Below are 72,089 nucleotides of genomic sequence, written 5' to 3' on the forward strand. Positions count from 1 at the left end.
ATTTTTTAAAAGAAAGGAAATGCATTTTTAATAAAACTTAGAATGAATTTTAATCAAATATACTTTTTTTACACTTTTTTTCTAAAGCAAGCTAAAAGTAACAGCTGATAACTGACAGAAGAAAGAATGCAATTGCAGAGTCACAAGCTGTGAAAAAATTTGTCAACGCCGACTATATGAAAACTCCGCAATTACTTTTTTGGCCAACCCAATAAAATGCCGTCCGTCTATCTGCCGAAAGCTCGCTAACTTTTGAAGGAGTAAAGGAGCTTGAAATTGTGCTCAAATATTTCTTATAAGTGTAGTTCGGTTGGAATTATAAATGGGCAAAATCGGTCCATGTGTTGATATAGTTGCCATATAAACCAATCTCCCGATTAGACTTCTTGAGCTTCTAGAGAGCGCGATTCCTATCCAATTGGGTGGAAATTTTCCATATGTCGTCTAGGAATGACTACCAACAAATGCGCCTAGTAAGGTCTAAATCGTTTCATAACCTTATATAGCTGCCATATAAACCGATCTCCCGATTAGACTTCTTGAGCCTCTAGAAGGCGCAATTCCAATCCATTTTGGTTGAAATTTTGCACATGCCATTCTTGTATGAAAACAACTCAATTCTTATCCAAATTGGCTAAAGTTATTCACATATTATTTTGGTGAGACGTCCAACAACAGTGATCTGTGTGGTCTAAGTAAGTCCATAACCTGATATAGCTGTCATATAAACCGATCTCCCGAGTAGACTTCTTGAGCTTATAGAGGGCGCGATTCCTATCCAATTGGGTTGAAATTTTCCATATGTCGTCTTGGAATGACTACAAACAACTGTGCCTAGTAAGGTCTAAATTGTTTCATAGCCTGTTATGGCTGCGTATAAACCAATCTACCGATTAGAATTCTTGAGCCTCTAGATGGCGCAATTCCTATCCAATTCGGTTGAAATTTTGCACATACCGTTCTTGTATGATAACAACTCAATTCTTTTCCAATTTGGCTGAAATTTTGCACGTTCTAAGTATGATTCAAGTAGGTTCGTAATCTGATATAGCTGCCATATAAACCGATTTTCCGATTTCACTTCCTGAGCTTATAGAGGACGCAATTCTTATCTGATTTGGCTGAAGTTATTCACATATTGCGTTGGTGAGAGTTCCAACAACAGTTATAAGTATAGTCTAAATCAGTCCATAACCTGATGAAGCCTCCATATAAACCGATCTCCCGATTTGACTTCTTGAGCCTCTAGAGAGTCAAATTCTTATCCAAATTGGTTGAAAATTTCCATCCTTCATCTTGGAATGACTATCAATAATCGAGCCGAGTAAGGTCTAAATCGTTTCATAATCAGATATAGCCGTCATATATATCGATCTTCCAATTTGCTTCTAAAGGGTGATTTTTTTGAGGTTAGGATTTTCATGCATTAGTATTTGACAGATCACGTGGGATTTCAGACATGGTGTCAAAGAGAAAGATGCTCAGTATGCTTTGACATTTCATCATGAATAGACTTACTAACGAGCAACGCTTGCAAATCATTGAATTTTATTACCAAAATCAGTGTTCGGTTCGAAATGTGTTCAAATTTTGACAAATTTTGTTCAGCGATGTGGCTCATTTCTGGTTGAATGGCTACGTAAATAAGCAAAATTGCCGCATTTGGAGTGAAGAGCAACCAGAAGCCGTTCAAGAACTGCCCATGCATCCCGAAAAATGCACTGTTTGGTGTGGTTTGTACGCTGGTGGAATCATTGGACCGTATTTTTTCAAAGATGCTATTGGACGCAACGTTACGGTGAATGAACACATTTCGAACCGAACACTGATTTTGGTAATAAAATTCAATGATTTGCAAGCGTTGCTCGTTTGTAAGTCTATTCATGATGAAATGTCAAAGCATACTGAGCATCTTTCTCTTTGACACCATGTCTGAAATCCCACGTGATCTGTCAAATACTAATGCATGAAAATCCTAACCTCAAAAAAATCACCCTTTATTATTCGATTTGCCTGAAATTTTGGAGGTGATTTCTTCTATGATTTCTAACATTCATGACAAGTACGGTGCGTATCGTTCAACAACTGGATACAGCTGATGTATATATGAAAAAGTCATTCAAAGAACTGGAATCAAAGAATGCGATCCATGGTGGAGGGTGTATAAGATTTGGCACTGCCGAACATGGCACGACTTTTATTGTTCATGACTTATTATACCCAGCACCATAAGATGAGGGTATACAAATCTAGTCATTCCGTTTGTAATATTTCGAAATATTGATCTAGGACCCCATAAAGTATATATATTCTTGACCGTCTCGACATTCTAAGTCGATCTAGCCATGTCCGTCCGTCCGTCTATCGAAATCACGATAGCGGTTGAACGCGTAGAGTTAGCCGCTTAAAATTTTGCATAGATACTTAATAATGATGTAGGTCGTTGGGGATTGCAAACGGGCTATATCAGTTCAGATTTGGATATAGCTCCCATATAAACCAATCTCCCGATTTGACTGCTTAAGCCTCTGGAAGCCTCAATGTTCATTGGGCTGAAATATTGCACATAGTGTTATCTGATGACTTCCAACAACTGTGCCAAGTACGGTCCAAATCAGTCAAGGACCTGATATAGCTCCCATATAAACCGAGCTCCCGATTTGACTTCTTGAGCCACTGGAAGCCACAATTTGTATCCGATTTGGCTGAAATTTCGCACATAGTGTTATGTTATGATTTCCAACAATCATGTCAAGTATCGTCCAAATCGGGCTATAACCTGATGTAGCTCCCATATAATCCACCGATCTCCCGATTTGACTTCTTGAACCCCTGGAAGCCTCAATTTTTATCCGATTTGGATGAAATTTTGCCCATAGTGTTCTGTTAAGATTTCCAACAACTGTGTCAAGTATATATATAAAGATATAGCTCCCATATAAACCGATCTCCCAATTTGACTTCTTGAGCCCCTTGAAGCCTCAATTTTCATCTGATCTGACTGAAATTTTGCACATAGTGTTCTGTTATGACTCTCAACAACTGTGCCAAGTATGGTCCAAATCAGTCTACAACCAGAGTTAGCTCCCATATTTTAGCAGAATTGTGGTGGGTTCCCAAAATTCGGCTCGGCCGAACTTATTACGCTTTTACTTGTTTTTATTATACCTATATCCATTTCCGATCCTATAAAGTATACATATTCTTGATCGTCGTAAAAATCTAAGACGATCTAACCATTTCCGTCCCTCCGTCTGTCTGTTGAAATCACACTATAGAGACATTGAGCTGAATATTGAGATATTGAGCGGAAACATTGCGCAGATCCTTTTTTTGTCCATAGGCAAGTGAAGGTCCAAAATGGGCCATATTGGACTATATCTTAAAAAAGGCCCATTAAAGCCACATTTATTATCCGATTTCACTGAAATTTTGATCAGTGAGTTATTTGAGGCCTCTCAACATCCATGTTCAGTACGGCCCACATCGGTCCAGATTTAGACAAAGCCGCCACATAGACAAATTTCTCAATGTAAGGTCTTGTGTCCACAATAGGCGAATTTATTGTCCGATTTCACCGAAATTTGTGACAGAAGGTTATGGTTTGGCCCTGATAGGTCCATAGTGGATCTCTTGACTTAGGGCCCTGGGCCCATAATAGGCGCATTTATTGTCCGATTTCGCAGAAATTTTGCCTTTACCCCAATTTTTAGAAGCGCCAAATCTCGGAGGTGGGTTATTTAAGTGAAATTGTGCCTGCTCTCTTTTAGTAATATAAAACCAAAAATTTGGTATCCAAATTTCGGATGGGGTACCATGGAGGGCCGCCCCACCCCCAAAGCTACCATATATATATATAGACCAATCACGACAATATGAGACTCAAATTAAAGGTATTTAGGATTAGAAAACGTATTTGATATTCAATTGTCAGACCAAGTATAAGGGGGACCACCCCAACCCCCAAAACACCCCTAAATCGGACATATTTACCGACCATGGCAATATGGGACTCTAACGAAAGCTATTTGCGAGTAGAATACGAATCTAATATACAAATGTGGGACCACGTTTCTGGGAGTCCACCGCTTCCCCAAAACACCCCCCAAACAGGACTTATTTACTGACCATGGGAATGTGAGGCTAAAATGAAAGGTATTTGAGTGTAGAATTTGAAACTGATATCCAAATATGGGACCAAGTGTTTGGGGGCCGCCTCTCCCATCATCCCCCAAAGGGGACAAACTTACGACCTTAGCAATATGGGGCTCAAATGGAAGGTCTTTGGGAGTAAAGCACGAATCTGATATCAAAATTCGGGAAAAGTGTATATGGGGCCATCCTACCACCACAACACCACCCAAATAGGACGAATTTGCTGACTATATGAGGCTCAAATAAGAGGGTTTTTAGAGTAGAACACGAATCCGCTATATATTTTCAAGTCCATCTCACTGAGTGGCCGCCTATCCCCTAAAACACCCTCCAAGCCGGTCATGTTTGCCGACTATGGAAATATGGGGCTCAAATTAAAGGTATTTGGGAGTAGACCACGAATCTGATATCAACATTAAGGACCAACTGTCTAGGGGACTTCCCACCCCCAACCCCCAAATAGGACGTATTTGCTAACCAATGCAATTTGGGTCTTAAAGAGAGTAGAACTAAATATTTATAGGGCCAATACCCCAAACCGGACATATTTGCTGACTTTTGCAATAAGGAGTTTAAATGAGATTAGAAAACGAATTTGATATCCAATTCCGAGGCCAATGGCAATATGGGGTTCAAATACATGATATATAGATATATGAGAATAGAGCACGTTGCTGATATATTTTCCGGGCTTAGTGTTTGGGGGACCACCACAATCCACAAAACACCCCTAAATCGGCCATATATACCGACCATGTCAATGTGGAGCTAAAATGAAAGGTATTGGTGGGTAGAGCAAGAATTGATACCCACTTTCGGGACCAATTTTCTGGGGGTCTACCCCTTTCCCAAATACCTCACAAACAGCAATTTTTTAGTGACCATCGCAATATGGGGCTCAAATAAAAGTATTTGGGAGTAGAATACGAATTTGATACCAAACGTATTTAGGGCATCACCCCTTTCCCAAAACACCCCTAAAGTTAAAAAATTTTTCGACCATGCCAATATGTGGCAAATAATATTTTCCGGGCTTAGTGTTTGGGGGACAACCCCAATCCCCAAAACACCCCTAAATCGGGCATATATACCTACCATGTCAATGTGGAGCTTAAATGAAAGGTTTTGGGGGGGTTAGAGCAAGAATTGATACCCATTTTTGGGACCAATTTTCTGGGGGTCTACCCCTTTCCAAAAATACCCCACAAACAGCAATTTTTTGCTGTCCATAGCAATATGGGGCTGAAATAAAGGAATTTGGGAGTAGAATACGAATTTGATATCCAAATGTAGGACCATGTATTTAGGGCATTACCCCTTCCACAAAACACCCCCCAAAGGGTAAACATTTTTCGACCTTGCCAATATGTGGCTCAAATGAAAGGTATTTGAGATTAGAAAACGAATTTAATAACCTATTTTAGGGCCATGTGTTTGGGGGAAGCCTCATCGTGTAAGCTCCCCTAAACCAATGGCAATATGGGGTTTAAATAAATGGTATTTGAGAGAAGAGCACGATGTTGATATTTTCCAGAGGCAAGTGTCTGGGGGACCACCTCACCACCGAAAACACCGCTAAATCAGATATCATGAGAATATCGGGCAGAAATAAAGTATTTTAAGAATGAAGTACCCCTTACATCGAAACTTAAATTCGTAGACCAATAAAAATCATATGAGATTCAGATAAAGGCAATTATATTGTTAAACTGTTTGTCAAGCGATATACTATTTTCGTAGCATGGTTTTTCACTAAAAGTTCTTTAATTGTCGAAAATAAATATTCCAAGGAAAATTTTGTTTCATATAAAGTAAAAGAAGGCGCAGCGGAGCGGGCCCGATTCAGCTAGTTTATTTATAAATAAAATTTTGTCAACAAATTCTTTACAAATAAAATCTTTTGAATAAATATTCCATTAAATTTCTTGCACTTGTTTCTTTGGAATCTCCTTGTGTCTACCTAACTTCAACATTCCTCCACAATTTACAAGACATTTCCTAAAATTTCCACCCAAAAAAATGATCACAGTCACCGTAATTTTAAGCCATTGACGGAAACATAAGCAAAGTTCCCCCCCAAAAAAAAAACTTGTAACCAAACTGGTACTGGTTCAAGTTTTGCAAATGTAATTAATGGGCACGTTTTTAAAAACTAAGTCAAGAAAATATTTCATTGCGAGTTTTCTTTTCCTTGTCGCGCAGATATTCTGCATTGCATGCATTCATCCCCAATGCACCGTGAATTTAGTGCCATAGTCGTCGTCGTCGTCGTCATCGTCGTTGCCGTCATCCTCGTCCACACTGATCCAGTGCAGTGATATCTTCAACAAACAATAAATTGAAGATGATATATTTCTCGATTGAAATTTTGTTATGCACTCGCCTGGCTTTAACCTCCATTTACATTATCCCCCTATACGTAAAAAGAGTAAAAAAAAAAATAGATATCAACTACCACTTCAGCTATTCATCATCAATGATATTGACTTTTGGTGTACATATAAAGGGTTATGAAATAAGAAAAAAACAATATTTGACTCTTGTATAAATTGAAATATTTTAACTTTTGTATAAATTGAATTTTATAAAAAATTTTCAAGGCATTGTTACTTTAAGATTTTTTTTTTAATTTTTCTTAACATTAATTTTTAAAAAATTAAACGAAATTGGAAATAGAAAAAGTTTTTTATCTTAATGTCACATTAGGCAATACATTCTTTGAAATTGTTTTCTTGTATTATTTATATTTATTTGCAATTTTCTCAATGATGCTTGCGAGGCATTCATTAGTGTTATTTTTGTAACCCATTGCGCATACGCACCGGGTTCAAATGATGTGGAAAAACGAACAAACAAACTTTCTTTCCACAGTCAATAAATCGAAGGTGTGATTGCTGACAAATAAAGCGTAGCGGTGACATGATTTGAATTGTGTCGTGTTGCGAAGCTCCATCCAACTTTTCATGCCAAACAATGGTTCGCAATGTTTTAGTTAATGGAAAAGTCACATCCATTGGCTTTTGACACCACAAGGATATATGGCAGGTGTCATAGCCATTGTGATTTTGACGCTGTTAATGCCACAGTATGGTAAATTTGAAAACTATACTTTGTGAAGTTATGAAGTCACAAAAATATTATCATACTCGTACATACACCTTATGTTGGGGGGGGGGGAGGGGTAAGGAAAATAAATATCAGCCCCATTAGACAAGGGGCTGATATTTTCGAGTGCGATATGTTGAGTTATCTGTGCCAGTGTATGCATACTTTTCAGGTCTTATTTGGATGTTTTAATTTAAGAGACAACCATAGGCGTAGAAAGTGGCGGGCTAAGCACCACCCAGAAATATTTTAGCCCGCTCCTCTCCCCAAAATTTTAAAAATTACATTGTTTTCGACAAAAAATTTCTTATTTTATTGCTATTCAAAGGGATTTATCCCCCCCAAAAAACTAGGTTGGCTAAGCTAGTGGATAAAACCTATGTGTACTGAAAATGGAGACAAATATACTCTTTGTGCTCTGAGGGGGTAACCCCCTATATGAGGACAATATCGAAAGTTGAACCTATATGTCTCATACTTGGCACTGATGTAGAAGCAGCTTAAATAACTCACCATTCGATACTGCGTTATCGGATGGCATTATTTGTGAAAACAATAGTGTCTTTAGAGCCAACAGACAGGAAGACGAACGGATGGAAGATAGACATGGACAGATTAATCTTACTTGACTGCTACAAATATTCTCATTGAATGCGCAACTATGACTGAGAATGCGCCATCATATTTATAAGGACTCCAAAAGTCGAGATTTTGTCATAATTTTCCCCAATAGTCGGAAGTCGCGACAGCCACAGAAAGTCGGGACTATCCCGGCCAAACCGGACCATCTGGCAAGCCTAGGTGACAATGACTCTTACTTAAATATTGAGTCCAAATGATATTCGAAATGACAAGGCGAGTTATCGGCGCGTTCAAATAACCAATGGCCAACATGAGCGTCAGTTTCCAGCTTGAAGACTGAAGGCTAGCGTCGGATCTTGGAGCTAGCGGCACCGGGAAAACTATATGGATTACTCTGAGAAACAAAAAAAAATACTAAAACGGCTACCCAAACATTGATGATCCACACAAACGAAAAAAGGACCATGATCTGCGCCTGGAATGTCTCTACTCTTTGTAGAGAAGATGCGGTATACGCATTGGCGGATGTATTGGAGAAGTACAAGGCAGATGTAACCGCCTTCAAGAAAGTGCGATGAACCGGGGACGGCGTCACAACAGCACCAAACGGTGAAGAACTATACTACAGCTGCCATGACACGAGACATGAACTCGGCTGTGGATTTGTGGTTAGTCAGAGACTGAAACAGCTAGCCACAATCCGCATAAAAACCAAATTTTTCAACATCAGCCTTATTTGTGCCCATGCCCCGATGGATGACAAGGAATGATATCTACGAGCGCCTAGAGAGAGAATACGACTGTTACCCCGCCCATGATATTAAAATCTAGAAGATTTTATTATGAGTATAGGGTAGGAAAATATATTTGGTACAACAGTCGAAAAATATAGCCTCCTCGTGATAACTTGCAGGTTGAGGCTAAGAGATGGTAGTAAGCAGCACCAGAAGCTAGCATGTCCGCATATGACGTTCCCTATTTCTTAATGGGTACTTGTGAAAGTAGACGATGCAGTGCTGGGAGTGTTTAATAGAAAGATTCTCTGTAAAATGTAAAATGGACCAGTTTGCATTAATGGAGAGTATCGGTGTCATATGAACTCACTCACGATCAGTGTGGTTCACGCAAACCGGGACGACCGAAAGCGCGATGATAAGATCAAGTGGTGAAAGACCTCTCGAAGCTTGGTGTAAGGTATTTTAGAAAGAGCGTAGAAGATCGAGGCGCTTGGAACGCTTTTCAACGCTAAGTTCAACTAATGCGACAAATGTTCTGTCATAGCCAATTAAGTAAAATAAGTAGCAAAATCCTTTGGCAATCACATAAAACCTTTGCCCTGTGATACCCTAGAGATAGATAAAAACGGATAAAGAAGAGAATTATATGAATAATTAAAGAAGAATTGACGCAAAGAGAATCGGATGCAAGCGCCTACCCGGCACCCCTTCACGTAGGTAGCATCCACTCTCATTCAAGTGTCTACTCGGCGAATGCCAAGTAGACACTTGAATGAGAGTGCCGCTCTATTGTAAAGGATCACATCGAGTCCATTGTCGAAATCAACGCGTCATATCCATGTACTTAAGGAAACATCCCTCGGACACATCCGCAAGACCGAGATCAGAACGCTATAGACCCGGACATAAGCAGAGCAGGTGCTCGATCATTTCCCTTCTCATTTTCATAACCGCTTCCGGAACAATAATTTTGAGGAATTTCCACATAAGAAATTCCTGAACGGCTTATCACACAGTGGCCATTTAAGTTTAAGTGGCAGTCTGCTTTCAGACTAACTTTGATGTTTTCGTCCACTGTGATAGCACAAAAACAGGCGAAGGGAGATGCCTTCTAGTTTCTACCTTGAACCATCTTGAATCAACAACTTGTCGCTTAATCAGACAAGTTCTCAAATAAATGAGAACTTAAAGTGTAGCTTCTTCTGCCTTCCAAACACATACACAGCTGATGTTCTACAGTCTCCTGTAGAACATTGAGATATTGAGCTGAAATTTGGCACAGATACACGCTGGTTAAGTTCTTGAACAGGCCAAATCGGACCATATTTGGATATAGACTGATCTGTCAGTAAGGGATCTAATGACCATAAATGCTTAATTTTTTTTATCAGATGTTTGAGTCACAACATCTGACTCAAATATGGTTCAGATCGGACTGTATTTAATGTAAGTGAAGATAAATTCAGAATTTAACTAGTGGAGACACAAACCACTGACTTAACAGTCCTCTGTTACTGCCATTAGCAAAATTTATTTGGAAAATGTTGGCATATGTATAGGAAACTAAGCTTCGCTAGCTGTCGTTTGATGCCGGACTCATCGCCTTACTATTTTCCGTTTTCGCACAGTGGTTCACGCAAAATTTACTTTTTCGGTGTTTTGGGTAATTTTTTCAAGTTTTTGCCTAAAATTCGATAGTTAGACGATTATTTGGAAAATGTTTGCACATGTATAGGAAACTAGGCTTCGCTAGCTGTTTGATGCCGGTCTCATCGCCTTACTATTTTCCGTTTTCGCACAGTGGTTCACGCAAAATTTACTTTTTCAGTTTTTTGGGTAATTTTTTCAAGTTTTTGCCTAAAATTCGATAGTTGGACGATTATTTGGATAATGTGGGCAAATGTATGAGAAACTAGGCTTCGCTAGCTGTCGTTTGATGCCGGTCTCATCGCCTTACTATTTCCGTTTTCACACAGTGGTTCACCCAAAATTTCCTTTTTTAGTTTTTTGGGTAATTTTTTCAAGTTTTTGCCTAAAATTCGTTATTTAGACGATTATTTGGAAAATGTGAGCATATGTGTGAGAAACTAGGCTTCGCTAGCTGTCGTTTGATGCCGGTCTTGTCGCCTTACTATTTTCCATTTGTGCACAGTGGATCAATGAATTTTACAATCTTCTTTATCTTGTTAGTACACCTTACGGTTATTGAGGGAACTAAATTTTAATGTTGGATCACCTTATTATTTTCTAGATCTTTTTTTGGTTTTTTGTGTGTTTGAAATTTAATTTTTATGAACAAATACTTTTTTTAAATTAATTAATTGCCTACAAAGTTCCTTAACAGTGTTCTGCTAATGGCGGTAACAGAGGACTGTTAAGTCAGTGGTTTGTGTCTCCACTAGTTAAATTCGGAATTTATCTTCACACACATCTGTATTTAGATATACAATAGTTGCCAAATAGACCGATCTGCCGATAAAGGGTCTGAAGACCATAAAAGCTTTATTCTTTAACCGATTTCCCTGAAATTTGAAACAGTGAATAATTTTAGGCCGCCCAACATAAGACCTAAATATGGTTTAGATCGGACTGTATTTAGATATACCTGTCATATAGACCGATCTGCCGATAAAGGGTCTGAAGCCCATAAAAGTTTTATTGCGCTGAAATTTAAAACAGTCGGTAATTTTAAGCCTCCAGACATCTGACCTTTATATGGAATTAATCGGACTATATATTTAGATATAGCTGCCATATAGACCGATCCCCAGATAAAGTGTCTGAAGCCTAAAAAAGCTTTATTTTTTATCCGATTTCGCTGAAATATGAAGTTATAAAAAAAAATAGGATGATTATTATATCCTTGTTTAATTTGGTCCAGATCGGTCAAAATTGGCCACAATTTGGTTCTAGGTGCCATATAGAAGAATCTCTCGATTTAAAGTCTGCGTCTTGAAATTTGACGCAGTGACTTGTGTAAGACTTTTCGACATATGTATCCTTTATGGTACAGATTGGGCCATTTTGTGATGTCCTATAGAGATGAGGAAAAATGGTAAAATGAAAAAGGCAGGCCTCCGAGTGAACTCACTTTTTTAAGGTGGGCTATCCATTCAACCTAACCTTAAGTTCGGTCCTCCCTCCTCCTCTTCCCTCTTCAGAGAGCTTGGTGTTCTGGGATCCTTCAAGAACACTTTACACAAACTAAATGCAACACTTGTGCTCTCAAATCCCCCGCAAAACTCAAATTGCCCAGGAACTCCTTTTCGCCATCATCGTCTTCTACTGAAATGTGCCCAAGGCACCACGAAATAAGTCCCAGCCCTCTACCATGTTCTTTATCTTTGCCTTGCTAAAGAGACTCCTAGTCTGCCTCCTGAGTACTTTTATCTCCGGTCCTCCCTCCTCAGAGAGCTTGGTGTTCTGGGATCCTTCAAAAACACTTTGCACAACCTAGATGACACACTTGTGCCCTCCAATCCCCCGCATAACTTAGCCCAGGAACTTCTATTCGCTATCCTCGTATTTTTCTTGAATATGCCCAGGACCTCACGATATTAGTCCCAGCCCTTTAACGTGTGCTCTATCTTTGCCTTGTTACAGAGCCTCCTAATCACCCTCCTGAGTACTTTTAACTACGCTGTCCACTACGATTGCTTTGTACTATGCGGAGAATCGTTGTGGGCATGCCTTCCGAAAGGCTTCGTTCCGCAGATTCCAAATCCCTTGAGTCCGATATTGTACCCCTCACCCCCAGGGGACTCTAGCCTCTGCTTTTTTCAGGCAACCAATCCCAGCTAGTATTCCATGGATTTCTGTACGGCTTTTTCCTTCCTATCACGTGCTCAACCTGAAAACCTTTACTGTCATGCTGCAATGAGGAACCATTGAACAAAGCCGAGTCGATGTCAGCAGCCACCACCGCCGACAAATTTTACTTCAACCGCGACGCCACGGTATTCATCGGCTAGTGCGGCTTAAGCTGAGCCTCCGATTTCATACAAAATCATCACCTCTCATTTGTCTCTTTTTCCTTCTTTGAATATTTTTCGTTCAAAAAATTGAACGATAAATCAAAAAAAAATGCAAATTTATACAGCCGCCGTTTTGAATTGTTGAATCAGGTCAGCCGACGTGCAGTAGCCGCGGATCAAGTTTTTGGCCAAGACGCCTCCGCCGACGAAAAGCCTCGGCTTCATTTACTGAAAGGAACACAGGGTGAAGACGCTCCAGTTTGAGAGCTTGTCACTCATACCTTTGACGAGTCACTGCTCGTCACGATCGGTTCATCTAAAACCTGTTCCCTGATCCCGTTGCAGAACGTTGGGGAACTCAGATAACCAAGTTCGAGGACAAAATATAACCAAAAGTGACTTTCTTTAGAAAATTTTATTTCTATAGACAATTTTTTTTTTCTATAGAAAATTTGTTTACCATTCTATTTCTACAAATTTTTTGTCAAAATCCTTTTATAGAAAATTGTCTGAATTTTTTTTTTTTCTATAAAAAATTTTCTCAAATTTTTTTTTCTATACAAATTTTTTTTTTTTGAAATTTTATACTTAAACCAAATTTTGGAAATTTTTCAAAAATTTTGTTTTCATAAAAAATGTTCAACTTTTTATCCTTTGAAATAAAGTTAAGTGACTCTTAGCAACTGCAAGCTTTCATTCCTTGATTTAAGGAAGTAGTTTCGAGTTAAATAACATCAGCACAAGTTGCATGACCTGCAGCCAAACGAAACGTCCTTACACACAAAGTGGATAAATGGTCACAATAAAAATGTCGCATTATCTACGAGTGGAAAGTTCCATGAAGTGTCGATGCTGTGATGTACATAGGATGCCTTTGCTCGGCAAGTTAATGGAGCATAAATTGTTTGTTTTTCCAACTTTTTCACACTTTGTGCAAAAGGCGACAGTGGCAGCAGCAACAACACAACAATAGGAAAGTAAAAGCCATAATGCAACAAAATGAAAACAACAACAAAATTAAGAGTTACAATAACCTTTAAGGCATCGAGCAACGAGGCAATCATTGCAACCAACTAGACAGTAAGCCAGGCACTCACCCAGTCAGTCAGTAAGGCAGACATACATCCAACACTTGCCACAAACAACAACAGTAACAAAAACTAAGAAGCGACAGTGAATCTTGCCCCCAAGAAGCCAATTGGAACTAAAGTAAAGCGGCAATCTTCTCTCCAATTGCAACACACTGAGGCGACAGACATATCAACAAAGACGCGAGACAACCAAGAAGAGATGAACAGACAGACAGACTTGTAGATTGCCTACCCTTGCCTTACCACAAAAAAAAAACACTGCTATGGCATATAAGGCGGGGGCACGCAGGGAGTGATGATGCTGCCTCACAATGTTTCAGACCACAATGAAAAAGTGCCAGTCAAATAAGTTTTAACATTTATAAAATTGTCTTTCCTACTTTTATTTTTATACATTTTCATGTACACTGCATAATTGTGTGTGTGTGTGTGTGAGTGTATGCGGGTATATTTATGTTTTGATTGTATATTTGTAACAACAACTCCTTGTCATTTGCTAAAGAAGGTGGCAAAGTGAAACCCAACATAATGCGAACAATTGCCACTTGTTGCAATAAACACAAACAAACCAACATAGGAATCATCATCAGCGACCAACATACTGTGGCTCCAAGCCAACACGATTATGCCTTTAATTATGGATAGGCACTTGAGCGCCTCTTCATTTTGCTATGTTTAGCCATTATTAATTGCAGCATGAAGGATTGGTTAACATTATATTAGGTTAAAAATAGGATACGGATATTAGTCCGTCCCATCGCACTATGGACCTACGCCTAGGCCAGTAATCAACTTATTTTGAACTAAAAAAAAACAAGTAAAAGCGTGCTAAGTTCCCGGGGCGAATCTTGGGAACCCACCACCATGGATTCTGCTAAAATATGGGAGCTATATCTGGGTATTGACCGATTTGAACCGTACTTGGCTGATATTTTGCACTATATGCAAAATATCAGATAAATCGGATAAAAAACGCGGCTTGTAAGGGCTCAAGAAGTCAAATCAGGAGATCGGTTTAAATATATCATGTTCTTGGGCGATTTGAACCGTACTTAACACAGTTGTTGGTAGTCATAGCAGAACACTATGTCAAAAATTTCAACTAAATCGGACAAAAAATGCGACTTCCAGGGGCTCAAGAAGTCAAATCGGGAGATCGGTTTATATGGGAGCTATATCAGGTTATAGACCGATTTGGACCGTACTTAACACAGTTGTTGGAAGTCATAACAGAACACTATCTGCAAAATTTCAGCGAAATCGGACAAAAATTGCTGCTACCAGGGGTCCAAGAAGTCAAATTGGGAGATCGGTTTATATGGGAGCTATATTAGGTTATAGACCGATATGGACCGTACTTAACACAGTTATTGGAAGTCATAACAGAACACTACATGCCAAATTTCAGCCAAATCGGATGATAATTGAGCCTTCCAGGGGCTCAAGAAACCGAATCGGGAGGTCGGTTTATATGGGAGCTATATCAGGTTCTTGGCCGATTTGGACCGTACTTACCACATTTGTTATAGGAAAACCCTACATGCAAAATTTCAGTCAAATCGGACAAAAAATGCTGCTTGTAAGGACTCAGGAATCAAATAGGTAGATCGGTTTATATGGGAGCTATATCTAAATTTAAACCAATATAGCCCATTTGCAATCCCCAATGACCTACATCTAAGTTAGTATCTGTGCAAAATTTCAAGCTGCTAGCTCTACGCGTTTGACCGCTATCGTGATTTCGACATGGCTGGATCGACTCAGAACGTCGAGACGATCAGGACGAATATTTCGAGATATTATAAACGGAAGGCCACCGTAGCGCAGAGGTTAGCATGTCCGCCTATGACGCTGAACGCCTGGGTTCGAATCCTGGCGGGAACATCAGAAAAATTTTTTTCAGCGGAGGCTTTCACCTCCTAATGGCAACATTTGTGAGGTACTATGACATGTAAAACTTCTCTCCAAAGGGGTGTCGCACTGCGGCACGCCGTTGGGACTCGGCTATCCACTCATTGATATGTGAGAAGTTTGCTCTTGTTCCTTAGTGGAATGTTCATGGGCAAAATTTGCATTTGCATTTTTACAAACGGATTAGTATACCCCCACTAGACTAGATTAGTATACCCCCATCCTATGGTTGTGGGTATAAAAAGGGCAAGCATATCAATCCGCACCATTCCACTATGGACATACACCTAAGCCAGTAATCGAATTGTGCGCTCTATATACTAAAAAAGTAAGGACGGGCTAATGCCGGGCGAAGTCGAACTGTTGGCACCCTACACTACAATATCTTAATCTTAACAGATTATAATCAAAATCGGTGTACATAGAAAAAACATTGTTCAAAATTTAGAGAAAATCTGTTAAGAAATACTCTGACAAAGGCTCTAAAAGTGAAAATCGGTTGATACATATATATTGGGGCTATATCTGAATATGAGCTGATTTCTATGAAATTCAACAGCAATGTCGGGAGTCATAAGGGAATCCTTTGTGCCCAATTTCATGTAAATCGGTTAACAAATGACCAAATTATTGCAATATTAGTCAAAATCGGACGAACATATATATGAAGACTATATCTAAATCTTAACAGATTTTTACCCAAATCGATATACATAGTTAGAATCATAGAAAAACACATTGTGCATAATTTAGAGAAAATCTATTAAGAAGGCTCTAAAAATCTGGTGAAAGTAAAAATCTGTGTGTATATATATATATATATATATATATATATATATATATATATATATATATATATATATATATATATGGGGGGCTATATCTGACTATGAACCGATTTCTAGTTACAGCAATCTCGGGAGTCACAAGGGAATTCTTTGTGCCAAATTTTATGTGAATCGGTTAACAAATGACTCCGTTATTGCAATATTAGTCTAAATCGGAGGAGTATATATACGTGAGCTATATCCAAATCTGAACATATTTTGACCAAAATCCGAATATTTTGTGAGAGTCTTAAAAAAAAGCATAATGCAAAGTTTTTAGAAGATCGCTTGATACAAGCGCTTAAAAATGCTCTAAAGTTGAAATCGTGTGAGAGATATATGGGACCTATATTTGTATCTGAACCGATTTCTATCAAATTCATCAGCAATGTCAAGACTCATAAGAGACTACCTTGTGCCAAATTTCGTGAGAGTCGGTTTACAAATGACGATACTATTGTAGTATTAGTCCCAATCGGGCGAACATATATATGCACCGATTTCTATGAAATTTCAAAGAAATATCGAGAGTCATAAGAAAATCCTTTCTGCCAAATTTCGAGAGAATCGGTTAACAGATGACCATTTTATTGCTGTATTACTGCAAATCGGACAACCATATAGATGGGAGCTATATCCAAATCTGAACCGATTTTTATGAAATTCAACAGTAAAATCGAGATGCAGAAGGAAATCCTTCGAGCCAAATTTCTAGAGGATCGGATAACAAGTCACCATTTTATTGCTGTATTACTGTAAATAGGACGAACATATATATGGAAGCTATATCAAAATCTGGAGGCCACCGTAGTGCAGAGGTTAGCATGTCCGCCTATGACGCTGAACGCCTAGGTTCGAATCCTGGCAAGACCATCAGAATAAATTTTCAGCGGTGGTTTTCCTCTCCTTATGCTGGCAACATTTGTGAGGTACTATGCCATGTAAAACTTCTCTCCGAAGAGGTGTCGCACTGCGGCACGCCGTTCGGACTCGGCTATAAAATGGAGGCCCCTTATAATTGAGTTTAAAATTGAATCGGACTGCACTCATTGATATGTGAGAAGTTTGCCCCTGTTCCTTAGTGGAACGTTCATGGGCAAAATTTGTTTGTATTTGTACATCCAAATCTCTCTAGACCGAAAAACATGCCCATTCCAAATTTTAAGACGATCGGATGATGTTTTATTAACGACATAGCCATTGAGGGAAGATAATTCACAAAATTTGAAAAATATTTATCCACGGTGCATCATAGATACAGACAGTAGTTCACATTTCCAAACGGTAGCACCATTCTTCTTCTTTGGCGCTGTGGCAAGTACAACTTGTAAGCCCTTGAAGAGAGAAGGAGTGCGATGGCAGACAATCCAAACAATATCACTTCCAAATGAAAACAATTGTCATTAAGCACCTGAGAACTTTAGCGGGAAGTTTCTCAGCATTACATTGTTGTCAGGCAGCCTGGATGCGGCTGCCTGACTGGTTGACTGCCTTCATCGTCATCGTCATCATCCACTTAGACGTCTCATCACCTTCCACTTCGTGTCAGCATCAGCCGTTATCATTATGATGGCATTTAACTTTTGCTGCAGTCATTGTGGCTGCCGGTATCGTTGGGTGGTTTTTTGTGAAATATGTGGCAACAACACCAACAACAACAACAATAACAACAATGATGACGAAAGTAATAATAATAATTACAAAAAAACAAATAAACAATCAAACGAGTAAACTATTTAATTTCTTAACCAAGGAATTCGTTACGGAAATATGCTTAAGTTTTCCCAAAACAAATTGGGTTAAAAACGAAAAAAATTCGTTAACCCGCCTTACCATTCCCCCTCGAGCAACAAGGGAATGATGAAAGTAAAAAGAATATTTCTGAAATGTGGTTAAAAAAAATACTGAGGTAATGATTAAAGTTTGTAAAGCCCAGCATTGCATTTCAGCAATTCATTGATCTAATCTGGGTACCTTTGAGTATTGCGGCCAAAAGTTGTAGAACACTTTATGGTTAAGCTTGGCTACGAAGAAGTCACTTAGGGTTGCACCTGGAAAATATTTGCAAGGCCTTATAAAGCCTATCTAATCTTCAAAGTCCTAAAAACCAAGGAAGAATCCTGAAGATTCTGCAATAAAGTGGAAAACATGACATCACAGGACTTGAGCTGGGTTTAAATTCATTAAGTTTGCCCGTGCTAAACTTTGAAGACCCAATACCATGCATATATATTTTATTAAAATTTCCTTAACTTTTGTGAATTGGAGAAGTTTTTTCCAAGGTATCCATCTCTATCGAGTAATGACGTCGAGGGAATCAAAACCACTAATTTTTCTTAATTTAGTGAATATCGAGGCTTTAATGAGCCCATGGCCTTGAATAGGGAAATCAGCTTATGCGGCACCTAGATATATTCAACAAGTAAGAACATGCTAAAGTCGGGCGAATCCGACATTTTGATACCCTACACCACATAAAATAAATGGGTTAGCAAAGGCCTTAAAAGTGAAAATTGGAAGATGCATATATCCAGGAGCTATATATAAATCTGAACCGATTTCTATTAAATTCAACAGCAATACCGGGAGTCATAAAGGAATCGTTGTTGCCAATTTTCGTATGAATCGGTTAACAAATGACCAAATTATTGCAATACTAGTCCAAATCGGACGAACATATATATGGGAGCTATATCCAAATCTGGGCCGATTTCAATGAAATTCGCCAGTAATGTCGAAACTTATAAGAGAATCACTAGTAAAAAATTTCGTGTGAATCGGTATAATTGCAATTTTAGTCCAAATCGGACGAACATATATATAGGAGCTATATCTAAATCTAGACCGATTTCTATGAAATTCGCCAGTAATGTCGAGATTTATAAGATAACCCCTTGTGCACAATTTCGAGAGAATCGAGACTTATAAGAGAACCCCTTGTGCAAAATTTCGTGTGAATCGGTTTACAAACGACAATATAATTGTAATTTTAGTCCAAATCGGACGAACTTATATATGGGAGCTATATCCAAGCCTGAACCGATTTCAATGAAACTCGCCAGTAATGTCGAGACTTATAAGAGAACCCCTCGCGCAAAATTTCGAGAGAATCGGCTAACAAACGACGATATAATTGCAATTTTAGACCAAATCGGACGTTTATTTATATGGGATCTATATCCAAATGTGAACCGACATTTTCCAATTTCAATAGGCTTCGTCTCCAGGACCAAGAAAATGCTTGTGCCCAATATGAAGAATATCGGATAAAAATTTCGACCTGTACTTTGTACACAAATTTACATGGACAGACAGATAGACGGACATATCAAATCAGAAAGTGATTCTCAACTGATCGGTATACTTATCAATGGGTCTACCTCTCTTCCTTCTGAAATTTTACAAACAAATTTACTAAGTTATAATATCCTGTACCACAGTAGTGGTGTAGGGTATAAAAATTAACATATCTCGGGCACTCTCAGCACGGGTGTGTAGAGGTGTGTCCCAAATCCCAAAGAAATCGGATAATCGCCCACTATGGACTCACAATCCTAAATCGGAATATAGGTATATATGGCAGCTTTATATAAATACGGAGAGATATGAATCACATTTGGTTCGTATATCGGGGAGTGCGACTCACTACTTCCATTTTCAACGAAATTGGGCAATTTTTTGGGTCATATTTGGCTCGGAAGTTTTGGGGTCATTGAAATCGAATACTAAATGCGGCTTTTAATGGCTTTAGAACCTAAATCAGCTGATCGGTCAATATAGCGAAATGCAAATTTTGGCCATGAATATTCCACTAAAAAACAGGGGCAAACTTCTCACATATAAATGAGTGCATTCAAGTTTCAACCTCAATGATAAGGGGCCTCCGTTTTATAGCCGACACCGAACGGCGTGCCGCAAAGCGACACCTCTTTGGAGAGAAGTTTTACATGACATAGTACCTCACAAATGTTGCCAGGATTAGGAGGAGAAAACCACCGCTGAAAATTTTTTCTGATGGTCTCGCCAGGATTCAAACCCAGGCTTTCAGCGTCATAGGCGGACACGCTAACCTCTGCGCTACGGTGGCCTCCTGGTCTATATGGCAACTTCACTTAAATAAAGGCCGATGTGGATCATATTCAGTATGGATGGATGGACTCTAAATCGGTCCATACATAGATACAGATACATACGAAGCTTGTCGACTACGAAATATTTTATCATCCACACATATGACAGAGAACAAAAGATAATTTCAAGCAAGAAATCAAGTAAAAGCGCGCTCCGAGCGGCGTGCCGCAGAGCGACATCTCTTTGGAGAGAAGTTTTATGTGGCATAGTACCTCACAAATGTTGTCAGCATTAGGAGGAGAAAAACACCGCTGAAAATTTTTTCTGATGGTCTCGCCAGGATTCAAACCCAGGCGTTCAGCGTCCAAGCGGACATGGGCCGATGTGGATCATATTCAATATGGATGGATGGACTCTAAATCGGTCCATACATAGATACAGATACATTCGAGACCTGTCGACTACGAAAGATTTTATCCTCCACACATACGACAGAGAACGTAAAACATCTTTTTTTTCTAGCAAGAACACAAATAAAAGTGCGCTAAGTTCGCCCGTGCCGAATCTTATATGCCCTCTACAATGGAACGCATTTGTCAAGTTCTTTGCCCGGTATCTCTTTATAGGCAAACAAAGGAATATGGATAAGAATTGCTATGATATTGGAGTTATATCAGCTTATGAACTGAATCAGACCATATATGGCAAATATGTTACAGGTCACAGAAACTGTCACTGTGCCAAATTTCAACCAAATCGAATATGAATTGCGCCCCATTGGAGCTCAAGTAGTAAAATCGGGAGATCGGTTTATATAGGAGTTATATCGGGTTATAGACCCATTCAGACCATATTTGGCAAATATGTTAAAGGTCATAGAAAAAGCCAATGCGCAAAATTTTAGCCCAATTATACCTCGTGAGCCACTAAAGGCTCAGCAAAACTTCAGTCAAATCCGATAAGGATTACGCCCTCTAGAGGCTCAAGAAGTATAACCTGGAGATTGGTGTATATGGGAGCTATATCAGGTTTTGGACCGTTCCAGACCATATTTGGCACCTATATTAAAAGTCATACAAAAGTCATAGTACAAAAATTCAGCAAAATCGGATAAGAATTGCGTTTTCTATAGGCTCATGAAGTGAAATCGGTAGATTGGTTTATTTGGAGCTATATCGGCTTATGGACTGATTTAAACCATATTCGGCAGGTATGCTGAAAATCATAAAGGAAGTGGTTATGGAACATTTCAGCCAAATCAAACAAAAACTGCGCCCTCTAGGGACTCCAGAATTGCATTCGGGAGATTGGTTTATATAGGAGCTATATCAGGTTATGGACCGATTTAGACCATATTCGGCACGTATGTTGGAGGTCATCGAAAAATTCGCTACACTAAACCAAATTTGTTATTCGAAACAGCAAAATGTTTGCTAAGACAGCAGTTTTGTCTGCTGAAAATAGGAAAGCATTACCGTATACCGCAGACATTACTGCTGTTTCAGGGCTGCTGTATTAGCAAACATTTCGGTCAGCTCAATCAGCAAACAAAATCTGCTGTTTTGAGTACAAAACTATGCTGAAAAAAATGTTATGCTATTTGTAATGTTTATGTTATGCTGTATTAACAAACATTTCGGTCAGCTCAATCAGCAAACAAAATCTGCTGTTTTAAGTACAAAGCTATGCTGAAAAAAATGTTATCCTATTTTTTATGTTTGCCTGTTTCTTGTTTTGATTACTTTAGGCATTTTTTAGATTTTTTTTAGAAATTTAGTTGGAAGAAATGATTTTAATTTGTGGAATATTACTGTAAAGTAGCTGCCTGATCCATCCATTGGTATACATTTCGAAATGACGCTGTACTCGCTCGTATTACTTGTTTTTGCTCGCCTCTCGAGGCGCGCAGCGAAGTGTCTACCGAAAGTGATTTATCCGTGAATCCGTTCCGCTGCCACAGGGTGTTGCTACCGAATGGTGATGGCATCATCCCACTAGGTGACTAGAATGCAACTGTTTGGAGTTCAACCATTAGTAGTTGGACTGCGTGGTCGCACCAGAGTACTTAATCTGCTCCACAAGAGTCAGGAGCCCCTGGAACTTCGGTTGCAGCCTGACTATAGAGAGGTCCCTGGGAGCAACATGGTGGCTGTGGTTTGGAACTAAAATAGCAGGAAGGGCAGTTTGCTCGGTGTGGTGTTGCATGTAATCAAACTCGTGCCGTGACCCAGAGATCGGAAGTAATTTTAGATGGTGCTCCGCTCCTAACCTAAGGGGAGACCACGTCTAAACAATGTGGGATCGAATTGGCTTCGGTAATATATGGGGGCGTTGTTAAATGCATTATATTCATACGGGGTTAAGAGCCCTGCAGGGCGACTAAGATGGGGTGCCTCCAGAGTGCTCTTAGTCTGAGTCGAGTGGGTCTGGCTGGGCAGTTAAACAGGTGACGTGTATCGTGTGGTTCCTGGTTACAATCGGGACATACATCATGCACGTCGGCATCAATCCTTGCTCTGTAGGAGTTCAGGCGGCTGCATCTGCCGGAACGTAATTGAGCCAGAAATACTCAGTTTGGCCTTAGGAGGTAAATTCCTTCGGGTGCAATGGTAGGCAGTCGGTAAATAGCTACCGGGTACAAGTAGTTTTTGGAGAACAACCGCCTCTCATTGCTATATGGTGTTGTTGTCTGGTGGACGGTGCTCCAAAAAATCCAACATTAGCTCAATACTCACCCGGATCCAAAGGAAGACTTGTTTTTGACTCCGGCCGCATTGAGGACGAATCATCTGATGCACTGAACTTAATGCATAACCTATCGCATCTGGACCGGAGATGTCCTATCGGATGTATTGGGTTGCCCAAAAAATAATTGCGGATTTTTCATATAGTCGGCGTTGACAAATTTTTTCAACGGCTTGTGACTCTGTAATTTCATTCTTTCTTCTGTCAGTTATCAGCTGTTACTTTTAGCTTGCTTTAGAAAAAAAGTGTAAAAAAAGTATATTTGATTAAAGTTCATTCTAAGTTTTATTAAAAATGCATTTACTTCTTTTAAAAAATCCGCAATTACTTTTTGGGCAACCAATATATGGTATACATTTTCGATGTAGTATGTATAATAGACTGTCTCATGGTACCAAGGAGAAACATCAGTTGAAATTTGTGGTAGCTACGCCCTTATAATTGTCAATCTGGCTAATTGTATATATGGGAGCTATATCTAAATTGAAAGCGTGTGTCTTTGGGTTAAAAAAGTGATATATGCAAATTTTCGTGAGGAACAGAAGAAGTAGCGCGCTTTTATTTAGAGCGCACAGCAAGTCCGTCTTTCTATCCGTCCTTCCGTCTGTCTGTCGAAAGCACGCTAACTTTGGAAGAGGTAAAGCTATTCACTTGAAAATTTGCACAAATACTTTTTATTTGTGTAGGTCGGTTGGGATTGTAAATGGGCCAAATCGGTCCATGTTTTGATATAGCTGCCATATAAACCGATCTTGGGCCTTGATTTCTTGAGCCTCAAGGCGGCTAAATTTTCGTCCGATTTGACTGAAATTTAGCACGTGGTATTTTGGTACTACTTCTATCAACTATGCTAAGTATGGTTCATGTCGGTTCATAACCTGATATTACTGCCATATAAACCGATCTTGGGTATTGACTTCTGGAGCTTCTAGAGGGCGCAATTCTCATCCGATTTGGCTGAAATTTGGCATGAGTTGTTTTGGTATGACTCCCAACAACTGAGCTAAGTTTGGTTCAAATCGGTTCATAACCTGGTATAGCTGTTAAAAAACCGATCTTGGATCTTCACTTTTTGAGCCGCTAGAGGATGTAATTCTCATCCAATTTGGCAAAAATTTTGATTGAGGTGTTTTGGCATGACTAAGCTAAGTTTGGTTTAAATCGGTTCATAACCTGGTATAGCTGCCATATAAACCGATCTTGAATGTTGACTTTTTGAGCCGCCAGAGGGCTCAAGTCTCATCCAATTTGGCTGAAATTTTGATTGAGGTGTTTTGTTATGACTTCCAACAACTGTGCTAAATATGGTGCAAAACGGTTCATAACCTGATATAGCTGCCACATAAACCGATTTCCCGATTTTGCTTCTTGAGCCCCTACAAGGTGCAATTCTTATCTGAATGGACTGAAATATTAAACAATGACTTCCAATACCATAACAGTTCCTATTCACTATTCTTTGTTTGCCTAAAAAAGATACCGCGCAAAGAACTCGACTAAAGCGATCCTTGGTGGAGGATATATAAGATTCGGCCCGGCCGAACTTAGCACGCTCTTACTTGTTGATTGATTGAAACGACAAAAATGTGTGGAAGTAATCTAAATCTTGAGAATTATGTGACGGTGCCGAGTCTTAGTGGTACGTCCATGGTCTACGATAGAAATGTTTGCTAGCCCATGCGCAACTTCTCCTGTTCCTGTAATATCACAGTGAACTTTAATATCTAAGTGAGCGTGATTGCAGTCCGTCTCTTTAACCTTACCCTAATTGAAAGGATTCATCCCTACTTAAGCTGCCTACATTTCTAAGACCTTTAGGCGTTCGGATAAGGCGATGAAATGGAGGTCCCTCATCCTAGAGCTAAACCCTAAAGTCTTTCCTCATGCAAAATTTCAAGAAAATTACAACTTTTCCCTAAGTAAGTTAAAAAATTACTTACTCCAATTTACCAACGGCTTCTACAATCATTCATTACAATGCGTTACAACGATTAATCATTATATGCCCATCTAACCATCCATCTTCCTTAAAAGAAAATTATGTTTGTATGACTTTTTCAATGAAAAAGCGAAAAAGCCCTGAAGACATTCCTCATTCTCATCTTTATACTCGAATATGTTCTCACTTGAAAAATGAACCTTTTTCTCTCCAAAGGAACTCACTCCATTGTTGTCATCCTTTCACAGCGCTAGAAACAGAAAGAAAGAAACAGAAACAAGAAGCCACAACACCGTGAATACATCATTAACAAAAGATGCACTACTAAATTACGTCCATTCTGTGTGGTGGCATCACAATTTTATTGCTTCACAATTTAGCAACAACAATAGCAGCAAATGCCGGTACAGTTTGATGATGTTATTGTTGTTAAAATGTGTCCATTGTCTGTCAATGCGATTCGTTGTTTCTTACACTTCTTGTGGTAGTGACGATGTCGACCGCTTGCCTGCCTGCCTGCCTGTCTGTTGGTTTGTTATCCTCCGGTTGCTGCTTAGGCAACCCAAGCAACATTAACCGGCAACAATAAAGTGTCGCATGATGCAGTTGTATTGTAGTTGGAAACGCGTAAGTAACCAAACAAGCCATCGCTTCAACCCAGCCCACCCCTCAATAACGAAGCTTTCAGTGTATTAATACACTTAGAAAAAAACTGTAAGCAAAAAAATTTAGGAAAAATTATTTTGCCCAAACTGTCTTCAGGTTACTATCAGGTTATAGTCAGAAGATCGGTATATATGGGAGCTACATCAGGTTATAGACCGATTTGGACTGTACTTGGTACAGTTATTGGAAGTCATAACAGAACACTACGTGCAAAATTTCAGGTAAATTTGACAAACATTGCGGCTTGTAAGGGCTCAAAAAGTCAATCGGAAGATCGGTATATAGCGGAGCTATATCAGGTTATAGACCGACTTAGACCGTTCTTGGAAGAGTTGTTGAAAACCATAACAGAACACTATGTGAAAAATTCAAGCTAAATCGGACAAAAATTGCGGCTTGTAAGGGGTCAAGAAGTAAAATCAGAATATCGGTTTATATGGGAGCTATATCAGGTCATACACCGATTCGGACCGTACTTGGCACAGTTGCTGGAAGTCATAGCAAAACACTACGTACAAACTTTCAGGCAAATCGGATAAAAATTACGGCCTGTAAGGGCTCAAAATCAAATCTGGAGATCGGTTGAAATGGGGGCCCATATCAGGTTACAGACCGATTTAGACCGTACCTGGCGCAGTTGTTGAAAATCATACCAAAACTACTCATGGTAAGTTTCAGCCAAATTGGATAAAACTTGCGACTTGTAGGGGTTCTAGAAGTCAAATCGGGAGATCAGTTTATATGGGAGCTATATCTAAATATGAACCGATATGGCCCATTTGCACTTCCCAGAGACCTACATTAATAGTACAAAATTTTAAGCGGCTATTTTTACGCGTTCGACCGCTAACGTGATTTTGACAGACGGACGGGCATGGCTAGATTGACTCAGAATTTCGAAACGTTCAAGAACATATATACTTTATGGGGTCTTCGACGAATATTTCGAGGTGCTACAAACGGAATTACTAGATTAGTATACCCCCATCCTATGGTGGTAGGTGTAATAAAGTGTTTCGCTTTGTTTGCTGAACCGAAATTTGTGAAATGTTCACAGATGGTAGAGTTTAGCCCCCTATGAAAATAGGGTACCTCATTTTGTGGTATCCGTGATGGTGACGGACCCTCTCCCTAACCACAATTTGAAGAACACCAGAGCTCGCAGATGGGTGCATCGATTTAAGTGAAATTTTGTATGCCTCCTTTTTGTAATCCAAAAACACAAAATTGGTATAAAACATTGGGGTCAAATAACCGTGGGAGATGCCCTACCCAAAACCCACCCAAACGGACATATTTACCGATTAGCACAATATGGGTATCAAATGAAAGGTATTTAAGAGTAGAGTACGAATATGATATAACAATTTGACTTTACAATTCGGAGGGCCTGCCCCAACCCCAAAAAATTCACAAAAATTACATGTTTACCGATTGGTACCGATTGGGACAATTGGAACTAGAATACGAAACTTATATTTACCTTTTTTGGGTCAAGTCTCAGGGGGCCCGACCCCAAAAACCACAACCAAAGGGACCATATTCAAACGTAAGTTACTTCAGAGTGGAATACGAAAGTTATATAAAAATTTGGGATCTATTCCCATGCGGGTCGGCCGACCCCAAAATTCACCCTCAAACGGACATGTACAACACCGAAGTTTTCACAGATTGTGTGGATTGGTCTGGAAGGAAACATGGGATATACGAGGGTTGCCTTTTATATTTCGGGATTAGAGAACACATAAACAAATATTAGTCATCGAAAACCGGTTTATTGTTTTTCAAAATATTTTGCATGTATTTGAACCAAATGTCGAAGCACTTTTGCCACCCACTCTGATTGAGGTATCTCCAAAACATACATTCTGAACGCATCAAGCTTCTTCAGGTGTCGAAAAATGTTGACCTCTCATTTATATTTTTCGTACGGGAATAAAAAGAAGTCATTCGGTGCCAAGTCAGGACTATACGGCGGAAGACTCATCAAATCAATGTTTTGAGTGCTCGAAAAAGCAGTTGTTTCGTATTTTTGGAGCATTTCTTTCGACCAATCTACACGAGACTTTTTTTAAGCGGTTGACAACTTGTGTGCGGTTTTATCGCAAACCAACTTTTGAAACGGTCAAATGTTCATGCAATATTAAATGTATGCTGGTCCCACTAATGCCAATATCAGTTTTCGCACATCATTAATGGTTTTTGGAACAACAACTGATTTTGGACGACCTTCACGAAATTCGACTTAAAGTGAACTACGACCTCGGTTGAATTCACCATACCATCGATAAACACTGGGCCTTGATGGAACTTCATTGCCAAAAATGTAATTAAGTTCATAAATGCACTGTTGTTGAGTTAGTCCACGTCGAAAGTTGTAATAAATAATCACACGAAAATGTTCAAGATTCAATTTCATTTTTTGGGCGAGATGAATCTTTTAAGTTACTGTAAACAACACAAATAGCGCTCGTATGTCGAAACGTTATGAGTACGTATAACCTCAAAAACGTCAAGCTTTACGATAGATCTGTCAGTTGGCAGATAGCAACGCAAGGGTCGTCAAATCCCGAAATTGATATCGGAAGGAGGCTGATCCTTCCTTTCATCCCAATAACACCACCCGAAATCAACAGTTAACAGATCGGGACAGTATGGCTGTCAAATGAAAGTTATTGAAGAGTAGAATGCGAATATTAAAAATTGGCTCCAAGTACTCAAATACGGCAAAACCGATTTTCTCGAAATTTTTACACATTGTGTAAGTTGGTCTGGAAGGAAATATAGGCTTTATAATTTTTCGATTTCGGAAAGGGGCGCACTCTCCCCCTTACCCCAAAAACACCTGCCAAAATAAAAAGTAGACCGATCAGAACAATATGAGTACAAAATTACAATACAAACGGAATGACTATGTTAGTATACTCCTTTCCTATGGTGGTGGGTATAAAATAAAAAGTGGATTTCTCCATAGGATTTTCGCCGTCCTACACTCATAAAAAAGTTTGCTGAAAATAGCAAACACTGTCTGCTGGATATTAGTAGTTAATTTTGCTGCTATTGTAACATTGGTTCTGCTATTACATCAGTAGTACTGCGATTTCAGACTAGCAGGCTTATTGCTGTAAAGTCATAATTAAGCAGCAAATGACTGCTGCTTAATTATGAAGGATATGTTAGAAAAAAATAGAACACATATGTAAATGTGGGTCTTAGTGGATGTTGCAAAACACAACTCTACTCTTCATAACCTTTTTTTTATTTAAACTTAGATACAAAAGGTGCAATAACAAAAATGCGAGCTAGCTCAGCCCCGTTTCGAAATGTATATCAATGGATGGAACAGGTAGCTTCTTTACAGTAATATTCCATAAACTAAAATCATCTCTTCCAATAAAAATGACGAGATTTTGGAAAAATGCACTTTATAGGGCGCACCCCCTAGTTCTGAGCGTAGGAACGACATTCTGAAGTTCGTTTCTGGGGGAAAGGGGGGACATGATCCCTATTGTTTTTGCGTTTTCATAATCTGCTCCTTAATACCTTTCCTTTGGTACCCATATTGTCTAGGGTTAAAGGGATCTGAAATCCTCAAGATCTCGTAGGTCCTTCCCTGGTCCAATTTTTATACCCACCACCATAGGATGAGGGTATACTAATCTAGTCATTCCGTTTGTGACACCTCGAAATATTCGTCTAAGACCCCTTAAAGTATATATATTCTTGATCGTCAGGACATTTGAAGTCGATCTAACCATGTCCGTCCGTCTTTCCGTTTGTCGGAAGCACGCTAACTTTCGAAGGAGTCCAGCTCGGCGCTTTAAAATTTTGCACAAATACTTCTTATACGTCTAGGTCGGTTGGGATCGTAAATGGGCCATATCGGTCCATGTTTTGACATAGCTGCCTTATAAACGATCTTGGGTCTTGACTCCTTAAGCCACTAGAGGGCGTAAATTCATCCGATTTGGCTGAAATTGTGCATGAAATATTATGTTATGACTTTCAACAACTGTGCATCGGTGCATAACCTGATATATCCGCCAAGTAAAACGATCTTGGATTTGAGCTACTAGAGGGCGCAATTCTTATCCAATTTGCCTGAAATTTGACATGTAGTGTTTTGGTATGACTTCCAACAACTGTGCTAAGTACGGTTCAAATCGGTCAATTACCTGATATAGCTGCATTTAAACCTATCTTGAATCTTGACTTCTTGAGCCACTAGAGGGCGCAATTCTTATCCGATTTGGCTGAAATTTTGCAGATGGTGTTTTGTTATGACTTTTAAGCACAGTGCCAAATATGGTTTAAATCGATCCACAACCTGATATAGCTGCCATTTAACCGATCTGGGATCTTGATTTCTTGAGCCGCTAGAGGGCGCAATTCTTATCCGTTTTGGCAGAAATTTCGCATGAAGTATTTTGTTATGACTTCCAAAATTTGTGCTAAGTGTAGTTCAAATCGGTCCTTAACCTGATATAGTTGTCATTTAACCGATCTGGGATCTTGACTTCTTGAGCCGCTAGAGGGCGTAATTCTCATACGATTTAGTTGAAATCTGGCACGACGTGTTTTGCTATGACTTCCAACAACTGTGCTAAGTATGGTTCAAATCGGCCAGTTACCTGATATAGCTGCATTTAAACCGATCTTGAACCTTGACTTGTTGAGTCACTAGAAGGCGCAATTCTCACAGGATTTAGTTGAAATTTTGCAGAAGGTGTTTTGCTATTAGTTCCAACAACTGTACTAAGTATGGTTCAAATCGGTCAATTACCTGATATAGCTGCAATTTAAACCGATCTGGGATCTTGACTTCTTTGTCATTTAGAGGGCGCAATTCTTATCCGATTTGGCTGAAATTTTGCATGAAGTGTTTTGTTACGACTTCCAAAAACTGCGCTAATTATGGTTCAAATCGGTCCATAACCTGATATAGCTGCCATATAAACCGATCTTGGATCTTGACTTCTTGAGCCACTAGAGGGCGCAATTCTTATCCAATTTGGCAGAAATATAATTCAAATCGGTCCATAAACTGATATAGTTGCCATATAAACCAATCTTGGATCTTGAGTCACTATAGGTCGCAATTCTCATCCGATTTGGCTGAAGCTTTGCATGAGGTGTATGGTTATAACTTTCAACAACTGTGCTAAGTATGGCTTGAACCAGTACATAACCTGATGTAGATGCCTGAAATTTTGTACAACGGCTTCTCCCATTACCTTCGACTTACGTATCTCCCGATTTTACTTATTGAGCCCCTAAAAGGCACAATTTTTATTCAAATTGTCTGAAATTTTGCATAATGACTTTTTCTATGGTCTCCAATATTCAATTCATTTATGGTCCAATTTGGACCATAACTTGATATAGCTCTAATAGCATAACAATTTTTACCCATTATTTTTTGTTTGCCTAAAAAGAGATACCGCGCAAAGAACTCGACAAATGCTATCCATGATGGAGGGTATAGAAGATTCGGTCGAACCGAACTTAGCACGCTCTTACTTGTTTTTTATTTACATATTCGTAATCTACTCCCAAATACCTTTCATTTTATACCCATAATGCCTAGGTTAGATCACCTCACCCTCCTTCTTAAGTGGTGAGTATAAAACATAGCATTTTTAAGTGGCCGGAGTCGGAATCGGAGTCGGGTCAATATTGCTTGACTCCGCAGCCCTAGATCAAACTGGCCTCATAGACTTAACATAATTTCGTGACCAGGAAACGCTATTTTATAACCTATAATAAGGTCATCTCCTTAAAGATATACAGCCGTATTCCAAAACTTAATGAAGCCTTATGGGTTTATTTGACAATTTTAACTATCATTCTATTATCAATCAAACCTAGTGTGAACTAGGTTTGTGAGTACCGATGATATTGTATTACTCTAGGCAGTTTCAAAAGTTCTTAGTGTATGATAGTTCTTATCTTTTTTTTATTGTTTTTCAGTGTAAATTATCATTCAGAGGCTGCCATAACTTGGTTGCTTGGTCGATGCTGTCGCGTTGTACAGATGGAGATGGAGATGAAGATGAAGTTTTGTTATGTTTGATGGAGTGTCAATGTAATGAAAAATAAACTAATAATAAATTGTGAGAGTCGACCCAAATAGTTTAAAAGAAACCAACGGCGTTGTCGTCGTTGTCACTTTTGTGTGTTGTGGTCCCTGTTGTTTTTGTTTCATCAACCGGCAATATTGCACCGCTGCACTATTGTCGATGCTTGCGTTGGTAATGTTGATGATGATCATCATCATTACGATGCTGACAATGCTGTATTGCCGACTAAGGTTGACTACTGCTGACTTCTGAGCAGCGTAACGATTGCTACTACATCTTATTCTTCTCATCATTTGCTTCGTTACTTTTGCGAAAAATACGCTTATGCCACCTCGGGGTTTTGGTTTCTTTAGCCATAATATGCTACTGTTTAATGCAGCCTTTGTTTGTTTTCGTTTTTTTTTTTTGCTAACTTCTTTCATTCACACTTTGTTTTAGTGTCATTTCTTGTGCAATGCAAAAAATGTCCATTTTATGTATTTTTATTTTCACCGCTTCTGGTGACAAATAGAGAAGAAAAGTGTTTATTTGATGATATTTTTCAACATGTTTTCATCATTTGTTTTCTTAACAACTCATTTTGTTTAATTTATGGCCAAATGCAACTTTGTAATGTTGGTAACAATGGTGGTAAATGGCAACTAGGAATTTAAGGGCGATTTGTCAAGTCACAGCAATGCTATGTTAGTGTGAGACAGGAAGATAGCCATATTCAGTTAGCCAGCAGCAGAAATAGCATTGCTACAAGTTTAGACAATTTTTCTTATAAATAAAATATTTAAGTAAGTAAGGAAAAGAAAATATCGGGCAGTGCCGACTTAATAATACCCAACACCCACCTATAGTAACAAATTAGGAGCTATATTCAATTCTGAACCAATTTTGATGGACCTCGGCGGATGTCTTCAGATTTCAAATTTCCAGCAAAGCAAATATGTTCAAGCTGTAATAACATATATTGGGTTGCCCAAAAAGTAATTGCGGATTTTTTAAAAGAAAGTAAATGCATTTTTAATAAAACTTAGAATGAACTTTAATCAAATATACTTTTTTTACACTTTCTTTCTAAAGCAAGCTAAAAGTAACAGCTGATAACTGACAGTAGAAAGAATGCAATTACAGAGTCACAAGCTGTGAAAAAAATTGTCAACGCCGACTATATGAAAAATCCGCAATTACTTTTTGGGCAACCCAATATATGGGAGCTATATCTAAATCTGAACCGATTTCGACTAAACTTCTTAGATATTGGGGTAGTTGTCGAGGAAAGCGATGTACAAAATGTTGGCAAGATTGGTCAATACATGCGATTGCAGACGCTCCAGAAGTAAAAATCGGACGATGTACATATATGACAGCTATATTCAAATCTTGACCGATTTTTACGAAATTCACCAACAATTTTCCGAGTTATAAGAAAATCCTTCCTGCCAAATTTCGAAAGATTCGATTAAGAAATGAGCACTTTATTGCAATATTTCTCAAAATTGGGAGCTTTATGTTAGTCTGAACCCATTTCGAGCAAACATCATAGATATTGTGGTGATCAGGGAGAAAAGCGTTGTACAAAATTTTTGGGAAGATTGGTCAATAAATGTGCTTGCTATAACTCTAGTAAAAAATCGGGCGATATGAGAGTTATATCTAAATCTGAACCGATTCCTATGAAATTCACCAGGGAAGAGAAAATCCTTCCTGCCAAATTTCGATAGAATCAAATGACCACATTATTGCAATATTAGTCAAAATCCGACAAACATATGTGAGTTTTATCCAACTCTCTATCGGTTCAGATTTCTCCAATTTCAATAGGCTTGGTCTCTAGGCCGAAACACATTTTAAGACGATCGGACGAAAATTGCGATCTGTACTTTGTACACAAATTAACATGGACAGACGGACAGATAGACAAATAGACACACAGACAGGCGGATAGACAGACAGACGGAATAAGCCCATTGTTACGCCTGCTGTATGGCATGTGGCACCGTTTTGTTGAACCCACATGATCTGCAAGTCAAGCTCTTGCATTTTGGGCCAATAAAAGATGAATATCATCTCACAGTTGCGCTCACCATATGTTACGATTCGTATCATCTTTGAAGAAGTACGGTCCAATGATGGCACCAGCCCATAAACCGCACCAAACTGTGACTTTTTCTGGTCGCATTGGCAGCTCTTGCAATGCTTCTGGCTGATCTTAACTCCAAAATCAGCAAATCTTATTATTAACATACCCGTTGAGCCTAAAATGCGTTTCGTCGCAGAATGGGGGAAGCGCGCAATGAACTTTCTTAACAGAGCACGCATTTTGTTAATAAAATTCAATAATTTACCAGCGTTGTTCGTTTGTAAGACGATTATAGACCAAACTGAAGATGTTTGACGGTAAAACAAAACACGAAACGTGTGTGAGCTGTTTAAACCTGTGTTGCCAAAAAGATGTTAGTTAAAAAATCACCCTTTAATAATAGCCTGTAGCACATTAGTGGTGCAGGGTATTACAAGTATAAAAGCGATAAGTTAATGACCGGTCCGAATCTTATATAACTCCCACCATAGATCGCATTTTACACGTTCTCCTTCACCATAGAATGGGGCATTCTTATTTCATTATTCTGTTTGTAACACATCGAAAGATTTATCTGAGACCCAGCAATGTATATATTCCCTCTGTCTGTCTGTAGAAAGCACGCTAACTTCCGAAGAGGTAAAGCTAGGTGCTTGAAATTTTATACTTCTTATAAATGGGCCAAATCGATCCATGTTTTGATATAGCTGCCATATAAACCGATATCGGATCTTGACTTCTTGAGCCTCTAGAGTGCACAATTCTTATCTAATATAGCTGAAACTTTGCACTAAGTGTTTTATTTTGATTTCCAATAGCATGGTTATGGAATATGGCCCAAACCGGTTCATAACCTGATATAACTCCCATATAAAAGGATTGAGCCGCTAGAGGGCGCAATTATTATCCGATTTGGCTGAAATTTTCCGTGAAGTGCTTAATTCTTACTTCTAGCATCTGCGCCAAATATGGTTCTAATCGGTTTATAAACTTAATAGTTTATAAACAGATATAGCTCTCATATAATCCGATCTCGGATCTTGACTTCTTGAGCCGCTAGAGGTCGCAATTATTATCCAATTGAGCTGAAATTTTGCATGAAATTTTTTGGTCTGACCATCAACAACTGTGTCAAGTATGGCTCAAATCGATTCATAGCTTGATATATCTCCCATATAGACGATTTCAGATCTTAACTTCTTCAGCATCTAGAGGGCGCAATTGTTATCCGATTTGGCTGAAATTTTGCATGAAATATTTTGTTCTGACCATCAACAACTGTGCCAAATATGGCTCTAATTGGTTCATAACCCATATTAACTGATTTCGGATCTTGATTTCTTGAGCCCCTAGATTATTATTCGATTTGGCTGAAATTTATGAAGTGTTTTGGTTTTTTGGTTTTTTTTGGTTTGGAAATTTATGAAGTGTTTTGGTTTTGCCATCAACATCTGTGCCAAGTATGGCCCAAATCGGTTAACAACCCGATATAGCTCCAATATAAACCGATCTCCCGATTATACTTCTTGAGCCTCTAGAGGGAGTAATTCTTATACGATTTGGCTGAAATTTTGCACGAAGTGTTTTGGTTTGACCCAAATCGGTTCACAACCTGATATAGCTCCAAAAAAAACCGACCTCCTGTTTATACTTCTTGAGCCTCCGCAAACACAAATTTTGCCCATGAACATTCCACCAAGGAACTGGGACAAACTTCTCACATATCAATGAGTGCAGTCAGATTCAAGTTTTAAGCTCAATAATAAGGAGTCCGAACGGTATACCGCAGTGCGACACCTCTTTGTTGGGAAGTTTTACATGGCATAGTACCTCACAAATGTTGCCAGCATTAAGAGGGGAAAACTACCGCTGAAAATTTCTTCTGATGGTCTCGCCAGGATTCGAACCCAGGCGTTCAGCGCCATAGGCGGACATGATATCCTCTGCGCTACGATAGCCTCCACTTCATGAGCCTCTATAAGGAGCAATTCTTATATGATTTGGCTGAAATTTTGCAAAACGACTTCTTGCATGACCTTCGTATGACCGAATACGTGTTAAATGTGCCTCGAATCGGTCCATAACTTGATATAGCTCCCTTATAAACAGATCTCCCAATTTTATTTCCTAAGCCACTATAGGGTGGAATTTTTATCCGATTTAGCTAAAATTTTGCACAATGAATTCCACTTTGGTCTCCAACAGCCAAACTAAATATGGCCCCAATTGGTTCATAACTTGGTGTAGCTGAAATAGCATAGGAATTCTTATCAATTATCCTTTGGTCAAGGAACTTGACAAATGCGATCCATGGTGGAAGGTATATAAGGTTTGGCCAGGCCGAACTTAGTACGCTTTTACTTGTTTTGATAGAAAATTTTGTCAGCATATTTTTTATAAAATAAAAATTTTCTCTGATTTATTTCTATTTAAAAAATAAATCCATCAAAAAATTTTAACAATTTATTTCTATAGAGAAACCTCTTTAATCCGTTCATCCTGCTCTTTCGATACTTCGAGGGCATTGGCTGCTTCTCTTCTCCAGCACCAAGCGATACATCATTTGACCCATAAATTCCAATGTCAAATACCTTCCATTAGCTAGGGGTGCAGTCGCACACTAAAGGTGTTTGAACACCACCGCCTTCGACATGTGCGCTCCCCAAAGGCATTATCTTCTCACCTCAAAATGTTTTGAATACCAATCATGTGACAAATGAAATTGAAATTTCTTTCCAGGTTGTGGCAGCCAAGCTGGGCTTATTATCAAACCCCAGCCGCAGCAGCAGCAGCAGCAGCACCAACAGCATAGATAGCAATGAAGATCGCCACCATTACCACCACAAACATCAGCAAGTGATGCTAATTAAATTTCTCACTAATTTAAATTTCACCTGCAACCTGGATGGGCAACAACAATAACGAAATTGAATAGAAAAAAAAACTCAAATGCAGTATTTTGACGTATATACTGCGTCTGGTCTGGCAGTCGGATGGTCGGTTTGGCTGCATGCACCTTCTTCCAATCAAGTCTAGGTAAGTCAATGCAACTCCATGAGACCATCCGCTTACAATTATTATTATTATTATTTGTTAAGTTGGGTTAAGCTCTTTTATGTGCGTTTTCAAGTGAATTGTTGTGAAGTGATGTTCATCTCTCTTTTCACCCAACATTTCTGTTTGTTTTCGCCAGTTGTCTGCTGTTTGCTAGTTAGTTTGTTTATTTGTTTGTTTGTTGGGCCCTCTTGTGGCTTGCCGCACCGCATCCGTCATAGCTTCAGCCACAGCATCACTGGCCAACTTTGCCTTGGCTGTACTTAAGAAGACATCAGCATTTATCATTAGACATCATATCGCCATCACTCACTCACTCACGTCGATCTTTGAGAGTGGCGTGTATGATTGGTTTTACGTTTGTTGTTCGGTCAGTACATCTTTGACTGTCCATTTGTCCGTCTGTCCCACCGTCTAGTGTGACTAGACTATTGGTCAGCCGATTGGGCCATGAGCTGATGGTGGCCACAGTGATGGTTAGTTAAGTGAAGTACTAACACTAAATGCTACATCCGTCCACAAATCCATACGGACAAGCAAACCAAAAGGCAACATAGAAATAGAAATACAGAAGAAACAACAGGCATTCAATAATTCATCCAACTGAAAGATATTGCATGGCTGGTCCAACAAAAATATTGCTAAGATCCAGAGGCTTAGGTTAGGTTAGGTGGAATGAATTGCTCACCAAAGGTGAGTTCCCTCGGAGGCCCGTTTGGCCCATTCTAAAACCCTAGAGAGAGAAGGTGAAGAGAAAGAAGATGTGAGACCTCGAACTATAGGTTATACACGAATAAAAGAAAGACAGGAGGAGTGGAGAACCCGAGCGGGGGGTGAAGAAACGATCGTCCCCACGCAAGCACGGATCTATCTACGCCGGAGCTTGTTGCAACCCCCGTCGGAACCATTCTGATCGCTCTAAAAACCTCAGGAGACATACCAGAGGTACGTTCGCAAATTCACCCAGATCACAGAAGAAACGCCTCCCCGAAAGGAAAGCCTACGTCTCTGCAGACCCGGACAGGAACACAGCAAGTGCTCAATAGTCTCCTCCTCATCCTCATGTAGGCAACTCCTACAAAAGTCATTGTGCGGCAACCCCCTCCACCTCTTATCGAACGCCAGAAACTTCCTCGTCCTCCTCTGGTCGATGACTGGCCAAAGCGCCTTCGCAGTCCGGCAACCGTCCACCGAGTCTCACCTCCCCACCAACGCCGTTCTGGCCATCCCACCTAGTGTGTTCAGTAGCTCGACAAATGGCACGTAGGCAAGAACGATGACTGGTCCACCCGGCGCAGACGAACCCCTCCTGGCGCACTCGTCCGCCCTATCATTTCCTGGAATCCCCTCATGCCCAGGAACCCATGTCAGCGACACATCGTGGGCCCGGAGCCTATCCAGGAATTCCAAACAATCCAGCACGCATCTCGACCTCGCCATCCTTGACCCTAATGCCTTGAGCGCCGCCATACTATCCACATAAATTCTGAGTTTCGAGGGCGGTAAGTCCCTTACCAGAATTTCTCTTGCGGCCATTGCAATGGCACAGACCTCCGCCTAAAAGACCGTACACTCGTCCGGCAGTCTCAGAGACATACTGATATTGACTACATCAAAGTAGACCCCCAATCCAGTTTCTGACTCTATCTTGGAGCCATCTGTGTAGATCGTGGTCTCATCCTCCTTAAGTATACCATTCGCCCTCCATTCGTCCCTCTCAGGAAAACGAATCGCGAATGCCCTCACTCCAGTCTGCACTGGTGCCAGGTAGACGAAGATCCTCCTCAGTCTTCCCTCCGAATCCATAACACCCAGAATCGAACTGTGGCCGCAACCATCCTCCTTTAGCATGGCGAGGTCCCTCAGCCTAAGCGCGAACCTGGCGACACAGTTCTTAATATAGGCCCCAATGGGCTGCATATCCAGAATCGCCTCCAGGCCTGCCTTCGGTACGGATCTCAGTGCCCCTGTGATCTCGACGCAGTTCAGTCTCTGGACCTTTTCGAACCCCCTCACACGCGTCCTCTTCCCTACGGCATTTCACCATACCAGTGCTCCATAGGCCAGTACTGGTCTCACGATGGCCGCATACATCCAAAAAATCATCCTGGGAGTCACCCCCCACTTCCTACCGAACATCCTCCTGCAGGAGTGAAAAGAGCACTGTGCCTTACGGCTTCTTTTCTCGGTGTTGCTCTTCCAGGACTGTTTCGAATCGAGGACTATGCCTAGGTACTTCGCCTCCTTTGACAGCCGTAGGGTGACCCCGTCCAGGACGGGAGTCTGAACTCCGGTATCTTATATCTACGCGTGAACAGCACCAACTCCGTCTTCCCTGGGTTGGTCCTCAGCCCATTTCTGGTAGCCCATCGCGACAACCTCCTCAGTGACCCTTTCATTAAGATTAAAGTGGTTTCAATAGTTTTCCCAAAATGTTATCATTATAGAAAATTTTATCAAAATTTTATTTCTACGGAAAATTTAATCAAAATTTATTTTTCAAACTTTTGTTTCTGTAGAACATTTTGTCATTTTTTTTTTCTTCAAAAAATTTTGTCATTATTCATTTCTAGAAATATTTTTTTTTAAATGTTGCTCCTATTGTTTGCTGGGTTACCTTTCGCTTGTGTACTTATTTGCACATTCGCTATCTGAAGTACACACGCAAGTGGGTAAGTTTCAATATTTTTGTTAACCATAAGTGCAAAGTAACATGCAGAAACATGTATCTGTATACCTTACAAACAAATAAACAACAACAACATTGAAATGAAGATCTTGGTTTGTTGGTGGTTTGTGGCCGGGACGTATGTGCCTTGGATTGTTGGTGGGTTATAATCATAAAACAAAAACATTTTTACTATTTTTAACACTTTCTTTTGAGCGTGTCAAATATTTAACAAAAACCAAAAACTTCCACAACAACAACAGCAAACAAACGTTTGCCACAACAACAAGATGAACGGCGGCATGCGTCAATTGTCACTTCGTTTACAGATGAACGCATGGACAGACAAATGGGTTTAGCATGGCATTAAGACTCCAAGACAGCCATAGCTCATTAATTTTTTGCTTTTTTTTTTGCAACATCTGTAAAGAAATTGTTCAAATGCCTTAAGTAAATTTTGGGACTCACCGACATTAATCACAAATTATTGGGGGAAAATGGTATTTAAGATACCGCAGGTCGCTGGGGAGACACCGTACCTTAAACAAATGATTGTCACACCATATGCCGTCTGTTTAATACAGATGAGCCAGCCAGAAGGCTTACAAAATCTTAATAGCTGGATATACCTACAGCTTCTCCCTGTCAGCGTGTTATACCCTACACCACTACACCCAGAAAGAAGTGAAATAGATCCACTGAGAAGTATACCGATCGACTCCTAATCGTTTCCTGATTCGATATGTTCGTCTGTCTGTCTGTCCGTCGGTCCATGTTAATTTGTAAACAAAGCACAGGTCGCAATTTCCATTCGATCGTCTTTTCTTGGGTCTAAAGACCAATATTATTGAAATTGGAAAAAATCGGCTCAGATTTATATATTGCTCCCATATATATGTTCGTCCGATTTGTACTAAAATTGCAATTATATCGTTATCTCTAAAACGATTCTCACGAAATTTTGCATAAGTCTCAACATTACTAGAGAATTTCATAGAAATCGGTTCAGATTTAGATATAGCTCCCATATATATGTTCGTCCGATTTTGACTAGTATTGCAATAATTTGGTCCTTTGTTCAGCGATTCACTCGAAAATTGACACAAAGGACTCTCAAGTGACTCCCGGTATTAGTATTCAATTTAATAGAAATCGGTTCAGATTTACTTAACCTAAATTGGCTACGACAGAACATTTGTTCCTCTAGCCGAACGTAGAAAAGCGTTCCAAGCGTCTCGATCTTCTACGCCTATTTTATAATCTCTGACACAAAGTTTCGAGGTGTCTTCCACCACTTGATCTTTCCATCGGGCTTTCGGTCTTCCCGGTTTGCGTGTACCACCGTGTTTGCCTTCAAAAGACTTCTTTGCTGGAGCTTCTTCTTTTATTCCGACAAACATGACCTAGCCAACGCAGCCGTTGTATTTTGATGCGTGTAACTCTGCTATCGTCGTCTTACAGCTCGCGGTTCATTCGACGCCTATTTTCTCCATTAACGCAAACTGGTCCATATATTTGAAGAAGAATCATTCTCTCAAATACTTCAAGAACTGCCTCATCTGCGCTAACAAGTACCCATGCATCAGAACCATATAACAACACGGGTAGTAGTCTTGTGTTCGTCCGACGAGAGGTGGCCTTGTTTCTAAACTGCTTACTTAAGTACCAAGGTAGCATCTGTTTGCCAATGCTGTGTACGCCTTTCTTGTGTACGCGAGGTTCCAATGGGGTATGCGTTCTTCTAGCCAGATCGCGCGAAAATCTGATGCATACGCCTTATCAGCGTGTCGCCTCCGGTCTTAAATAGTTCAGCGGGTAACCCATCAGCTCCTGCTGCCTTGTTGTTCTTTAGTCGGGTCACTGCTACTTGGACCTCATTCTGACTAGGAGGTAAACATTCTATGCCATCATCAGGGATTGGTCCTGCGGTATCCTCTTCGCCGCCAACATCGGACACTAGCATTTGGGTATTCTTCTCTTTATTTCAAAATATAGTGTCATTCGTATCGGTTACGGCGGAGCCGACGTGAATACTATGGATATATGACTAGCTCAAAGTTGTGATTCCATACTTCTTCCATTTTCTTTATCTGCTCAGTTGTACAGGACGTTTTAGAGTTGATATCAACCATTTTCTTTTATCTCCATTTACTGCCAGACCCAATTTCACTGACTCTCTTTCGATTCTTTCAAAGGTATGCAGTCACTACTTCCAATGACCGACCTATGATATCGATGTCGTCTGCATAGGCGAGTACCATGTGTTCTCTTGTGATTAGTGTGCCATATCTATTCACATCTGCATAGCGAATAATCTTCTCCAACAGGATATTAAAGAGATCACACGATAGGCTGTCCCCTTATCTGAAACCTCATTTGGTATTAAATGGTTCGGAGAGATTTTTTCCTATTCTTACTGAGGAACGTGTATCAGCAAGTGGCATCTTGCAGAGTCTTATTAATTTTGCAGGATCCCAAACTCAGACATGGCTTGAAATACCTTCGAACGTATAGGGCTGTCGAATGCGGCTTTGTAGTCAACACAGAGATGGTAGGTGGTGATTTGTCCTTCTGGAGGCTTTCCAGGATTTGACGCAGTGTGAATATCTGGTCCTGGTCTAAAGCCGCATTGATAGGGCCTAATTATCTCATTGACCTTAGGGTTTAATCTTTCACACAGACCGCTCGAAAGTATCTTGTATGCGATGGGGAGGAGATTTATTCCTCTGTAGTTGGCACATTCCGTCTTGTCTCCTTTCTTGTGTACGGGACATAGTATGCTGAGTTTCCAATCATGGGGTATGCGTTCTTCTAGCCAGATTGCGCAGATAAGCTGATGCATACGCCTTATCAGAGTGTCGCCTTCAGTCTTAAATAGTTCAGCGGGCAACCAGACGGCTCCTGCTGCCTTGTTGTTCTTCAGTCAGGTCCATGCTACTTGGACCTCATTCTGACTAGGAGGTAAACATTCTATACCATCATCAGGGATTGGTTCTGCGGTATCCTCTTCGCCGCCAACATCGGACTCTAGCAGTTGGGTAAAATGTTCTTTCCATATCCTCAGCATGTTATCTGTGTCAGTTACCAGATTTCCTTGTTTGTCTCTGCAGGAGGATGTGCCTGCACCAAAACCATCGGTTTGATGTTTAATTCTTTGGTGGAATTTCCGGACTTCATTCTGACTCCTGTACATATTAAATTCGCTCACACTCACGTCTTTCCATTTCTTTTTTCTTTCTGCGGAATAGACGTTTCTCCTCTCTCCTTTTCTCCCGATACCTCTCCTTCATCTGGCACGTTGCTACTGATTGCAGGGTTGCTCTATATGCCGCATTCTTGGCTTCAATATCATCTCGACAGTCTTGGTCGTACCATGGGTTTCTTGGAGGAGGCTTCCGGTACCCAAGTACGGATTTCGCGGCATTTTCCATGGAGTGGGAATTAGTTTGCCACTGGGCCATTATATCATCGAAACAAGGAGTGCTTTCATCAAGCAGTTGGGTTAGTCGAGTGGAGTATACCATTGCCATTAGTTGTGTTTGCAGCTTTTCAATGTCCAGTTTCCGTGCAGTGTCAGATCGTACTTTCCTCGCCACCAGACAATCTGAGGCATACGCCTTATCAGCGTGTCGCCTCCAGTCTTAAATAGTAAAGCGGGTAACCCATCGGCTCCTGCTGCATCTTGACAGTCTTGGTCGTACCATGGGTTTCTTGGAGGAGGCTTCCGGTACCCAAGAACAGATTTCGCGACATTTTCAATAGATTGGGCATTAGTTTGCCACTGTGCCATTATATCATCGGAACAAAGAGTGCTTTCATCATTCAGTTGGGTCAGTCGAGTGGAGTATGCCGCTGCCATTTGTTGTGTTTGCAGCTTTTCAATGTCCAGCTTCCGTGCAGTGTCAGATCGTACTTTACTCCCCATGTTCAAACGGGTGCGAAGCTTAGCCGCAACAAGGTTATGATTCAAATCTATATTCGCTCCACGGATCCATCGTACATCTAACACGCTGGATGAATGCCTTCCATCTATCACAACGTGATCAATTTGGTTTCTCGTGTTTTGATCGGGTGACAGCCATGTGGCTTTGTGGATATTTTTATTTTGAAATCTGGTGCTACTAACTACCATGTTTTTTGCCGCGGCGAAATCTATCAGCCTCAACCCATTACTGGACGTTATCTTGTGGAGGCTAAACTTTCCGGCTGTTGGACCAAAAATGTCTTCCTTCCCTATTTTCGCATTAAAATCTCCCAGAACGATTTTAATATCATGGGCGGAGCAGCGGTCATATTCTCTCTCTAGGCTCTCATAGAAGACATCCTTGGTCTGCTCGTCTTTGTCTTCCGTCGCGTCATGGGCATAAATAGGGATGATGTTGAAGAATTTGGCTTTTATGCGACTTGTAGCTAGCCTCTCATCCACCAGAGTAAAGCTGGAGACAAGGTGTTTCAGTCTCCGACTAACCACAAATCCACAGCCAAATTCATGCCTCGTGTTATGGCAGCTATAGTATAGTACTTCACCGTTTGGTGTTGTAGTGACGCCATTCCCAGTCCATCGCACTTCCTGTACATTCTCTAATACATCCGCCAGCGCGTATACTGCACCTTCTCTATAAAGAGTGCGGACACTCCAGGTGCAGATCTGCAAATCATGGTCCTTTTTTCGTTTGCGTGGGTCGTCAACGTTGGGGGGTCCATTTTTACTATTCCTTTGTTTCTCATAGTAGTTCTCAGTTTTCCGGCGTGGGGGGATACTGGCCCAGCGCCCCAAACCGCATGGGTTTTGTGGGATTGCACACGTATCCCTCGTTGAGGCAAGACGCTTCCTCCAAGATCCGACGCTCGCCTCCAGCCGATGTTGGCCATTGGTTATTTGAAGGCGCCTATAGCTCGCCTTGTCATCTCGAGTATCATTGGCACTCAGTATTTAATTAAGAGCCAGTGCCACCTGACTCCTCACTGAGACTCTCCTCTTGAAAATCGCTGATTGCCCGCGGCCGCATTTGCAGCTAATCCGCATAAAAACGGAGCTTTCCACCATCCGCAACCTGTGGATGTGCCCGGTAGCTTTCAGCTAAGCTTCCCATGATAACCATGGGCACCACACAAGTCGGAGCTCAAAGTTCCAGCCTGTGTGGTGCTCATAGTCATCCCGTATCGGCCAGGCGTTGACTAACAGTAAAACAATATAAACGCCTTTATTTGCATCCCATATGATCTTTATTGGTCTATGAATTCGCTCGGAGGGTTAATGGTCATCTAAGCTTGGATGTTGGATCTACTCCACTTAAAAAAAAAAAACTTTATTTAAGCCCGATTTTGGGAGTGGGAAGGCCCCCACGGAGGTGGTTTGGCGGGTACTGAGCCCCCAGACACTTAGCCCTTAAAAAACTATCAGCATCGTGGTCTACTCACAAATACCACTTAATTAAACCCCATATTGCCATTGGTTTATGGAATGACGACCCTATAGACACTGTTTTTCTGAATATTGATAACAGATTCGTCCTCTACTCCCAAAGTCCTTTTATTTGAGCCACATATTGCTATGGTCGGTAAATATACCCCTTTTGGGGGTTGTTTCTACATGAGGATACCAGATTCGTAACTTACTCCCAAATATGTACCTTACATTTGAGCCTCATATTGCCATGGTCAGTAAATAAGTCCTGTTTGGGAGGTGTTTTGGGGAAGGAGAGGACCTCCAAAAACTAGGTCCGAAAGTGGATATCAATTTCGTGCTTTACTATCAAATATCTTTTATTTGAGGCCCATATTGCAATGCTCGGTAAATATGTCCGATTTAGGTGTGTTTTGGCGTTTTGTTGTTTTGTTGTTTGTGTGTTTTGTTTGACTCCTTTTTTGAATATTAGTTTCGTTTTCCACTCTAAAATACTTTTCATTTGAGTCCCATACTGTAGTGATTAGTCTTTATATATATTTGGTGGATTTTTCAGGTGTGGCTGCACCCCCGGTACACCATCCGAAATTTGGAATTCAAATTTTTGGTTTTAGTTTAGGCTTAAATTGCACCAACCATCTCCGAGATATAGCGTTTCTGAAGGTAAGGGGGAGGTGCCGTCCCCCCTTCGGATATCAAATAATGTAGTACCTTACTTTCACCACGGGACCAATAGGCACCATCTGTAAAAATTTCAAGAAAATCGGTTCTGTCGAAACTGATTTCTATACCCTTCACCATAGGATGGGGGTATACTAGTTTCGTCATTTTGTTTGTAACATCTCGAAATATGCATATTAGACCCCATAAAGTATGTATGTATTGGGTTGCCCAAAAAGTAATTGCGGATTTTTTAAAAGAAAGTAAATGCATTTTTGATAAATCTTAGAATGAACTTTAATCAAATATACTTTTTTATACTTTTTTCTAAAGCAAGCTAAAAGTAGCAGCTGATAACTGACAGAAGAAAGAATGCAATTACAGAGTCACAAGCTGTGAAAAAATTTGTCAACGCCGACTAAATGAAAAATCCGCAATTACTTTTTGGGCAACCCAATAGTACCTTACTTTCACCACGGGACCATTAGGCACCATCTGTAAAAATGTCAAGAAAATCGGTTCAGCCGTTTTTGAGCCTAAACGGAATAGACAAACAAACTAACACAAATTGATTTCTATACCCTTCACCATTGAATGGGGGGGGGGTATACGAATTTCGTCATTTCGTTTGTAACATTTCGAAATGATCGTCAAGACATTTTAAGTCGATCTAGCCATGTCCATTCGTCTCTCCCACCGTCCGTCTGTCTGTCGAAGGCGACCTAACTTGCAAAGGTGAAAATCTAGGCGCTTGATATGTTACACAAATACTTATTTGTAGTGTAGGCCGGTTGGGATTGTAAATGCGCCCAATCGGTCCATGTTTTTATATAGCTCCCATGTAAACCAATTTTGGATCTCCATTTCTTGAGTCAGTAGGGGGCGCGAAATTCCTATCCGATTTGGCTGAAATTTTGCACGTGATGTTTTGGTATCATATTCAAAAACTGTGCTAAGTATGGTTCAAATAGGGTTTTAACCTGATATAACTGCCCTTTAAATCGATCTTGAGCCTTGACTTCTTGAGCCTCTAGAGGGCTCAATTCTTATCCGATTTGGCTGAAATTTTACACATATAGTTTTGGTATGATTTCCAACGCCTGTACTTAGAGTAGTGAAAATAACCTAATATAGCCGCCATATAAACCGATCTCCCGATCAGACTTCTCGAGCTTCTAGAGGGCGCTGGTATGTTTTACAATAACTGCCAATTATAGTCTAAATCAATTCATGATATAGCCGCTGTAGAGATCGCAATTCTTATCCGATTTGAAATTTTAGATATGTCCTTTTGGTATGGCTTCCAATAACAGTGCCAAGTATGATCTAATTCGGTTGATGACCTGATATAGCTGCCATATAAACCGATCTCCCAATTTAACACTCTGAGCCACTAGAGGGCGCAATTTTTACTCGATTTGCCTGGAATTTTGGAGGTGGTATTATTCTATGACTTCTGCCATGACAAGTACGGTCCATATCGGTCAGTAACTTGACTTGGCACACTTTTACTTGTTTTATATAACTTTTCTTAGTGGAGTATAGCTTCAAAACAAAAACTAATGATGTGCCATGGAATATCATTGAGATTATACGAAAATTAAGTTTCCACCCTGCTGGTCAGTCTTTCACCCTGCTGGAGGTTACAACAAATGGCATCCTATTGATATAGTGACGCTGCTTATACGCTCTGTTGGTTAAACAAGCAAACATTCAATTAATCTTGGCTCTTAGGTTAAAAATGTCAAACATTCACTCGATTGTGTTAATTTACCTTTTACACGACTCTCAAAAAAAAAAGGCATAACATGAAAATGAGTCGTCGATTTGCTAGTTTTCATTGTTTTTGCTGGCTCTCGAAAACAGGCCAACAATGCAAAGTGAGAAAATTAGAAGTGAGTCCGGTCATTGCAGTCATCTGCTGCCATGAATGTGGTGAATAAGTGAGAGTAATGATAAAAGCGGAAAAGGGAGGAATTTTCATATTTTTGCTAATACGATTTGCGTGGGAAAAGATTTCGTGATTTCTACTTTAACTGTGCAAGGAAGCTATCGGTTACAGTGTTGTTCTGAACTAGGTGAAGGATTTGTGTAGCCATACATAAAATTTACCACAATATATTTTAATTACTTAAATAATTATTATAAATTTTTTTAACCCATCTTGATTACAATTGCCCCAAAATAACTAAAATTAATAAAAAGAAGTAAAAGCGTTCTAAATTCGGCCGGGCCGGATCTTACATACCCTCCACCATGGATTGCATTTGTCGAGTTCTTTTCCCTTATTTTTATCTCTATCTCTTTTTAGAGATAGATTAGGCAATCATAGAATAGAAAATAAGAATTGCGATTCAGATCATAATTGAATGTTGGAGACCATAGTAGAAATCATTGTGTAAAATTTCAGCCAAATCGGATAGGAATTGCTCCCTCTAGAGGCTCAAGAAATAAAATAGGGAGATCGGTTTATACAAGAGCTGTATCAGGTTATAGACCGATTGAGACCATATTAACACGTATATTGAAGGTAATGGGAAAACCCGTTGTACAAAATTTCATCCAAATCGGAAAATAATTGCGCCCTCTAGAGGTTGAAGAAGTCAAGTTCCCAGATCGGTTTATATGACAGCTATATTAGGTTATAGACCGATTTGAACCAAACTTAGTACAGTTGTTTGAAGTCATAACGAAACACCTCATGCCAAATTTCAGCCAAATCGGATAGAAATTGCGCCCTCTAGAGGCTCAAGAAGTCAGGACCCCAGATCGGTTTATATGGCAGCTATATCAGGTTATGGACCGATATGAACCATACTTAACACAGTTATTGAAAGTCATAACAAAACACGTCATGCAAAATTTCAGTCAAATCGGACGAGAATTGCGCCCTCTAGAGGCTCAAGAAGTCAGGACCCCAGATCGGTTTATATGGCAGCTTTACCAGATTATGAACCGATTTGAATCATACTTAGCACAGCTGTTGGAAGTGATTCCAAAACACCTCATGCAAAATTACAGCCAAATCAGACGAAAATTGCGCCCTCTAGATGCTCAAGAAGTCAAGACCCAAGATCGGTTTATAGTGCAGCTACATCAAAACATGGAACGATTTCACCCATTTACAATCCCAGTCCCATGTGCAGTTGTTTGAAGTCATAACAAAAGACGTCATGCAAAATTTCAGTCAAATCGGACGAGAATTGCGCCCTCCAGAGGCTCAAGAAATAAAATAGGGAGATCGGTTTATATATGAGCTGTATCCGGTTATAGACCGATTCACACCATATATAACACGTATATTGAAGGTAATGGGAGAAACCGTTGATCAAAATTTCAGCCAAATTGGATAACAATTACGCCCTCTAGAGGCTCAAGAAGTCAATATCTCCGATCGGTTTATATGGCAGCTATATCAGATTATGGACCGATATGAACCATACTTAACACAGTTATTGAAAGTCATAACAAAACACGTCATGCCAAATTTCAGTCAAATCGGACGAGAATTGCGCCCTCTAGAGGCTCAAGAAGTCAGGACCCCAGATCGGTTTATATGGCAGCTATATCAGGTTATGGACCAATATGAATCATACTTTACACAGTTATTGAAAGTCATAACAAAACACGCCATGCACAATTTCATTCAAATCGGACGAGAAGTGTGCCCTCTAGAGGCTCAAGAAGTCAGATCGGTTTATAGGGCAGCTACATCAAATAATGGCACGATTTGGACCATTTACAATCCCAACCGACCTACACAAATAAAAAGTATTTGTGCAAAATTTCAAGCGCCTAGCTTTACTCCTTCGAAAGTCGAAAGCGTGCTTTCAACAGACAAACGGACAGATGGACAGACGGACGGATATGGCTAGATCGACTTATAATAACATGACGATCAAGAATATATACTCTTTATGGGGTCTTAGACGCATATTTCGAGGTGTTACAAACAGAATGACAAAATTAGTATACCCACATCCTATGGAGGAGGGTATAATAAAATAATGTTATTAAATTAATAAATAATAATTAAATTAATAAAAAAAAATTAATAAAAAAGTCAAAGTTTAACACCGGTGTTCACATTCGGAGGCCTCTGTAGCGCAGAGGTTAGCATGTCCCCCTATAACACTGAACACCTGGGTACGAATCCTGGCAGGACCATCAGAAAAAATTTTCAGCGGTGGTTTTCCCCTCCTAATGCTGGCAACATTTGTGAAGTGCTATGCCATATAAAACTTCTCTCCAAAAGATGTGTCGCACTGCGGCACGCCGTTCGGACTCGGCTATAAAAAGAAGGCCCCTTATCATTGAGTTTAAACTTAAATAGGACTGCACTCACTGATATGTGAGAAGTTTGCCCCTGTTCCTTAGTGGAATGTTCATGGGCAAAATTTGCATTTGAATTCACAGAACTTGGTGTAGCTTTGAAATAGGTTTTTTTGACAGATTTCCTTTATAGAACTATCAAATAAACCTATTTTAAGGCTTCATTAAGGTTTGTGAACACCGACCTGGGAATTAAAAAAAAATTGCAAATAGCATACCTTTGCCGAAAATTCTTTGGGCATTAAGAAGTTTCGCCAGGTCCTGATGATGGATCACTGGTTGAATTACAAGCTTTGTCTTACAGACTGGTTCTCTGGCATAGGGAGATATACTTTGCTTGTATCAGAATGTCATATATACCTGTGGGATGGAGGTACACGAAGATCATTTTCATTCCGAAAGCAGGAATACCCTACCACACGAAGGCGAAAGATTTTCGTCCTATAAGTCTGTCATCCTTTATGCTGAAGACTCTTGAGAGGTTTATATTGGGTTGCCCAAAAAGTCACAAGCTGTGAAAAAATTTGTCAACGCCGACTATATGAAAAATCCGCAATTACTTTTTGGGCAACCCAATAGAAACATATCTTAAGGCCAAGATCCCTGGAGATCGCCTGTCGCAGCATCACCATGCATATAGTGAAGGCAAATCCACTGAAACAGCCCTTCACGACCTAGGCGGCTACATAGAGGGTCCTAGAGAGGGTTATAGAAAGCATTTCTTGACACTAAAGGTGATTTCAATAATGTAAAAATGTCGTAAATCATGAAGGAGTTGGAGCTTCTGGGCATCAGATCTACTATAAGAAAGTTTACTTAGTTACTAAAAGATGCATTATGGCAGGCTTGGATCTGTGGATCTAAACAGATGGGTCAACAGAGGAACACCTCAAAGAGGTGCACTCTCTCCTCTACTTTGGAATATAGTCATTAACAATATATTATTGTCTCTAGAAGAATAAGGCGTAAAAGTGGTCGCGTATGCTGATGACGTGGCAATTGCGGTTAGAGGAAAGTTCCCAGCACTCTAAGAGATATACTTCAGGAAGCTCTATATGCAACAGCGAAGTGTGCTACCGAGAGTGGTCTAGGTATAAATCCGTGCAAGACAGAAGATGTTCTTTTCAGCAGGAGATACAAGTTGCCTACAGTGTAACCTGTCTCCTTGGGAGGACAGAATGTTCCATTTACAGACAGCGCAAAATACCTGGGTGTTTTGCTGGACAGAGAATTGAACTTCAAATCCAACATTTTGGATAGGCCAAGAAAGTCCACTCTAGCCCCATACACCTGCAAGAGAGCCATTGGCAAAATTTGAGAGTTTAGACCGCGGGTCATGCATTGGGTATATACTGCATTGTCAGACCTATAATGCTATATGGTGTTGTGGTCTGGTGGACGGTGCTTCAAAAGTCCACCTGCTGCTCTATACTTAACCAGATCCAAAAGATGGCTTGTTTGCCGCGCTGAGGACGACATCAACTGATGCACTGGATTTAATGCTGCCTCTGGACATTGTGGCTAGACAAATTGCAGCGACCACTGCTGTGAGGTTAAGGAAGCTTTCTCATTGGTCATGCGGCGGCTATGGATACTCTGTTATCCTTGATACAATATCCGATATTCCATGCAGTGGATTACATCCTACCTGAGCCGCTTTTTGATAAAAATTACTATACCACTATTCCTGATAGAACCGGTTGGGACCATGATATCCATGATAATAGAAGTTACACAGACTTCTACACGGATGGTTCCAAATTAAACGACCAGGTAGGCTTTGGGGTGTACTCTAAAGATCTAGAACTGATCATATCGAAAAGGTTACCCGACCACTGCAGTGTTTATCAAGCGAAGATCCTTGCAATTAAGGAAGTGGTGGAATGGCTAAGATATAATGTCATTAAGACGATTGACATAAATATCTACTCAGACAGCCAGGCAGCCATTAAATCCTTGAGGAACGTATTTCTGAACACAAAAACCGCCCTCGACTGTCGCAGATCTCTCAGCGAGATGGCTGAACAGTTCAAAATTCACTTGTTCTGGTTGCCAGGTTACATAGATATGCCAGGGAATTTTAAAACGGACGAGCTTGGGAGACTAGGAACTACCCTACACATTCCAGGGATACTGAAATCTGTGGGTATGCCTCTAGCGACATGTAAACTAAGTTTTCAGGACCAGGCCCGAAGGACAACGAATGACAGATGGTCACAACGAGTGATAGATGGGGGATGTGAGCATTTCAAAACTAATGGGTTGCCCAAAAAGTAATTGCGGATTTTTTAAAAGAAAGTAATGCATTTTTAATAAAACTTAGAATGAACTTTAATCAAATATAGTTTTTTTACACTTTTTTTCTAAAGCAAGCTAAAAGTAACAGCTGATAACTGACAGAAGAAAGAATGCAATTACAGAGTCACAAGCTGTGAAAAAATTTGTGAACGCCGACTATATGAAAAATCCGCAATTACTTTTTGGGCAACCCAATATATGGCCAATATGGCTTTGCTGTCATTGGCTAGAACAGACATCTCAGTCGTTGCGTCCATCATGACAGGTCACTGTCTAATCGGAAAACTTGCTGACGAACTGAAGGTTGCCAGTAAAGACTTTTGCAGAAGCCGTGAGGTCATCGAAGAAGAAGAAACATTCGAACACCTTCTGTGTGTGTGTGTCCCGCACTAGCAGTTAGAACGGTATGAACTAGAAGGCATCTTCCTTCTTCTGTTCCTATGGTATCACAATGGACGAAAACGTCTAAGGGAGTATGATGGCAGACTGCCACTTAAACCTAACCTAACATAACCAAAGTTTAACACCGATATGAAATAGGTTTATTTGACTGATTTTCTTTAAAGAGTTATCAATCAAACCCGTTTTAAGGCTTCATTAATTTTTGTGAATATGACCCAAAAAATTCAAAAAAAAAATTTAAATAGCATTCCATTGCCCTCCCCTTTCTACAGTTCTCTTAGGTCCTAAACCTTTAATTTTCTGACCATTAGCGTTTCGGAGACACTTTTACTTACAATACAGTTGTTCACTTTCACTGCGTTCAAAATGCATATTGTCAACTGAGTTTGTGTTCACATTGGTTCGTTTTCCATGCGTAGACCAGTGGTAGGTAGGATGCATGGATGCTTGAATGGATGGATAATAATTAATGTATCTGTATATCTCAAAATGACAACATATCTGTCAATCAATCGGCATACACTTGCCGCCGATACAATGTTTCTCATCCTCCACGTTTTCCAAAGAAGACCGAGAGCCGAGATCAGTGTTGTTCGATTCACAGAAAGAGCACTACAACATAAAACTATTTGACATTTTAATTGTTAAATGGACAATCGTAATTTGCAAAACAACACCAACCACGCCCAGGCAGTCAGACAGACAGACAGACATTCAGTCAGTCAGCCAATCTGCGGTATTGCCATGGTACACAGTCTCCGTCTGTCATGAGACAGCGCATATCAATTGGTTCCATCACATTTCACATCAGCCCACGCATAGTTACATCTGTGCGCTCACATTTCGCGGTTCAAATCTCTCACTTGGTGAAATGATCGTATGTATGGTTGGATGCTTTGCCTGATTTACTATCCGACTATCATTATTGTCATCTATTGGCTGGCGATGATGATGAGGACGGTGACGGTGATGGCAATGGTTGGTGGTGGGTTGTAGACAAATTTCATTTTCTATTTCCAATTGATTGATGTTTTGTTGACATTTGCAACAACAATTGCTACAGCACAAACAGACCATCAAATGCACCATCACAGTGGAGAGATTGGTCTTAGTGACATTTTGAAATGTCTCAAAGGAATGTAAGGTAAGGTGCTTCTTAAAAATTTACTAGGGCAAAATAGAGTTAGCAACAAAACTATGGTGGTATCCTGCGTTCCAACCTTCAAACATTCAACTCTTGAAATTCACAAAAAAATAAGTCTTCATATTTTTGAAAATCACTGAGAAGGGAATAAGAATATGTAAGGACCCAATTTAATGAAATTTCAAATCAGTTTTTGCATTTCTTTTGTTTGGTCCCAAAAATTACTTCATTGTGGTTTTGGATTACATCCAGCTTAGACCCATATGTTTTATTTTTATTTTTTTTTTACTTATATTTCAAATAGAATAGCAGAACTATAAAAACCCTTCAAAGAATCTGAATCTGAATGTGGTGTGTTAAATGTGTTGGTTGCAAACTGCAATGATCGCGATTTCGGCCTTTGCCAGAGGTCTCATCAGATTGCGATGCCACCAAAAAATTGCATGCTTCCACCTATCCACTTATTAGTAAGCAGTGCAATGGTAGAAGCTTGCGCTTCAAATGAAACCTTAGGTCTTGTTAGTCAATCAGAGCAGTTTTTGGATGTAATGCAAAAACAAAATGAAAAAAATTTTGTGACCAAGCAAAAAAAGCGCAAAAACAAATGAATGCATGAACAACACGTCGACAAATATGCAACTGCCATATGCTCATATGTAATGTTATTCTATGGCAATCAAAGATTGCCTGGATAACAAGTTTTGGCTTTGTGTATGGTGGTGTATATTGTTGATGTTAGATGTCTTTATGAAGAGATGTGGACTATTGGTTTGTGATTTTTTTTCTTACTGCGCTATAAGAAAGGATTGACTAAGAATACCCAATGCTTCCTTCGAAGGACATGCTTCTACCATTGTACTGTTCACTAACCAGTGAGTAGGAGGAACCATGTAATCTCAATCTGATGAGGACTATGGCAAAGGCTGAAATCGGGATCATTGCAGCCCGCTCCCAATAAATTTAACATACCACATTGATGAGATTCTCTAAAGATGCTTGTTGTTTTGCTTTTATTTTTCCAATAGAAGAAAATCAAATAAAATGTCATTAAGTTCGGCCGGGCCGAATTTGGATATCCACCACCTCGGCTATATATTTAAACCACCTTTCGTCATAATCCGTTGAAAAATGCCAAATTTATGCACCCATAGCAGCTATTGGTTGCCCAAAAAGTAATTGCGGATTTTTTAAAAGAAAGTAAATGCATTATTACTAAGACTTAGAATGAACTTTAATCAAATATACTTTTTTTACACTTTTTTTCTAAAGCAAGCTAAAAGTAACAGCTGATAACTGACAGAAGAAAGAATGCAATTACAGAGTCACAAGCTGTGAAAAAATTTGTGAACGCCGACTATATGAAAAATCCGCAATTACTTTTTGGGCAACCCATTATTTAAACCACCTTTCGTCATAATCCGTTGAAAAATGCCAAATTTATGCACCCATAGCAGCTATATCCAAATATAGGCCGATTTAAACCATATAGGACACGGAAGTCGAAGAGTCAAACATAGGTCACTGTGTCAAATTTAAGCCAAATCGTTCAATAAATGCGCTTTTATGGGTCCATAACCTTAGATCGAGAGATCGGTCTATATGGCAGTTTTAACCGAATCTAGAGCGATCTGGTCCAAAATGCCCCAAATTTCGGAGAAATCGGACAATAAATACGCCTTTTATGGGCCCAAAACTTAAAATCGAGAGATCGTTCCATATGGCAACTAAATCCAAATCTGGGCCGATATGAACCAAATAGAAGAAGTATGTCAAAGGGCCCAACACAACTCACTGTCCCAAATTTCGGCGTAATCGGATAATAAATACGCTTTTTATGGGCTCAAGATCTTAAATCAAGATCAACACATCTCCATCCCCCCAGCAGAACCGAAGAATGTCCAAAACTTGATGAGCGGGAGGTATCTGACTTCTTCAGTCTTAGGGTGATCTTCTCTGTCACACGCCCAGCACTGGTGCAAAGGCCTTCTCCTCCCTCTTTTGGGGAGAAGTTTTTTTTTAGAGCTCACAACAAGCCGATTACTGCCTTAGGTGTATGTCCTCTTTTCAACCTTAACTATCCAACGGCAACTGTGACTGACTGACTCAGAGTATGTGTCTTAAGTCTTTTGATTTTGTTCTACAAGATGATTAATAAAAAAATGTATTTGTATATCCTACACCACTGCCTGGAAGGAACAAGCCCACGACCCTCGTACGGTTAAGTTGGTCGCTTTTCCACCAATAATATTTTCCTACATTTTGATTGAGTTTGTGTCTTAAGTCTTTTGTTTTGAATAAGAATGCCCAAAAATTAATGAGCGCCAGGCATCTGACTCCTTCAGTCATAGAGTAATTTTCTCTGTCACACACCCAGCACTGGTGGGTTCAAAAGCCTAAGATTGAAAATGGCTTTCAGCGTCCCTCTCGGAACACTCCACCTATCTTCAGAAATCAGCACCACTGCTCTACTCTGTACCTTTCGATCATCCTGCGGAGGGCACAGTTGTCCGAAGACGGATGCCACACTGGCTTTCGGAGATGAGAATTTGGTAAACCACGGGCGTAAACATCCAGGATACCATTCCCGGCAAAAGCCCCCGACTCCTTTATATAAAGTTGGGCCTGGATCCGTTTTTACCCTTTTCTCTAAGTTCCTATTTCAGCTTAGTTTTTGGTCAAGAATCTCAACCAAGTACTTGGGCTGCAGCAACCCTACCCTATCTACGAGAGGTCCCCTAAAAAAACCCAGCTTTTTACACCTGGTGAACTGCACCAATATGAATATGATATCCAAATTTGGGACACAATTTCTGGGGGTCCACCCCTTCCCCAAACAGGACTTATTTACTGACCATCGCAATATGGGGATTAAATAAAAGTTATGTGAGTGTAGAATACGCATCTGATATCCAGATGTGGGACCAAGTGTTTGGGAGGCCGCCCATTCCCGAGAACATACCCCAAAGAAGACAAACCATAGCAATATGGGACTCGAACGAAAGGTCTGTGGAAGTAAAGCACGAATCTGATATCAATGTTCGGGAAAAGTGTCTATGGGGCCACCCCACGCCCATAAAACCACCCAAATAGGAAGTCCTTGCTGACCTTTGTAATATGAGGCTTTAAATAAGAGGTATTATAGAAAAGAAAACGAAACTGAGTGGCCGCCCCATCCCCCAAAACACTCTTCAAGCCGGTCATGTTTGCGGACTATGAAAAATGAGGCTTAAATGAAGGGTATTTGGTAGTAGACCATGAATCTGACATCAATCAATTCGGGACCAACTGCCTTGGGGACGTCCCACCACCATAACAACCCCCAAGTAGGACGTATTTGCTCACCAAGACAATTTGGGTCAAGACAGTGGAGCTCGATTTCATTGTTTTCAGGGCCCCTACCCCAAACCGGACATTTTTGCTAGCTTTTCCAATAAGGGGTTTAAGTCTTACTAGGTTTTAGGCCAAGCTCGGTGGTTCTCACCCATCCAGACAGATTCCTCAAGGCCCATTGAACGCGGTCTGTTATAGTAGAGATGAAATGGCCAACTTCCATGATGACAACATCAGCCGTGTAGGCAACTACCTTCACCCTCTCCTTCTCGAAAGACCTCAGAATCCCATTGATAACCAGAAGCCACAAATAGAGCTCCACCTGCGGAGTTATTCTGGTCACAATATTGCTAATCGAGTCCTCCGCTAGTAATGCTTTGATAATCCGGCCTTACAGCATGGATTAACAATCCAACCAATTCACCTTAGGAGGAGGTCCCTCATGTTCATCAGAGCGCCTCGTATAGATACTCCTACGTTATTAAAAACCCCATCCATCTCCAAGCAGACTGCCAAAGTTAAGCCGCTTACACTTCTTTCGACGAAGCCAACCACATGAAATCCAGGGAAGGGATTTATGGCGAACACTGGAGATCATTTGTATTATTGTGAATTCTAGTTAGAATCTTTTCTTCATATATCCTTAGAACGAGGTTGGAAATACTTTTCCCCGACCCAAGCAACTCCAGGAAACATTATTGCAAATTCAATGCTACTCTTTCATGGCCAGCTATCAGTTCACTGTCTCATGGAAAATGGCATCCCCAAGTGGGTGTTGAGGTACATATCGGTGAAAGATAACAAAGTCATTTTAATGAAGTCATAGTGGCTACTGCGGATGACGGTGAACGGTGGATGGTGGATGGTGGACGGTTTACGGTGCCAATGCCTTGCCTTGCCTTGCCTTGGTGTCTGTAGACTTTTTCCGGCTGCCAAGAATGTGTCCTCCATAAGATGTGTTTAATTACCTTCTTCTTTTGGTTACTTTGTCATTTTATGGTTTTCTTTATCGAGTGACAATTTCTTTATGGTCACTAAAAGCAGCATCCAACAATGCATTGGAAAACTAAAACTGAAGAAAAAAACAAAACACAAAACACAAAAACAAAGTCCCCAGTCCAAGTTTAGAGTATCCTAAAAGAAAGTTTCTTTATTTTGTGATTCGTTTCGGATTTTTCTGAACATAAATTTGTAAATTGTGTGAACACAAACAGCCGACATGTACGCGTACAGAGATGTATGCATGCATGTGCATTTGGCTTAAATTTGCCATATAAACATATTTGACGTTCGCCTATTATCCACTATTTTCATTCATTATCGCCACTGCCACAACGATGAACATCAGTAGTGTGGCCATTGCCAGTGCCATTGCCATTGCCATGGCTATGCTGTTCAAGACCATCATCCATGATCTTTGGCGAGTTTTTGCGTACGCATGCGCTTTGTTTGCACACATAGCGCAACTAACCATCATTAGAATGCACTGTGTTTGTTGTTACATTGAGAAAAGCTGAGAAGACATTTGGAATTTTAATTCGTAACCGAAATAAATTGTTTAAATAAATATTTGACTTTATTGCTGCTCCATTCCACTCCATTTGAGTGAGTGACTGATGGACTGGTGTTTGGTTATATTTGCATATTTCTATACACTGGCTTAAAAAGTTGTGTTGGTTAACAAATTCCGCGAGCACTGAAAACGGAAGGAGATCCGTATAGCTTTTGGTATCATAACGGCACACATAGTGATAGCATGTGTTTGGCATGGGGAGAAGATGATGAGACGTTGGCCTTCACTGCCAAATCGTCTGTTTTTTCATTCCCCCTTACTCCGCTACGGCGAGTCACCCAAACGATGCGGAATGTGACATCCGTTAATCTCCTTACACTCCAAGACTGTTCGTGATCGTACACTCCTGATTGTTATTGCCTTGATGGCCCGTTTATAGTTCGTAAAGATGTTTACATACCACATCGAGATGATCATTCCGTGATCGCCCGGATCTCCGCCTGCAGGACCGTTGTAGTTGTTGTTGTAGTTGCACCCGCTCCTGATGATGAGCAAGCTTGTTCCGGTCCAAAGGACCGATCGCCGTGGGAACATGGTGGCCATTAGTTATTTAAAGGGGCCACTAACTCGCCTTGTCATGTCGAGCATTGTAGGCAATCAGTTTTTTTGCAAGACCCGGTGCCGGCCTCTCACTGAGACTTTAATTGGCTATTACAGAATATTTCTTCCACTAGCCGAACGTAGAATAGCATTCCAAGCGCCTCGATCTTCTGCGCTCATTCTAAAATCTCTGACACCAAGATTCGAGGTGTCTCCCACAACTTGATCTTTCCATCGGGCTTTTGGTCATCCCGTGTTTACCTTCAAAAGACTTCTTTGCTGGAGCTTCTTCACCCATTCTGACAACACGACCTTGCCAACGCAGCCGTTGTATTTTGATGCGTGTAACTATGGTATCGTCGTCATACAGCTCATACAGCTCGTGGTTCATACGTCGCCTATATTTTCCGTTAACACAAACTGGTCCATATATTTTACGAAGAATCCTTCTCTCAAATACTCCAAGCACTGCCTCATCTGCTTTCACAAGTACCCATGCTTCAGAACCATATAACAGCACGGGTAGTATCAGTCTGTCGAGAGGTGGCCTTGTTTCTAAACTGCTTACTTAGTCCAAAGTAGCATCTGTTTGCCAGTATTATTCTTCGCTTAATCTCAGAACTGGTGTCATTTGTTTCGGTTACGGCGGTGCCGAGGAAGATAAAGTTGTGGTTCCCAACTGTCTCCATGTTCTTTATCTGCTCGGTTGTGCAAGGCTTTGTGGGAGTGGAAACCATCCATTTCGTCTTATCTCCATTTACTGCCAGACCCATTTTCACTGACTCTCTTTCGATTCTTTCAAAGGCTGCAGTTACTACTTCCGGTGACCGACCTATGATATCGATATCGTCGGCATAGGCGAGTAGCTAGACGTGCTCTCTTGTGATTAGTGTGCCATATCTATTCACTTCTGCATCTCGTGTAATCTTCTCCAGCAGGATATTAAAGAGATCAAACGATAGGCTGTCTCCTTGTCTGAAACCTCGTTTGGTATTAAATGGTTCGGAGAGATTCTTTCCTATTCTTACTGAGGAACGCGTATCAGCAAGTGTCATCCTGCAGAGTCTTATTAATTTTGCAGGGATACCAAACTCAGACATGGCTTGAAATACCTTTGAACGTAAAGGAGTACCGAAGGCGGCTTTGTAGTCAACAAAGAGGTGGTAGGTGTGGATTTGTCCTTCTCGGGTCTTTTCCAGGATTTGGCGCAGTGTGAATATCTGGTCCTGGTCTAAAGCCGCATTGATAGGGCCCAATTATCTCATTGATTTTAGGTTTTAATCTTTCACACACAGTACGCTCGAGAGTATCTTGTATGCGATGGGGAGGAGACTTATTCCTCTGTAGTTGGCACATTCCGTCTTGTCTCCTTTCTTGTGTACGGAACATAGTATGCTGAGGTTCCAATCATCGGGTATGCGTTCTTCTAGCCAGATTGCGCAGATAAGCTGATGCATACGCCTTATCAGCGTGTCGCCTTCGGTCTTAAATAGTTCAGCGGGTAACCCGTCGGCTCCTGCTGCCTTGTTGTTCTTTAGTCGGGTTACTGCTACTTGGACCTCATTCTGACTAGGAGGTAAACATTCTATACCATCATCAGGGATTGGTTCTGCGTTATCCTCTTCGCCGCCAACATCGGACACTAGCGGTTGGGTAAAATGTTTTTTCCATATCCTCAGCATGTTGTCTGTGTCAGTTACCAGATTTCCTTCTTTGTCTCTGCAGGAGGATGTACCTGCACCAAAGCCATCGGTTTGGTGTTTAATTCTTTGGTAGAATTTCCGGACTTCATTCTGACTCCTGTACAACTCAATTCGCTCGCACTCACGTCTTTCCATTTCTTTTTTCTTTCTGCGGAATAGACGTTTCTCCTCTCTCCTTTTCTCCTGATACCTTTCCTTCATCTGGCGCGTTGCTACTGATTGCAGGGTTGCTCTATATGCCGCATTCTTGGCTTCAGTAGCATCCCGACACTCTTGGTCGTACCATGGGTTTTTTGGAGGAGGCTTCCGGTACCCATGTACGGATTTCGCGGCATTTTCCATGGAGTGGGCAATTGTTTGCCACTGCACCATTATATCATCGGAACAAGGAGTGCTTTCATCAAGCAGTTGGGTCAGTCGGGTGGAGTATACCACTGCCATCTGTTGTGTTTGCAGCTTTTCAATGTCCAGCTTTCGTGCAGTGTCAGATCGTACTTTCCTCGCCATATTCAAACGGGTGCGAAGCTTTGCTGCAACAAGGTAATGATCCGAATCTATATTCGCTCCACGGATCGATCGTACATCTAACACGCTGGATGAATGCCTTCCATCTATCACAACGTGATCAATTTGGTTTCTCGTGTTTTGATCGGGTGACAGCCATGTGGCTTTGTGGAAATTTTTATGTTGAAATCTGGTGCTACTAACTACCATGTTTTTTGCCACGGCGAAATCTATCAGCCTCAACCCATTACTGGACGTTATCTCGTGGAGGCTAAACTTTCCGCTCTCACTGAGACTCTTCACTCAAAATTCGCAACCTGTGGACGCGCCCGGTAGCTCGCAGCTAAGCTTTCCGTGAATGCATTGAACACCACACAGATCGGACCTCAATGTTCCGGCCTGTGTGGTGCTCACAGTTATACCATGCCGGGCCTGTAGGACCGTATTTTGGTGAGGCAGTCTAAAACAGATCTCAGAGCTTGACCGTCTCTCACTGCAACCTGACGTTTCAATTACCACACAGGAATCCTTTCGGCAGTCATGCTTCCTCAGTCCCATGATAAGCGAGCTCCTGTTCGGAGCTTCAATCCACAGCACCACGTTTCATTTGCGCATTGTTGTAGAATGCATGCACCATATCAAGAAGCTCACACAGGATCAGCTTATTGACACCCTTCAACCCACAACACCAGCCCAGGTTTCTTTTGCGCGGTTATTGTAGAGGGCATCCAGCCTATCAAGAAGCTCACACAGGATCAGCTTATCGGCCACTCCGTTCGCCATGAGACTCTGAGACCCAGGGTTGTCCAGGTTTTTGTAGAGGGCATCCAGCCTATCAAGAAGCTCACACAGGATCAGCTTATCGGCCACTCCGTACGCCATGAGACTCTGAGACCCAGGGTCTGGTCTCAAGAAGATCCTTGTTGACATCCTACACGTCAACAAGAAAGTACTCTCTGGTATGTAAATAGTCCCGTGAATATCCGAAGTTTGGTCTATTCAGAAATAATACTGTTTTAATTTTTTTTACAAAACTTAGGCTAGGTTATGTTAGGGTAGGTTAGGTACTAGCTACAGTCCTTTGCAGCCCACTAAGTTTTGTTTATTCTAACACCATCAAAATGACAGACCAAAGCCTTGGAATTCTCAACTAACTGAGTAACTAGAGCGCTTACCATGAAAAAAATTTTTCGACATTTTAAATAGCATCTGTGGATCTGATCAAGAGTTTGTGTCTTAAGTCTTTAGTTTTTGTACTACTACATAGTGGCAAATCCGATAATTATTTTTTTATCCCATCCCATACCGGAGGGAAACGAAGCCACGAACCTACGAACTCGAACGAGCGTCTTTTGGCCGAACATTTTTTTTTAAGGTTTTTAAGGCTTAATTAGCCAGAGTTCGTGTCTTAAGTCTTTTGTTTTTGTGCTAAAAAATTTTGGACTGTAGCGAGTATACTCGTGTATGGATTTCATTACGGTAAATGGCATTATATTTTGTAAGAGTGTTTAAAGTCCACCCGAGAGGTAATCACGGCTGCCTATGACGCTGAATGCCGTGGTTGGTGAACACCCGAAAAAAATTCAAAAATTTCGAAATGTCGGTGATTATCCCCTTCCTAATGCTGGCTACATTTGTGAGGTATCTTGGCCAGTGTTGCCACTCAAGAAAAATATTTCCTACCAAAATTTAAGAAAAATCCTACCAAATCCGACCAAAAGGTCTACAAGCCAAAAATGCCCAAATGTTCTTAGACCAACCACCGAAGAGTTGGCCATTTCGCCATTCCATTTGCAACACATTAAACACAGTTTTTCCTACCAAAATTTAAGAAAAATCCTACCAAATCCGCCCAGAAGGTCTACAAGCCAAAAAGGCCCAAATGTTTTTAGACCAACCACCGAAGAATTGGCCATTTCGCCATTCCATTTGCAACACATTAAATTATACATTTTCAACGCTACAAAGTACTATATCGTCGTTTTATTTTAATAGACGATCTAGACATTTCCGTCCGTGTGTTTGTTGAAATCAGTCTACCACCTCCCGGCACGACATAAGTGTAAGCACCACACAGGCTGTAAGCACCGATCTGTATGGTCTTCATTGCTGTCACGAGAAGCTTAGCTGCAAGCTACCGGGCGTGTCCACAGCTTGCGGATAGTGGAATGCTCCATACGGAGGTCGCGGACAAGCAGCGGTATCGAGCGGAGAGTCTCAATGAGAGACCGGGTGGCACCGGCTCTTGCATATTACCGAGTGCCTATGATGCTCGATGGACGCCACCGTAGCGCAGAGGTTAGCATGTCCGCCTATAACGCTGAATGCCTGGGTTCGAATCCTGGCGAGACCATCAGAAAAAATTTTCAGCGGTGATTTTCCCCTACTAATGCTGGCATCATTTGTGAGGTACTATGCCATGTAAAACTTCTCTCCAAAGAGGTGTCGCACTGCGGCACGTCGTTCGGACTCGGCTATAAAAAAAGCAGGCCCCTTATCATTGAGCTTAAAACTTGAACCGGACTGCACTCATTGATATGTGAGAAGTTTGCCCCTGTTCCTTAATGGAATGTTCATGGGCAAAATTTGCAAAAATTTGCATTTGCTATGATGCTCGATATGACAAGGCGAGTTATTGAAAATGTGTTTACAACAACAACAACTCTACAGCCTTAAGTTCAAAGATGACCTTCATCTTAATGTAGCACCTTTTATACCGATTTCTCATAAGAAATCTCATATTAAAGTCGTATTTTTGCCCCGATTTCAATTACAGCTGTGTTGAGTTTGAATAAAGCGATCTCCCGATTTAAGTATTTGAGCCGAGAAATGCGGTTTGCTACCCATTTTCGCCCTTACAGTGAGTGGCATGGACCCCTCATCATCTGAGTATGGACCCTATCTGACCATATTTGTATGCATCTGCCGCATAGCCCTGTTTTCCCATTGAATGCATTGAACGCACAAAAACCGTATTTCTTACCCAGAATTTGGGAAATTTGGAAGAAATCCCTTAACACTCATACGGTAACAGTCAATATCAGAATTTTCGACCTTTCTTCTGAAATTTTAAACAGTGAGTCCCCTTTGAATTTGGAATAGAATAGAATTTGGTCCATCGACATTCGATTCTGTACTCTTAACGTATGCACAGAAACGACAAGAATGAGTTTTGAATTATCCCCATCGATGTTTTCAGTAATTATCCTTGTGTTTATATGTTGGAAGGATAAACCTAGCAAAATTGAGGTCAGCCTACTAACCTACCAAAAGAATAAAATTTTTGGTAGGAACCTACCAAAAACGCCAACACCAATCTTGGCAACTTAAAACTTCTGTACTAAGTGGTGTCGCTAAGCGGCACGCCGTTCGGATTAGACTTAAAGGAGGTCTCTCATCATTGAGCTACTTCTTTTAATGAATGCATTGAGCTAGCTTTTAACTTTGGGCGTATTTTACGCATAATGAGAAAGCCTTAACAGTTTCGCAGCAAATCACACACAGTCATGTTCGTAGCCAGTTGGAGAGTGATCCACCGACATTTGTTTTCTATGGTTATAATTTGTAAATAAATAGAATGTTTATATGGCATGAAGAATTTCTTCTTCGTTGTTGTCTTCTTGTGGTAAATCAGACAAACAGACAGCTAAACTACCGACCAATAGGCCAATATTGTTCAATATTTTGCACATGAGCCCCTTTGCTACCAACTACAAACAACTCAACTGAGTCGACTGTGCAATGATGATGTTCAACGTAATTATGAGCATGTTGGTAACAGCAGCCGTTGCAAATATTTGAATGGAAATGAATGAATGGATGGCTAAACGGCCATAGTCTGTAATGGGTGGGGGGGGAGTGGGACTTTAGCCTTTTACAAGCTGAGGTATTTTAGAAACCGATCATGATGAGAAGCTATTTTTTAGCAATTCCAAATTGTGCTTTGGCGTTCGCTGCTTTACTTGCTATGTACAGTGTGTTTAGAAAATTTCTATCGCTGACCACTGGGACGGACAGTGAATGAATGGTTCCGTCACTCAGACGAAGATGTTAATTGTGGCTACTTTCAATTTCGTTTTCGGTTTAGAAGCAACTAAATCTGCCTAATTGAATATTTATGTTGTGTTTCTTTTTTTCTCAATTGTATACACTTCTACTCTTCTATAAGGCACACTAGGCAACAGAATTGATGAATGATTAAAATTTTTCTACTGGCGATAAGTCATATTTTGTGGTAATAGAATTAACATACATTTTAAATGGATTTTGATTTCTTGTTCTAACTGCTAGGTTCTTGTTCTTGTCTGCTAGGTATATTGGGTTGCCCAAAAAGCGGATTTTTTAAAAGAAAGTAAATGAATTTTTAATAAAACTTAGAATGAACTTTAATCAAATATACTTTTTTACGCTTTTTTTCTAAAGCAAGCTAAAAGTAACAGCTGATAACTGACAGAAGAAAGAATGCAATTACAGAGTCACAAGCTGTGAAAAAATTTGTCAACGCCGACTATATGAAAAATCCGCAATTACTTTTTGGGCAACCCAATACATCGAAATATCGGTATGTGTGAACCCATAGAGTATTCTGTATAAGTGAGCTCGTAGCCAAATCGGATAAAAAATGAGGCTTCCAGGCGCTCAAGAAGTCAAATCGGGAGATCGGTTGATATGGGAGTTATGTCAGGTTCTTGACCGATTTAGACCGTATTTGGCACAGTTGTTGAAAGTCATAACAGAACACCACATCCAAAATTCCAGCCAAATCGGACACAAGTTGCGGCTTTCAGCCGCTCAAGAAGTCAAATCGGGAGATCGTTTTATATGGGAGCTATTTATATCCAAATCCAAACCGATATAGTCCATTTGCAATCCGACCTACATAAATATTAAGTATCTGTGCAAAATTTCAAGCGGATAGCTTTACGCGATCGACCGCTAAAGCGTTTTTGACTGACGGGCGGACGGATATGGCTTGATCGACTCAGGATGTTGAGACGATCAAGAGTATATATACTTAATAGTGTTCCAGATCAATAATTCGAACGGCCACCTCTATCATAGACATTGATAGACGATCCCGAAGGCCATGGATAAGCAACTATAGAGGAAATGCAAATGCAAATTTTGCACATGAACATTCCACTAAGGAACAGGGGCAAACTTCTCACATATCAATGAGTGCAGTCCGATTCAAGTTTAAGCTCAATGACAAGGGGCCTCTTTTTTATAGCCGAATCCGGACGGCGGCCGCAGTGCAACACCTCTTTGGAAGAAGTTTTACCTGGCATAGTACCTCACAAATGCTGCCAGCATTAGGAGAGGAAAACCACCGCTGAAAATTTTCTGATGGTCTTGCCAGGATTCGAACCCAGGCGTTCAGCGTCATAGGCGGACATGCTAAAGAGGAAGTAGGACACTCAAAACGTCTACGCAATGCTTTGCTACGAGCAGAATAAAGTGGGATAATAACCACAGCCAGGGCTGAATATCGCGCCTCCGCCTCTCTGGTCTGAAGACTGGTTCGCAAAGACAGGTGAATACATATTTTGATATGCTGGCGGGGCAAACCGGAAATGCAGCTGATATTGAAAACAGGCATGCGTGGTGTTTACGAGTCAATAGGACGAGTGAGCCTCAACAATATAAGGCCAACGGCAATAATAAAAGATGAGGACGAAACGGTAATAACAACACCAGAACGGCAATTAAAGTGAAGACGCGTATTTTTTAGCTCCGAGGGACCAACCCGAGGACGTGAGCTCCGACCCTCTTGTTGTTGTTGTTGTACCCACATGTCTGTATGTGGAGGTGGCGGTCCTCGTCTAGCTCCCATCAAGGTGATCAAGCTCGTTCCGGTCTAAAGGATCGATCGCCATGGGAAAATGATGGCCATTGGTTATTTGCAAATGCAAATTTTGCCCATGAATATTCGACTAAGAAACAGGGGCAAACTTCTCACATATCAATAAGTGTAGTCCGATTCAAGTTTAAGCTCAATGATAAGGGGCCTCCTTTTTATAGTCGAGCCCGAATGGCATGACGCAGTGCGACACCTCTTTGGAGAGAAGTTTTATATGGCATAGTAAATACCTCATAAATGTTGCCAGCATTAGAAGGGAAAAACCACCGCTGAAATTTTTTTCTGATGGTCTCGCCAGGATTGATTATTTAAAGGCGCCAATAGCTCACCTTGTCATATCGAGCATCATAGGCATTGAGTATTTATGCAAGAGCCGGTGACACCCGGCCTCTCAATGAGACTCTCCGCTCGATACCACTGATTGTCCACGACTGCAAATGCAGCTACACCGTATGGAGCATTCTACAATCCGCAACCTGTGGACGCGCCCGGTAGCTCGCAGCTAAGCTTCTCGTGATGACAATGAACATCACACATATTGAAGCTCAAAGGTCCAGCCTGTGTGGTACTCATAGTTATACCCTGCCGCATTCCGACACTCTTAATCCCCCTGTGCGCCGAGACCCACCCAGGGATATATCCACTTGCGAAGAAATTGAGGTCGTTCTGCTCTCACTCAAAGACAGCAAATCAGCCGGTTCTGACAATATACCTGCTAAGCTGTTGCGGTATGGCACATCCCACAGACCTGAATATGACTTAGATCGGTCCATATTTGGATATACCTGCCATATAAACCAATCTCCCGATAAAGGGTCTGCAGGCCATAAAAGCTTTATTTACTAACCGATTTCGCTTGAAATTTAATTTAAACAAAGTTCAGCCCGGCCGAACTTAATGCCTTTTTGCTTGTTATTTTTAATTCTCCCAGTAGTTGTAGTCTTGTGTCTTGGTTAGCAATTCTTACCATCTCTAAATGTATTTTCAATGATTTTCTCGTTGAAAAGTGAAATTATTTTTTTAAGGCAATAGAAAAAAAAAACGATTACCCTGTAATGTGGTGGTGTGCCGCTTTGTAGATTTTATGATTTACACATGAATGACGAACCATATGTTTGTTTGGGCACTTGGGCGAAAATCGGAATGCATAGAAGAGGCGGAGTTTGGCTCATCTTTCGATTTCTATGCATCATAATTCAATGATTGATATGCCCATGCTAAATGTGTGTTAAAATATTATGTAAATATGCCACCATTCATTGCAATGCATAGCACGTTTCCAAGGCACAGCAAGGCAAGGCCCAACTTGAAGAAAATAAGTGAAATTTTTCTTTTGTGAAAATGTTTGGCTGGCGCATTTCTTTTTGGTCTGTTAATCACCTGATAATTGGTTGTTGGATGAATGAATGGATGGTTGCCTAGCCGGCAAATGCCAATTAATGTTGGAAAATGTAGATGTTTGAAAATATTCCCTTAGATAGTGGGACAGAATTTTCCTTTTCTAGAATGTGGGTGTTGATGGTGATATTTCCGGTTAAAGAAATCATTCATGGGGATGGTAAACCAATGTCAATGGTGGTCTTAAGATGCAACATGCAAAGTTTTAGCTGAAACTTTTCGCAACCTTTGTAGTATGACCAAAATACTAGAGAGATCTCCATGTTTACTGTAAGTTTTCAATTTTTTTATATACATACTAAGGGGGGGGGGGTTAGTATGGGGAAAAAATCGTTATGATAATAATTAAAAACTCTCTAATACATCACAAATTCATTGGAATGCTCGTTCAGGCAGTTTGGCCTTGTAAAAGGGCAACTTTTTCATGAAAATATTGATAAATTTCTAAGAACAACTGAAACTGGTCTCGGCAAATCGGCAGATCGGTCTATATGGCAGCTATATCGAAATATTGTCCGATTTTGACCATATTCAGCGATTTTGCCCAGCGGTGGGCATAGTACAACTCATCGTTCCAAATTTCAACGAAATCGGGTAATAAATGCCGCAATTATGGGCTTAAGACTAAAAATCGGCAGATTGGACTATGTGGAGCTATATTGAAATATAGGCCAAAAATCGCCTGATCGGTCTATATGGCAGCTGTATCGACATATAGTCCGATTTGGACCATATTCGGTACGGATATCGGTGGGCATAGTACAACTCATCGTTCCAAATTTCAGCGAAATCGGGTAATAAATGCGGCAATTATGGGCCTAAAACTATAAATCGGCAGATTGGTCTATATGGAGCTATATCGAAATATAGGCCAAAAATCGGCAGATCGGTCTATATGGCTGCTGTATCGAAATATAGTCCGATTTGGAACATATTCGGTTCGGATATCGGTGGGCAAAGTACAACTCACCCTTCCAAATTTCAGCGAAATCGGGTAATAAAAGCGGCAATGATGGGCTTAAGACTAGAAATCGACAGATCGGTCTATATGGCAGCTATAACGAAATATACTCCGATTTGGACCATATTTGGTTCGGACATCGGTAGGCATTAAAACACTCTCCCTTCTAGCGAAATCGGGTAATAAGTGTGGCTTTATGTATTTTTGGCTGCTCTTTCCATACAAGTCCGACCACAGTGCAACGGTTCTGATGGGTTTAAGTTTGCAAAATCCAGACTTATCTTTCTCTTCCTTTATCTCAAAAGAGGACACAAACCTCCCCGCAATGTCAACTAGGTAGCTACCTTTAACATCCGTTAGAGGTAGTGAACTAAAATGTGCCACAAATTCACCTGCAGAACGAAAAAAAACATGAGTTGGGGCGTCGGGTTAGTAGCCACTCACTCAGAAAAGAGATTACATGGAAAAACCGAAGAAGATTAAAAGGGGATCCCCCTTTGTTGACGACCCCGGCAAACATTTTAAGGACCATAATTTTCGTATCTGCATCTAGAATGTCCTCACTCTTTATAGAGAGAGCGCGGTATACACACTGGTTGATGTTTTGAAGAAATACAGGGCAGGCTTTACCGCCATACAGTCAGTGCGATGGCTCTGGAAGTGTCCCACAACGCCACCGAAAGGTGACACCCTATATTATAGCTGCCATAAACCTAAGCATGAATTCGGCAGTGGATTTGTGGTTAGTCGGAAAATGAAACTCCTTGTCTACAGATTTACTCCGGTGGATGAGAGGCTAGCCACAATCCGCATAAAGGCCAAATTCTTCAACATCAGCCTTATTTGTGACCATGCCCCGACGGAAGGATGAAAAGACAAAGAATATTTTCGGCGAGAACCTAGAAAGAGAATATGAGAGCCTAGAAGAGAATATGAAGTGTCCCACAACGTCACCGATAGGTGACACCCTATATTATAGCTGCCATGAAACTAGGCATGAATTTGGCGGTGGATTTGTGGTTAGTCGGAGACTGAAACTCCTTGTCTCAAGATTTACTCCGGTGGATGAGAGGCTAGCCACATTCTTCAACATCAGCCTTATTTGTGCTCATGCTCCGGCGTAGGGACGAACAGACCAAGGATATTTTCTGCGAGAGCCTAGGAAGAGAATATGACCGCTGTCCCGCCCATGATATTAAAATCGTTCTGGGAGACATTAATACAAAAAAAAGAGGATCGCCCATTTGCGATCCTCAACGACCGGGCCTCAAGAAGTCAAATCGGGAGATTTGACTTCTGAAAGCCACAATTCCGATTTGGCTGAAATTTTGCACATGGTGTTCTATTATGTCTTCCAACAGCTGTGCCAATTACGGTCCAAATCAATCTAAAACCTGATATAGCTCCCACATAAACCGATCCCCCGATTTGACTTCTTGAGCCACTGGAAACCGTAATTTTTGTCCGATTTGACTGAAATTTTGCACATAGTGTTCTGTTACGACTTCCAACAACTGCGCCAAGTACGGTCTATAAACTGATATAGCTCCCATATAAATCGATCTCTCGATTTGACTTCTTGTTTTCTGATGTTCTCGCCAGGATTCGAACTCAGGCGTTCAGCGTCATAGGCGGGCATGCTAACCTCTGCGCTACGGTGGACGCCACTATTACCAATACTAAATGTTATTAAGTTGTAAGTATTCAAGAATTCTGCCAGAGCTTGGCCCCGCCTATTAATGTTGATACTACCCTACGAAATGTGATGAGAGTCGGCATCGGACCCTATTAGTACCTCGTTTCCTGTCTGTTTGCCTCCCTCACCAAGCGTTGCAGCTCCAACATGGGTGGCGTTATCGAAGAGTCGAAAGGCAAATAAAGCGATGCCAGGTATGGTTTACCGTCTCCCAGTCTCATTACTGTTCCATCGGACGTTGCCAATTCTGGCCAAAATATATAAGTCAAATTTTTATGACAAGTAACGCATTTCCTCGGCCGAGTACCAGTGTAAGCATAGAATAATTGGTAGTTGATATGGTTGAGGAACAAGTTGTTTCGGTCGCACCTGTCTCCTTGGGAGGAGAGAATTTTCTACAGAAAGCGCAAAATACCTGGGTGTTTTGCTGAACAAAAAATAGATCTTCAAATCCAACATTTTGAAAAGGGCAAGAAAGGCAACTCTTGCTCGATAACCTGCAAACCTTGGGGTTTAGACCGCGCGTCATGCATTGGGTATATACTGCAGTTGTCAGACCTATAATGCTTTATGGTGTTGTGGTCTGGTGGACGGCGCTTCAAAAA

Source organism: Stomoxys calcitrans, chromosome 4, assembly GCF_963082655.1.
Source record: "Stomoxys calcitrans chromosome 4, idStoCalc2.1, whole genome shotgun sequence".
Classification (NCBI taxonomy): Eukaryota; Metazoa; Arthropoda; class Insecta; order Diptera; family Muscidae; genus Stomoxys; species Stomoxys calcitrans.